A 72,089-nucleotide genomic window follows, 5' to 3' on the forward strand; every position below is an offset into this window, starting at 1 on the left:
GTGATGTCCCCTGAGGAAAGGCAGAACGCGTTTTAGGGTGAGAAACACCGCTAAAAGCTCCAGGTAATTTATGTGCGCCCGCTGGAGGTCTCTGCTCCAGAGACCCCTCACCGGGCGACCTTCATAAATACCGCCCCAACCTGTCAGACATGCGTCTGCGGTGACCACTTTCCGTGAAAGAACAGCACCCATGGGCACACCCCGTACTAGAAAAGTCGGGTGCAGCCAGTGCCATTACGCATTTCACAGTCACCATCACTCTCCGCGCGGGTTTAGTTTTAGGGCGGCCACCCAGCGCTGAAACTCCCTCATGTGTAAGCGTCCCAGTCGTACAACCAGGATGGCTGACGCCATGAGCCCCAGCAATCGCAAGCATGATCTGAAGAGAACATGTTTGCGCAGCTGGAAAAGAGCAAGACAAGCTCTGAAAGCTTTCACTCTCTCCGCTGACAAGCGAGCTGAAAAGGGCACCGAGTTCAGGCGTAAACCCAGGAAGAGTATAGTCTGCGTGGGGCACAACATGCTCTTCTCTGTATTTATTATGAAACCCAGGTTGAGCAGGTGCTTAACGAGGACATTTGTCTGCGTAACAGCCTCCTGCTCCGACTGTGCGAGAAGCAGCCAGTCGTCCAGGTAGGTCGCCAGGCGAATGCCCTGTTGTTTCAATGGGGCTATCGCAGCTTCCGTACACCGTACAAACACCCTTGGACTGAGAGACAGACCAAAGGGGAGTACTCTGTATTCATAACAGATCCCCTGAAATGCGAAGCTCAGATATTTCCTGTGTGGGTAATATACTGGGATGTGAAAATACGCATCTTTCAGGTCGACTGATGTAAACCAGTCATTTTGTCGCACGAGCCGCAGCAGAGATGTGTGAGTGAGCATTCTGAACTTATATCTTTTTAGATATTTGTTCAGAGCCCTTAAATCAAGTATTGGCCGAATTCCGTTCCCTCCCCGTTTGGGAACGAGGAAGTACTTGGAATAGAAGCCGCCCTGACTCTGCTCGGCGGGTACAATAGATATAGCCCTCTTTTCTAGGAGTGAGAGAATCTCTTTCTCCAGAATGAGGGCTGACTCTCCTCGGGCCTGCGAGTGCAGAATGCCCGAGAAGCGAGGAGGGGTGACAGCGAATTGGAGTCTGTAGCCCTGTGTTACTGTCTTGAAAACCCAAGCAGAGGATGTGAGCATGCATGCTCCTTAGAGCCAGTGAAGATGTCACATCTCCTCCTCTCCTCCTCTCTATTTGTTGTGTTATGGGGCCCTCTATTGTCTGAACACAGTGGTGCCCCTTATCGACAATCCCCACCAACAATGCGCATGCGCGTGACGGTGGTGCCTTCACAGCCCCAGCTGTGATTTTCTTTTCATTTCTTTTAGCTGCGCCCTCGGCCTAAAGCCTGGATGCGTCAGCGGCAAATGTTTTATGACAGAAGAATCAACCAATGTGTGACATGTGTTTGTGCAGACTTGAGCATGGTGTTTAGGCATCTCTCGAGGCGGCGGGAACACATTCAGAGCTGGGGAATGAACTTCCAGCTCTGTCACGGAGGGGAGAAGGAGGGGCTGTCACGCTGCTCGCTTCTTCTTCCTCGACTGCTGGCCGAAATTCTGGGTTGGCTGAGCCTGAGCTGCAGCCGGAACCGGAGAATTTCTAGGCCAGCTTGCCCTTGTCTCCAGCCTGGGCTGGGGACTCGGGGCGGGCTGCAACCTCTGCGTCTTCGGTGCTTTAAACCGAGCAGAGTTCGAGGCAGCTTGGGTAAAGGACTGCTGCTGTGAAAGCAGCGGCTGGACCCTTCGAGGGAGGCAGAGGTGGAGGGCCTCGTCCTCCCTCTTCTTCGTCTCACACCTCCTTTGCATGGAGGCGAGAGCGGAGCCGAAAATTCCCTCGGGAACGATGGGCATATCCAGCACATCCTCCTTTTCCCGGTCTGGGAGGGTGGTGAGGTTGAGCCATCTCGCTCTTTCCTGCACCAGCATGATCCCCATTACCTTGCCCGTGGCCTGGACGGCGCAGCGTTGGACACGGACACAAATGTCCGTGACCGCTGCCATCTCGTCCAGAGTGGCTGCCCCCGGGTTACCCGACAGGTCCTCGCAGAGCTCCGCTTGGTAGGCGGTTAGCAGCGAGGACACATTCAGGGCCCTGGCGGACAATGCTACAGCTTTATATGATTTTTCAGTCATTGCTGACTGAAAACGGTCCGACTTTGCTGGCAGCGTGGGGTTCCTGCTTGGTGACGGGCCCACCCGTGGTAGAAGGTGGGCCGCTACCAGCGGTTCCATGGGCGGCATGCGGAGCAGGCCGAGCTTCTCCATTCCGTCGCAGTCTAGGGAGGAAGCACCCTGGATTGGGACCTTGTTGCTGAAGGGCCGGTCTCTCCACGAGACCGACACTTCATCCAACATCTCCGGGAAGACTGGAAGGAGTTGCCTCCTTTTCCCCGCTGCTTGGGGAAGATGTTTTCCCTCGTAGCGGGACCCGGAGGTCTCCTTGGCGATTTCGGGCCACGGGACGTTGAGTCTGGCCGCAGCGCGTTTACACACGGCCTGCAGGTCCATGCTCAGACCGGGCGAAGCTGGTGTGCTATCGCCCGGGAGAGCCGCTCTCGCCTCAGGCTTTGCAGCCTGAGCCGGTGACATGAAGGTGTCCTCTTCCTGTTCATCTGACTCGGACAGGAGGAACGCCAAGGGGTCCTCCTCTTCGTCCTCCTCTTCGTCCAGCTCGAGGGCATCCTCCACGGGTGAGACCATAGTGAGGTCTAACCGGGAGCCCCAGCTTGGTGTCCTGCCAGGGCGCGGGATTCCGGTTCTATAGCCATCGCAGATAATGAGCCCCAGACCGACACGGAGAGGGGTTCACTCTCTGTGGCGGAGGCCCCGTGTCTTGACTGCCGGCCGGCGGGTCCGTGGACATGGGGGGGTCCTGTTCCGACAGGCTAGCTTGTTGTGCTAACCGTCGGCGGAGGCTCTTGACGGTGAAGCGGACACAATGTCCGCATGAGCCGGGGTTGTCGATAGCGCCTCGGGCGTGTTCCATCCCGAGGCAGGACGAACAGACCTGGTGTGTGTCTGTGCCCGAGATCTTCAACCCGCAGCCGCAGAGTCGAGCCACCGAGTCCCTGACTCCTCTGGTGTGAGGGAGAGGGGCGTCCGTCTTCCTGCGAAGCAGAAGGAGTAGCCGGCGAGCACCCGTCGACCAAAATGGGTATTTGGGTTCAGTCTGTGGACAGTGAAGCTTGCCCGGCTACTGTAGAAATGTGCTCTGAAGCGAGAAGAGGTGTTTGAATGACGCATGCGTCGGGGGCGCAAGCTACTTATAGGGGGTGAATTCCCTGACGCTGACATAAAGATCACCAGCCAATCAGGATTGGCGTAATGAGATTGATGCTTCTGTTTGCTCCACGATGAGGCGCATCCCATAGTGAGACATCGAACGGAGTGTTATGAATGAGAACAGGTTGTGTCCGCTACAGTTCTCTATCGCAGTGGTTCTCAAACTTTGTTCAATAATGTACCCCCTTTGAAAAAAAATGCCTATATAAAGAGGTAGGCTACAGTACAGCGCTGCACCATCAGTGTCTGATTTATTAAAACAACAACCTTGTAACTGAGAAACACTTAAAGGTGGGGTAGGTAAGTTTCAGAAACAGGCTCGAGATACACTTTTTGTTATATTCCATGGAATGCTCTTAACATCCCGATAGCAATGAATATCTTAAGTGCTTTGACAAAAAATCCATAAAAAAATGTCATCTGTGGAACCCGTAATACTGTAAAAAGTACAACCAATCGGATTGCCGCCCTGTCTGTCAGCCTTCCATCTCGTGCACGCACAAATGTATCTCGTGCCCTCATTGGGCGTGCTGTCATTGGGCGTGCATTGCAGCAGTACTTCAATGACTCGCCAGCAACAGGCGGCCACTTTCACCAGTCTGCTGACGTCATGTGCGCGTTCATGTGTGTTGGAGGAGGTGCTCTGTAAGGAAGTCTGAAGGAAGGGGCGGATTCTTTTCGGCTGTGTACTTTCAAATTTTAGTGCACTCGAGCCGGTTTCTGAAATGTACCTACCCCACCTTTAAATGCTACATTTCAAATGTTTACAACCCATCACTAAATTCATGGCAAACCAATTTTAACATCATGCAATAACACTAAGACGACATTAGTTGCATTGAACTGATATTTTTAATAAGTTGTACTTAATGTAGTGAGAAACATGGGCTTTTGCTTCACTGAGGATCCTTGTCATTCTGACAGCGAGGCAAGTGTTATTAGGCTACACTTCTCATTTTGAAATATGTGTAACTCTGTTCATATAAAACCCACACTGCTCAAACTTCCTTACTTTTCCTAAAATTTGTATATTTATTTATTTTGGGGCGTGGGGAATGAAGAGAAAACAATATATGAGCATTTTATGAGCATGGGATTTTGACCCCTCATATAAACATATGCTATACATAATGCTGCGCTATACTCTGCGGCCACACGCCGTTGCCAAGCAACGCTTATTGTTTAGGTCCTTTGACACGCAGGCAGTCATATAATTAACTAGAACTATCTAGATCTGATGGATTTGAACATAAACGCGAGTGAAGTATATTCATTTATAACGCTGTGCGTAGGATTCACGTGGGAAGGTTGCTTACGTACTAAAAATCCAAAAAATAGGTACAGAAATGTTCCGACATTTTCCGATTCACCTGGAACACAAACCACCAAATACGAAAACATAATTCAGATCCAGTCGTCATGACTCCACTCCGGAGGGATTCCCCGTTCACTTCTTACAGTTTCTCATCAAGGGGGTGTCTCCTGTCCCCGGTACAAACACACTGCCTGAGGAAGGCTATGTGTATTTATTTTGTCATTAACCTTTTTCGGACCACTTATTTCTTTATTTTGGTGACGATCCGACCTCCATGCTGCTACTCTGGTTCAAGCTGCATCCACCCAGCACTTCGAGATTTGTCTTGGCAGATGAGAAGCGCTATATAAATTAAATATATTATTATTATTATTACCAAACAATATGATTGATCTCGACCTCCCCAAAATAACCAAAATCTGACACGGTGTGAGATGTCTTTTTTAGCTGTTCTGTCGTCATTTCCTGCGATCTTCTTCATAAAGTCAGTCAAAATTAATGAATGAATGGGCGTTTCTTTGACTATGTATAGGCAAATATGGGCGTTACGTGAAGCCCGCAAAAGTTGCACCGCATTTCGAGTCGATTGTGATTTATAAAGGGAAACCAGCGTAGGAAGTGCTGTACGCACTTTCCTCGCCGGTACGCAATGTTTGGTGAATCGGAAAATTTGGGAACATTTCTGTACCTATTTTTGGATTTCTACTACGTAAGCAACCTTCCCACGTGAATCCTACGCATGGCGTTATAAATGAGGCCCCTGGTCTTATGTCTGTGACCCCTCCTGTTGTTAATTGATGAGCCTGAAACATGCACTTGTCAAGGTTCAGAGGCACATTTTGCAAATATGGCAGTAGCCATCGATCATCTTAAGATAAGATATACTTTATTGATCCCAAGTTGGAAACATTTGCGTTACATCAGCATGTGTAACAGTTGTAAATATGCAGTGGTGTTTATTTGTAAATCATTTAGTATAGTCACACAAATGCTGTGTTTTATATTTAACAATTCTGTGTTCTTTATTTATTGATTGTTCAATACCTGACAAGGACGGAGATGAAAAACTTTGGTCGCAGGTTCCTCAACAGTGCATTACAAGACATCTATCAATATGTGTGTACCTCCACCATTAAACTGTCGTATTCTGCACATTTCTTATACTATCTACATACATCTTATATAAGAGTATAATATATATGTATAATATCAGTTAAAATAAGTGCTTCAACATAGTTAACATTGCTGGAGGTATACACAAAGTTTTTCATTCATTGCATAACTACACCATTTGTGTATATGATATGTCAATAAACCTTAGAAAATCTTGAAAGGGATGTGCAAAATAGTGATTATATACAGTCTTTAATGAACTATTAGTAGAGAATAACGAGTAATGAATATACTTTATGAAATTCAATAACATGCTTTAACCACTAGGTGTCCCTTTATATCAGCTGTGCACCTTTATGGTGTAAATACAGCCTATCTACCAATTGGATCAAATATAAAAGTCTGCCGAATTAGTGTTGATACTGCAAGGAGACGTATTGTGTGAAAAGAAAGTTCCTCATGTTTGTCTAGAAGTCTTCTCATCAGGGCTCTATAAATAGAGAACTACGGCAGATATGTAATATTTAATGCAGCCGAACCGTGTATTACAATGTCGTTATGTGATGACCTCCAAAGAGAAAAGCAACCACACTCGGAATAAAGTGTCTGTTTCCGGTATTTGTTTATGACGATGTGATGTGAGATGTGAGACTGGAATTGCACAGGGGAAAATAACGTATCTATGCCCAATTTTAGATGCGGATTTTGTTAAACTAATACGTTTGCGCTGGCATTTTACACCGAGAATAAAACGAAGTTCGACCATTTTTTTTTTTTCTGCAGGGAGAAATGTGAAGATCACGTGACATAGACGCCAGCCATTGGAATGAATGGTGAACGTAGGGATCTTACAATTTCAGAGGCGTTTTTGTAGAAATACTACGTCCTACGTTGTGGACCAACGTAGTTATTACACGTTTTTTTATGAGACTGGGTTGTCTCCACTGCAGCCTGTGCATCTCAACCCCCCCCCCCCCTCCCCGCAGCAACTCGATATCCACCAGTTAAAGGAAATACAACCAATGTGTTGTGTTATATTTGCTGTACAATTTACCACATATGGTGTTCTTAGTTTCCATACCTCCTGTGTTTTACGAGCGACATATCAAGTCTTGGCAAACGGCATAAAACACGATTAAACGTGATAGTATATAAAACCATGCTCGTATCTAACCTATAGAAATGCAAAATGGTGTCAGTTTAGACGTAATTCTGTCCTCCTGCTTACCGCATCATTTATGAGAAAACATTTCATAACATTAACACAATATATTCGAGGTGGTTTTAAATAACATATCCGTATTTATTTATTTCTCCAAGTTATGTTTTTGTGTGCACTGAGGAGTCGCAAACAGGCTTTTGTTTAATCTTTTTAAGATTGGCTTTAATCAATGTTTGAAAATTAATTATTCCTATATGATAAATGAGAGGTAACATTTTATTTATGGTATTATTTCCACATATTTCTCTCCATTCTTCCTTCTGCCAACGGTGTCGCAGTTTCTCGTTTCTCCCGTTTTTGTGCTTAGTGCGTACGCATGGGTTAGAGTTTGTGTGGAGGACCGCACATTTTCCCGTCAAGTTAATATTTTATAAATCGCAAACATTGCGTAGAAACTGGCGTACCGGCGTAGCGTATATCCCTTTATAAATGAGGCCACAGATCAGCTGCTGCTGACGGAGAACACGCAGCTCTGCATGATCACAGCTCCGCCGCTGTGACGGACCGTTGAGTGGAGCAAAATACACTAAAGACTAAAACTAGAGTTAGACCTAACACACTTAGCTATTTTATCTACTCTGGAACTAGCTAAACTAGTTATACATATATTTATTCTTTACTGTCGGTTCACTTATTACAGGTTCAGCGAGCTGCACGAGACTGACGGGCTGTCAGGAGAGGGAGAGGAAAAGAGAGCACCATGTTTATTTTTCCCATTTTATTATCCAGAATTACTGTAAACCTTTGAAGAAAGTAGTTCATCTACTATTAGTAGTTTGTTTAAATGCATTAATTACGTTTTTTCATTAACATAAAATAAATCTCACGTACCCCCTGCAGTACTCCAACGTACCCCTAGGGGTCCGCGTACCCCCATTTGAGAACCACTGCTCTATCGTATAGACCAGGGGTTTTCAAAGTGTGGGAAGGTGAGCCTCCCCTCAGAGAACATAAGAAGAGCCGCGCCCCCCCTCCCAATTATTATTGCTATTATTATTATTATTATTATTATTATTATTATTATTGTTAAAGAATATTTTAATGTGATCTGTGCATTTGGAGACTTTTAGTCTTTTCTCCTTTGTGTCCTGTTTGTAATTTGAACAGGGCAAAGGTCAAGAGGCTCTGCCTTTCCTGTGGGGGAAGTGTGGACCATGCACGTTGGCATTAACAGGCCGTTCTTTGTTTTCAACATGTCTACTACTAATTAGGGAAAGCGCGCGGTTATCAGCTCCTCCCTTTTAACATATAGAGGTGCTTCCTGCCATTTTGTCCTCAGTGTTGCCAGGGTTTTTCAATGATTGAGATACCTTGTAAATGCTCCGGCCGTTTGACTCTCAATAAACTCCAGTGTTTGATTAAGCGGATTCCAGCTTCCATTCTTTCACTGCATTGCTGAACAGAAGTTTCTTCACAATTATTATTATTATTATTGTTGTTGTTGCTATAATGCAGGGGTATGTCATTGCATTTCAAAGAGGTCCAGTAAGAGAAAATGTCATTAAATGCTCTGTTTTCGCTGTCTACCTTTCTCTTTTTGAGCACGCCATTTGAAATTACTCCGACTGTTTCTCTCTTCTTATCTCGTATCTGTGTGTGTGTTTGAATCTATCGTGCTGACTCACTGACTGCACCGATTTGATTGGCTGAGTAGCGTCACCTCATTAAAACGTTAAACAACAACTTTTTTAAACCTTTTTATCTTTATGTTTTAAACGGTTTTTTAAACATTTTTAACATTTTCAACATCGTGGATAAATCCTTATATGCTCCCGGCAACACACCGACCGTCAACTTTGTCTCCTTATTACACTCACCCAGGGGCGGATCTAGAAACATATTCATGGGGTGGCAAGAGGGTGGCAGGAGATTTTGAGGGGTGGCATCCCCTGGCAGAAGTATATGCTGATTTAATCGCAGTCATATTCAAAATATGATTTGAAAATAAATATTAAATGTTAACTTGGAAAGCCACAATATTAATAATTTAACTCAATAACATTAGGTGATATTATTGTGGCACATCAGTAAAGCCTTAAATGGAGATATATAAGGTGGCAGACATAATGGAGAACCGCAGTGACGCGTCCTAAAACCCGGAAGTAAGTTAGCATTTTGACCACGTCCGGTTCCTTCGATAAAAAGCAATGCAATTTCTCCATAGGATTTTGGAAAATAGCTCCAAATAAGGTCTGTGTTTGCCTTTTCTTATCAAGCTCCACATGTGTGGAATCAGCTTCCAGTTTGTGTTCGGGCGGCAGACACCCTATCCGTTTTTAAGAGTGCGCTTAAGACCTTCCTAGATTCAGCCCCTCGTTTTGCTGATATAGGCTTAGTTTGTCGGGGGACATCTTACTTCTTCCTTCTCTCTGTCTATACCTGTGTACTCTCATGTTCCGATTAACCCAGCTTCCCCAAATTTCTTTCTTTTTGGTGTCTATATACGCCGGGATCCGGAGTCATGGATGATCCTGCGGTCCTGTGTCCTGGATCGCGAGCCCTGGATCTTGAGTCGTGGCTGTGGTCCTGGATCATAGGTCCTGGATGGATATCCTTGTGGATTCATCTTCCTATTACAGTATACACACATGCATTTCCAAACATTTGGACTACCTATGTTGCACACGGCATCTATTGCACGTCTGTCCGTCCTGGGAGAGGGGTCCCTCCTCTGTTGCTCTCCCTGAGGTTTCTCCCATTTTTCCCTTTAAACTGTGGGTTTTCTTCGGAAGTTTTTCCTTGTACGATGTGAGGGTCTAAGGACAGAGGGTGTCGTATTGTCATACTGATATTCTGTACACACTGTGAAGACCACTGAGACAAATGTAACATTTGTGATATTGGGCTATATAAATAAACATTGATTGATTGATTGATTGATTGATTGATTGATTGATTGATTGATTGGTTGGTTGATTGATTAATTGATTGATTGACACAAATTGAAGAGACAGATCACGTTTTGTTCTACGACATTAAATACATCAGCAGTGACCCCGCTGGTGATTTTTGAAGAGTTTACGTGTCTGAAAAACGATGGTTGTTAACAAGTGGCTGAATAGGACTACAGAAGTTGTCCAGGCCGTTTTACGTCATTACACCGAACACGTAAAACACTCCCGCTAAGTTTGTTTGCCCTGTTCTGCTTGAAAGCAAGTACCTGCCTCCTGCAAACTGTTCAAACAAACACTTCAACTTGTACCATTTACAATCTGTATGTTTGAATATGGATCTTAAGTTTGCGTGACGTTGAAGTAGCGACCCTGCTGTAGTTCCTTTATAGCATAACGTTAGCATTTTGCTTCTTGCGACTAGATTTATGCTTTGAAAATTATAAAAGTAGGATAGACATGTGGATATTATCCGGCTGAACAAAACGTGATCCGTCTCTTAAATGTGTGTCAACCACAGACCTTATTTCGAGCTATTTTCCAAAATCCTATGGAGAAATTGCATTGCGTTTTTGACGAAGGAACCGGAAGGAGTTTACATCCGGGTTTTAGGACGCGTTAGTCACTGCCAGGGGTGGACTGGCCATCTGGCATACCGGGCATTTTCCCGGTGGGCCGACGTGCCTTTTGGGCCGACACGTCATTTTTTTTTTTTCTTCCTGAAGTCCCGGCCCATAAGACGGGTATATTGGCCCTCTGTTTAAATGTTTTTAGTAATTGACACTGGGCCGGCCCAATCAAATCTTTAATCACCTCCCCCTTTGGGCTGCTCGGTGTGCATCATTAAATCACGCCCCCAGGAGGTGAGCCGGCCGTTGAAGCCAAACTGCCTTTTTTTTCGAGAAAAAAAAAAGTTCGAGTTAGAAATGGCGAAGGCGAAGGCCAAGCGAAAAGGGAGAGCAGAACAATTGCGGGCAAGAAAAAAGCAGGCCCTTCGTGCTGATGCTGCCGCTTGTGTCAAAATAACCGACATGTTTAGTACAGGTGCAGGTCCATCTTCTTCTAACCCGTGGCCGATATTGGTGGTGAGGAAGATGATGAGAGGGAGAGAGATCAGCGCGAGTGGGGAGAGCGAGGAGAACTGGCGGTAAGCAGAAGCTAAGAAAATTAGGAAAAGATTATTATTAAGGTTATGATACTCTGTAGTTCTGGAACCCATTAATATCCCCTTGATGAAGCACTAATAAGACAAATATTATAAGAGAAACATTCGTTAGCCTACAAGCTAGTAAGCTGGCTTTTTTAGGTCTTCCCTGGCAAGTTAAAATATAGCTTAATGGGACTCTGATACGTTGTCTCATTGAAAGTTAATCAACATTCATGAACAATTACTGTCAGCTGGCAGCTTGTTTCGTTTAGTGTATTTACTTATTTGGTTATAAGGGCAACAGTGGTCTTTTGGGACCTGAAGAAAATGTTTATAGTCAGCTTGTTGTGGTAGTTTTGATTGACAATATATAGAATGAATAATATAGAAATAGATAAAAAATGGAGGCACACATGTAGTTTTGACCATTAACTGTGTGGTATTGTTATGTCAATGCCTATTTGTATGGACCTCTATCAGGGAATCCATCATTCTGTATCATCGTGTTGAGCCAGGTAGCATCCCCAGAGGAGGAGAGTGAGGAGAGCAAAGAGCAGGAGGACATAGATTACTTTCCCCGCCCCGAGCCATCTATGTTACAGATGTTTTTAGAACAGCACCCACAACAACATACCAGAAGTCCAGTTGTGCAGACGGTATTCACCTGTAAAGATGGCACCAGCAGAAAGTGGCGTCATATTGCAAGGGACGTCATATGTTGTTTTGTTTTGTATGTCTGGCATTTGGGAAGAGGACTGACACTGGCACATTTATAACTGGAATGTCAGATTGGAGGCACGCACACCAGCGTACAGAGGAGCACGGAAAGAGCATTACACATTCAACCTGTGCTGAAGCTTTTTTCTTACGGTGCTCTAAAGCAGACATCGAAAGCATGTTTGCTGGCAGTCAGATGTCTGCTCATAGGGAACAAGTCCGAAAGAGACGTCAGGTTTTGGAGCGTGTGGTGAAAGTGCAAGCAGGTAGAGAATGAGGGAGCATATATGCTAGCTGACAACACCGTGGACCACGGTAACATTTTGGAGCTCATCCTTTTATTAGGAAAGTATGATATCTGCTTAAAAGAGCATCTGGATGATTGCGTAGAGAAGAGCAAGAAATTGCACCAATCCAGTGGAACAAAAGGTAGAGGGTCTCTCATCACCCTACTCTCCAAAACTACTGTTAACTCCATCATAGAAACTGTTAGTAGTCTAATCAAAGAAAGTATCTCCAGTGATGTCCAGAAGGCCGGAATGTCTTCTGTTCAGCTGGACACAACACAAGAACTTCTCAGGATCAGTGTTCAGTAATCTTAAAATATGTCAATGAGACTGTGCAAGAGAGGCTTGTGGCTTTAGTGAAGTGCCATGCATCCACCGGACAATACTTCATGCATCTGAAACTGGACAAGGGCATGTGTGTATAGGTAATGCAACAGATGGAGCATCCAATATGCAAGGCCGGTACAAAGGATTTTCTGCACTGATGACCTCCCAGTCACCCACTCATGTCCATGTGTGGTGCTATGCTCATGTTCTTAATCTTGTCCTGGCTGAAACTACCCAAAATGTCATCGAATGTGGAGCACTTTTCAACCTAATCAATGACATAGCAGTGTTTATCAGGGAGTCATATCAGAGGGTCGATCTGTGGGAGAAACGAGCCCAAGAAAAGATGTCGTCGACTCATCCTGTAGACTCATCTGGTCCTATCTCTATCGTGTTGTCATAGAAAGGGGAGGCAGGGCACTATAGGGCCCCCCCCTTAAATTAACTAGAAGTCATCATTTAAGGGGTTATTTTTTAAAACTTTTCTTACAGACATTACATTACATTGCATTTAGCTGAGGCTTTTATCCAAAGCGACTTACAATAAGTACATTCGACCAAGAAGACACAACCTTGAGGAAAACAGAATCATATAAGTACATCAGGTTTCATAGAGCCAAGCATGTCAAGTGCTACTCAACTGGCTTTAGATAAGCCAACCCTTTATTAGTATATAAGTGCTTTGTTAATAATTCTATCGCTCGAAGTGGAGTCGAAAGAGATGAGTTTTCAGTCTGGAAGATGTGTAAGCTTTCTGCTGTCCTGATTTCAATGGGGAGCTCATTCCACCATTTTCTTGTGCCCTCATTGGTCATGTTCGTGTGTGTTGGAGGAGTGGCTCTGTGAGGAAGTCTGAAGTTGGTGCATCATGGCATGTGGCTCATTAAAAAATAAGTACAGCTATTGTCTCCCTCTTGTATAACTGGTCGGCCCCACCTGCAGCAGGTAATCCAGGGTTGCCAACTCTCACGCATCTGGCGTGTGACACACGCTTTCACTCTCAATCTCACGCTCTCACGCTGCCCAAACTATTCTCAAGCCAAAAACAAGATGAACCGGTGATCGTCTTTTGTTGGTTATTTACAATGTTGAGTTGATCCGCTCCCTCCCCGCCTCCACCACCATCAGACCCCCCTATTAGTGCTCGGTCACTGTTCGCTTTGTGAGAGGGTTTGAAGGTCTAATTTCTAATGATTGATAGTTACACATACTTATTGTATGTATTAGTTTAGTTTGCCCCTGGTACGTAAAAAGGATAATAATAGCGTTTTTTTAAATTATACTGAGTTATTCTTCTTGTCAATAACCGCTACTATTTGTTTGTTTTATGGATTTGGGCCGATCTGGGTCTAAATGCCAGGGCCGATTTGCTGTCCCAGTCCAGCCCTGGTCACTGCGGTTCTCTATTGAATTAATTTTAACTGATCAATAACTGAATGAGTTTGTTTCACTCTTAGACCAGCAGGGGTACAAATCTATGCAGACTGCTGCAATAAATACATGAATTAACTGTCTCATCGATTTTTGTCTGAATTAATATGATAATATTAACAATCATATCATTGCTATCAGCTGTCATTCACTCTTATGATTCACATATTCAGTGTTATTATTAAATAAACAATTTTTGGAGGAGTTAATGATGAATGTTCCTCAAGATGCTTGCGCACCCTCATATATCAAAATTCAAAAGAATCAAAAGAACAGTTGAGCGCCCCACAACTTCATTACAAACAGTTACAACTTGACTTTACTGTACATCAGAAAGAACAAACATTATACCAAACATTAAACTAACTGCATCAGTTAGGGTTAAAACAACGTGTATGCAGCTAAAACATATACATCGCTGCAGTTATTATCCAGTGGAAGGTCCAGGGGGAATTGCACAGGGGAAAATAACGTATCTATGCCCAATTTTAGATGCGGATTTTGTTAAACTAATACGTTTGCGCTGGCATTTTACACCGAGAATAAAACGAAGTTCGACCATGTTTTTTTTTTCTGCAGGGAGAAATGTGAAGATCACGTGACATAGACGCCAGCCATTGGAATGAATGGTGAACGTAGGGATCTTACAATTTCAGAGGCGTTTTTGTAGAAATACTACGTCCTACGTTGTGGACCAACGTAGTTATTACACGTTTTTTTATGAGACTGGGTTGTCTCCACTGCAGCCTGTGCATCTCACTGTACTGGCCTAGTTAAATCAAATTGGTTACTTTTTTTGGGCTGGGCAGTGTAGTTTTTACACAACGTCTTATTTGACTTTCTCAGGAATTAAAACAGTTTTTTGGAGGCAGACCCCCTCAAAGAAAAAAATATATATATTTACACACGTGAGGTCATCATCTTAACAGTTTTTTAGAAAACTAAGATGGTATTTATTTTTGTTTTGTCTTATACCGTGGGAATGGCAAATACTTAAAGAATGAAGAATGTTCTCTTAAGCATGATACTCAAAGCACACCTAATTTAATCATAGTAAAGTAATTGTTAACTACAGTATGTTGAGGAAAGAGGGTTGAAATGTGCACAGATTATTATTACTTCTATGACATTACATGTCATTTGTTAGACGCTTTTATCCAAAGCGACTTACATACATTCAGTACTGTGGGCAATCCCCACAGGAGCCATTTGGGGTGAAGTGTCTTGCCCAAGGACACAACGACATGCTGACTGCAGTGGGACTCAAATTTGCTACCCCCTGATTCGAAGTCCAGCACTCTATCCACTTAGCCACAGCCGCTATTATTATTATTATTATTATTATTATTATTATTTATACTTTAGTTCTACTTTAGTTCATTACTAATACTTTAGTTAATGACTTCCCTAATAACCACTTCAGATTCATGTGTACAGTTGTTGGTAAATACATTTTAAAAGATGCTTTAGAGACATGGATCAAGAGAGGAAGGAGGCCCACAGAGATAGCTTATGTATAGGTCCAGAGTTGTGTGCTACGCCCCTGTGTGGATGTAGTTCTTCTAAATTATATATATATAAATAACTTAATATATATTCACAATTTATGTGCATGTAGAATTAGAAATAACCAATATGGTGAAGAGTATTACTTTTGACCAAACTACTGCTGTTTTGCATTGAGGGCATTTAAAGTAATTGAAATAAAGTACATGTCTTTTTGTTCTTTTTATCAAACATTTAAACTGTTGACTGAGATGAGAAAGTGATGAGAAAGTGAACGCTGAATCATGGCTGATTAAAAAAAAAAAACAGCCATGTAAAGTATACTAATGCCACGATGTAGAAACAGAAACCATCTACCACCCAGCTTTCATAAGTATGCCAACTCCCATAAGTGGGATTTCCAGACCAAGGCGCTTGTGTTTATCTGATTAGCATCCACAAATTGTCACTATAGCAAGCTGTTAAACCGGAGGGGTTTGGTCCTATCTAATTTACAATCCTCACAAATTGGATTCACACCTTGTATGTAATTCAGAGGTGTTAAGCAGGTGGTCTGGGAGTCAGGATGCACATTAGAGGTGACACCTGTCACCTTTAATTTAGGTCAACAAGTGTTTACAGCAGCCACCCACTGCCTTTGAAGTTCAAAGACCTAAGGTTGCCTCCGAAGGCAGAGACTGATGGTCAAATATAGTCAACCATGCTTTTTGATGATGAGATTTGTCTTTACAGGGAGCACTATAAGTGCATCTAATAAATCCCAACATATATAATATATAATTGAGTTATTATTGAATTATTGATACAAAAATGTGGTCACTTTAATGCTGTAACTACCACTAACAATTTCTCACAATTTCTTACTACAAAGCTTGTGAAATCACCCTCAAGGGATCAATAATGTATTGTTTTCGACTTTTTAGAATTAAAGAATGTTTAATTTCATTACAAACACAACCACAAATATACATTAAAACAGACACAACATTTCAATATATATAAACATTTCAACATGTAATGTACTGTCGCTACTTGCATCCACATCGTTTTTTCCCAATATAGGTTCCAAAACAAGTTTTCTGTATAATGGCATTCAAACTTTGCCAAGCCACACTACATTGTTCAATAATGTGTTTAAATAGTCCTGAAAACCTCTATCTTTACTAGAGCGGATAAAGGCAAAAGCTTTTCCTTGTTCAGATACCCAACCTGCCACCTGCTGCCAAAAGGATGCAACAACCATACAATAATAAATGTAAAATGTTCTCCTCTGCTTCAGGCACTACAAATACAGAAATAGTACACATCAAAGTTGACTTTACAATGTGGCCAATTGTTATAATGCCAGAAGTGACAAACATCAATAAAGCTTGGTTTTTAGCCTGTCCATAATAATATATCAGTTTATTTGTTGATGACATTTTCTATAAAACCACTTGGTGAGTAACTAATGCTGTGTGAAACAAATCAGAACATGGACAATCTTATTAAATGATATGTGTTGGTTTGTTATACACACAAAGGCCCATCCACACCCACCCACCTGAGGTTCAATAAACAATGAAACAGCAAGCCAAGTATCCATTTCTTCAATAATCAAAACTACAACAGCAATTATCCTGAACATTGTCATTCAAATATAGCTTTTACATGGTTGAAAGAGTTGTTTTAAGTTTATGTGGGACATCTGACACCAAGAACATGTGAGACCTGAGCTCTAAATGAGATGTATACAGAAGCTTTGAGATACTCATAAGCCCAATGCAGGGGAAATGTCTAAAGCCCTAGACAAAAAGGTGCTTTGCCTCTGTGCGTAAGGTCACATGTTGACAGGTAATTGGGATTAGCTTTCTTGCTTCACAGCTACGCAAGTACTTAACACACTCCTGTGCAGGTTAAGTGTGGAAACTGTAACAGGAAGTTCTGTACCTGTGCCAAATAGAAACACTATGCGAATCTGTTCGTAGGTCAGGAAAACACATTATGTGACTGGCCTTGAACAAATTGTACAACATTAGTGTCAATCAATGAACACAGACATGTTACCAAGCACACTGACTGCATGGTGTGTATTTGTTATTCTGCAAATACTTCTATGTGAGTCTACTGCATTGACTGTAGAGCTTTAAAGTTAACTTGATAGCACTTATTTGTAGTGAAATGCCTAAATCTTGTATCTTTTAAAATAATCTGAAAATGTACATGGAGTGTTTTGTGTTAGAATTTCTGTGGAAGAAAGCTAAAAGTACAATATAAAGCTAGTTTCAGAATGATGAAACACTGTCAATAAAGTTGTACAGAAACAACATTCAAAGAGACAGGGGCCGTTTCTCAATCGTGAGTATACCTGCTGCAGAGCAACTATTTTCAAGTATACTACGTCATAGAGTGGCACAGAATGCTGGGCATTTAACATGCATTTAAACGTCCTTTGGCGGCCACTCGATGACATAGTATACTTGAAATAGTTGCTCTGCAGCAGTTTACTCGACATTGAGAAACGGCCAGGATTCAATGTGTAGAGGATATGGGTTTAAAGGGAAGTTAATATGACTAAAAATGTATGGAATACTCCCTGAAGAGTAGGCACTATAATAGCCTCTAAAACACTAGTAAAAAGACAGAGACTGAATACAGAAATAGTCACCAATTGGAACTTCAAAACATTTTTAAAGTAAGATAATGGTTGTTTTGTTTGATAGATGTTGCTTGTTGTTGTTTTCCTTCACATGACAGTAACATAAAATAGGGTAAAAGGCCTAGGACACTAAAAGATCAAGGCAGATACCCGCTTGATAGACAGGAACACAGGAAGACTATGAGCCTATAATACAAACGCATAGACATTACATCCAATAATACCAAAACCAACCAAATACACTTTATAAAAGTATTTCCATATTGGTACATGTTGTTGTTGTTGTTGTTGTTGTTGTTGTTGTGTTGGTGTTGTTGTTGTTGCAGTGATGCATTTTTCAAATGAATCAGTTCTGACTGGTCTGCTGTTTGCCTTATATTTTGTCCATGAGTATAGTTTATACAAGGACGACTATTTGCATTACTGAAGCTCCCTCATGTGGTCAGTTGTATACTTCTCAGCACAGTGTTAATCTCAGCAAATAGTGGTGCACACATGATAGTATAGTATATTAGTTAACCTTAATTAAATTAAAACTAATGCAAAAGCCCTGCATGAACAGTAAGTAAGTGTATACGATATAAACACGTATTATGTATTTACATCTAATAATAGTGTTCACACGCAGGCAGTCATGCACTAATCAAAGGTAAATGCAATGAACCAAGACTGAATGTTTGCATGTGTTGCTGAAACCTCTCTGGTGGTTCATTTGATATAGCTCATGGTTCAATAACAGGACATTAAATTATGTTTATTTTTGTTCTGTTGTATAGGGTGTAAAAGCATTATTCTTATGACTGTTTGTCACTAAACGTGTATTCATGTTGGTTATTGGTTTTACAAGTGATTTATTAAGTAAACACATATACATGACCAGTTAATAAAGGTGTTAAGGCCATATAGACCGTTTCATGTGAAAGTAATTAAAAGAAAATAAACATCAGCACCACCAGGCGGCCAAACCATGGAATAGAAGATGACCTGTGTGATCTGTGTCAGATATGTCTGTTATTCTTAGTATTTACAAGCAGAGGTGGAAGCTCAGAAACTCATAAAGTGGTTGTTATATAATTTATTTAGAATGTACAATATACTTAAAAATTGCTTGGTACATAACTTGAGTTTAAACGTTTTTTTAGTTAAATTACACTTTTTTAAATATGGTGTGTTGAGGGTATAGTGGGAAAGAACAAGAGTACGATGAGGAACAGATTATGACAATGAACTACTCACTGTTTATTTTTTACTTAGTTTAGTAATTAGAAAGGTAAATCTACTGGTGTAAACATCAAATCCGTTGTCCATGTAATGTTAAAACACACCGGCAAAAAGTTAAATTACATTGAAATGGGAGCCCTTTGGTGATCTTATGTTTTCAATTTAAGTATTTTTTAACTTTAATCATTTGTAATGTAAAATATGACATGTTGGATACCCTCTATTCAAACAGCTGATCATCTGATAGGGAAATAGAGTGAGGAAATTCACTGTGGACTGTAGGTTTTTCTATAGTTGTGGGGATTTTTTTGTTTTCCTTCTGATGAGCCTTAAGCCCTTCTTTGTGTTTATTGTAAATATAGAAAATAGAGAAACTCTCAAGCAAAGATTGGGGTATAATAATGCATTACCTTTTATGTATCAGGATTCTTTTTTTAAATATTTTTGCAAAGGAATTAGTTGTGATGATAACGATTTAAAATAAAATCCCACATATAACCTACTTGCACTGTAATTACAGTGTGAAAGGGTTGTACTGAGGCTTTATGTTACTCTGTAATTTGATTGAGAAAAGCTCTGAACATGCAATGTGTTGAATTACAGCCTGTAGACCAAGTTTCACCCTCGGTTTCAGGTGTTTAAGGCACACAGGTGTGGTTTGTTATGCTGCATTACAACGATGCATTGTAAAGTGTTATGCTCACCTTACAGTACATTCGCAGTTATTAAAGTTGTAAGTAAGTTTATCAGTAATTTACACAGTCACATTTATTAAAACGCTATCTTTGGCTTCTTCTGGTTTGTTCCTGAAAAACCATAGTGTATGAATCTTTTAGTTATGTATTAAACACTCAAAAACAAGCATTCAAATCAAAAACTATTTAATAGAGTTTTAGTATTCAGTATCAATACATTAAATGAATTAATACACTGTTTAGGATCCGCACTCATCAGGATTATTGTTTAATTTCATTACGTTATTCATGCAGTGTAGATGATGGAGTACCTCTGATTTGTTTCCCCTTTGTCGTCTGAATTTTCTGATTGGCTCAGTGTGTACAAGCCTGTGAAAGTCTCAAAGGCTTCTTTATTTAATGCCTTCTTTAACGTTTCAGTGGGTAAGTCCTTAGCTGGAGTGCACAGAACTATCAGTCTCTGTGTGGAGAAAGAAATTACAGTTTAGCATTAAAGTCTAAAGTATGTTAACTTTGGTGGAATAATAATTATAAAAGTATGATCACGTAAACCCATAAGAAAGAAAAAAGGCCAGTTAGGGCAAGGCATGTTATGGGTACAAAATCAAAACAAATACAATATGATTCAATACATTACTTGTGACTTATTGATGTAATTTTTTCATAACAAAATAAAATAGAAACATCTAACTTTTTTTCCAAACCACCACATTTTAACAATATGTGAATGCTATTAAGTAAATAGTCACTAAATACCAACTATAAGTTTGGTACCTTCAACACAACTTATTTATCTACATGAATTTCACAAGTGGTGAGATTTAGCTCCACATTTTCCCAGATTTCCTTTCTTTCATGCTGTAAAACCATATCAGCACCATCACAGGAGTCCTATTTGTGCCAGTACCTACTATTACTAATATTCTTTAAGCAGAACGAGTGTAAGCCAGATGTCATTGATAAGTACAATACAGTTTCTATGTCAATGTAAGGATAAAAATCGTTCCTCCATTAATCCAATTACTTAGTTACAGGGCCAGGGTCTGAAATGATCCGAAATGATCATGTCACAGACCCAAACTGAATGTTTTCAAAACTAATCCATACTTCATGTCAATTGTTTTTTATTTTAAAACTATTGTCTGATAAGTAACAGTAACATGACAGTAATGACGTGTGACAGTACCTGTCTCAGTGATCCTGGAGTGACACTCACAGCGTACAGCATCCACAGAGGAACCATGAGCGTTGAAGAGAGCGTAAAGAATCCTCCAATAGTGTAGCCCCACCAGGGGTATTCATAAGTGTTGTTGAATTTCAGCGGAGTATATTTGACCAAGGAGAAGATAAATGTGCACTTAAAAAAAACACAAGGCGAAAGAAGAGAAGGTAAGAAAACATAAAATAAATGTTTGTATAAAACACAGTCATTACAATTTGCAGTTGCCTATTGTTTATTTTAATTATTTTAAAACCTACAATGGAAACTGAGGTTCCTATTACTGTATATGTATTTTGAACATTTATTCATGATGTAACTCATGTTTTGGTTTTCTTTCAGATTAATCTCAGAGTATACAGTAGACATTTGAAGTACAGGAATATGTCGTCTCTTTAGCAGATTGTGACAGTTAAAGAGAACATATCTAAGATTTATTTAGATAGTCTTGTAATTAAATATTTCATTAGGAAACACAAGCCAGTGATGACAGAGATTACTCGAGCATTTAATTCAAACTGACATCAAAAGTCTTGAGTTGCAATACAGTATACCCCATCTAAAACTGGTCTCCATCTGGTCATGCACTGCCTTTAGGACAGAAGCCTCTGGCAGCTGTCAAATACATTTGCTTGTTAGTAAAGCATAAACAATGTTACAAGGCAGGCATTCCCTCATCTCCAATACTTACTACACAGATAGCTGGTGTGAAGTACTGCCAACAATATTTCATGTAGGACCATGGCCGATATCCAATCATGTCCTTTATATTATCATAATGGCGATCTGCACCTGATAAAAAATATATAGAAATGTTACTCATGTTGGATCAGTGTATATAACGCCCCTCAAATCAATTTAACATAGTTGGTTTGATAGGAAACTGTGGGATCCCAACTTGTATTAAACATCAGTTTAAAAAAAAAAAAACAGGGTTTCCAAAACATAAGGCTTGTGGGCTGTGGATCCCCTGAAATGAATCAATGACTATGTTGTTACAAAGAGGTTAACCACATCAGTAATGTTTTCCTGTGCAATTTATTTTCTCCTTCCTACACTCTCAATGTCTTTCAACCCCTCATTACGCCTAGGTGTGGAACGACTGGATTAATAACTACTTGTCTGTAAAACATGAGATCCAACAGTGTGAGTTAAATGTTCTCCTTACCATAAACCCATCCAATACAGACAGACTGAAGAACAGAAAAAAGCAGGAGGGTCATCCCACTGCAGGCGTAGTAGTCAAACAGTTGAAAATATAAAGGCCTCCCTGCAAATAAGAGAGTCCTTCAGTGAAAGGCAAAGCGGGTGGTTATTGCATCATTCACACTTTGTGTTTACATGGATACAAACTGTTTCAAATGTTATCTGCTCTTTTATTTTATGTCTACACCTTCACACTTACAACTGCATTTCTACAGTTATGTAAAGTAGATGTAGCGTTAATTTATTCAGGGAATCAAGATGAAAACGTTTTCACCACTCACCTCCGTCACCATCAGAAGGCCAATGAAGAAACTTCCAACAGAAATACCGAGAAGGAGAAGTTTACGCCGACAGCTGTTTTGAAAGAAGTCCGGATACATGTCGGAGATGGTAGTGACCAATGCCTCTTGACATACGAACTAAGGTAAATAAAATATATGTATTAACACAAAAACATGTATTATAGTGTTTGAATCTCATTATTGAAAAAGATCTTTGTAATCCTACCTCACTATCTAATCCTAAGAAGATGATCATAATGAAGAAGAAAATAGCCCAGAGCTGGGGAAGTGGCATCAGGGCCACAGCCCGAGGATAAGCAATGAATGCCAACCCTGGACCTACACAGTGCATGGAAAAAAGGAACATTTTCATAAATAATCTAAACAGTAACAATCTGAGTTTCTGTCAAGAGTTATCCATCCTCTATACCTGATTCAGCCACCATCGATATATCCACACCTTGCTCCTTTGCCATAAAACCGAGCACAGAAAAGATGGCAAAGCCAGCCACAAAGCTGGTTAAACTGTTTAAAAGGCACAGGTAGAGACAGTCTCTATGGAGGAAATATGAAAACATTAGTAAACCTGTGCACTAAAGGTCTGAACTGCAGTAAGAGCTGAATTACATTTTGAATTGAATGGACAGTGCAGATGAGAGAAATGCATACCTGTAGCAGTTGTTACTGTACTTGTTGTAACTTCCTAAAGATGTCAGAACACCTGTGCAAACTCCATAGGAGTAGAAGACTTGGCTACCAGCATCCATCCATACCTAAAGGATATGGATTAGTTTGAAAAGATGCAAGAATGCAGAATCTTCTAAATGTTCTCTGTGTACAGTGTAGTGTAATTTAATTGTTGCAAAATGTCTCTCTTGCACTACAATATGCTCATACTTCTAAAGTTAAGTTAGTCATTAAAAAAAGGGACTGGTAGTTGTTGTGGCTGTGACTAATTTAGCTTTTAGCAGACTCTCGGTCTTGTTTGTGATCATATTCAGCCATTAAAGCACTTGGTTAAGGTCAGGGAGAGGTCGTACCTCTGGATCAGCGAGGCGGGATGGGTCTGGGTAGAGGTAGAACACGATTCCTTCTTTGGCCCCTGGTAATGTGAGACCACGTACAAGCAGCACCACCAGCATTACATATGGAAATGTGGCAGTGAAGTAGACCACCTGAGACAGAACCAACACATCGTCTGTTACTTTTAAATATTACATATTTTAAGAACAGGCTATAAATGAGATCAGACATTAAAGATGTAATTTTAAGATTGCACTGTACCTTTCCTGTGGACTTCACTCCATTCCAGACACAGAAATAACACAACACCCAGGCAAGAAGTAGACAGAGGGCCAGGTCCCATCTGACATTACCGATTTCATTAATTCCCCTGGACAGGCCTAAGATTCTCCTCCTGTAACAGTGTAATACAAATAAAGAACACAATTGCCCTTTTATGATGTTTTTATTTATGCTACTTATGTCAGGGTTGAGTGAAGCAGGCAGGACCCAAACGCAGATTTAACAGAAAATACCTTTATAAAAAGGCTACAAGAAAACTACAGAGCTCTTCCCCGTGAACATAGTCAAAAACCAAACAAGGATCTCACAAAGACTGACAGAAAAACCAGAACTTAAATGCACACAAGACTAATCACACTAACAGGTGAGGAGGGAGGAGAAAACACAGGGGCAACAAGGTGAACACAATCAGGAAATCAGACACAGGAGGGCAAACACATGGGCTGCGTTTCACTTCGGTTAAATGGATTCCTTGCGTCCCTCACTTGCGTCGTTTCCCTGCGACTAGTCCCTCCCACCAGGGAAGCATGGAGAGATGCAAGGAAACCACGAGAAGCAGGGGCCGTTTCTCAATCGCGAGGATGCTGGCTTGGTAGTCGCATACTTCCAAGTCACTTCCTTCAGAAACGAAGCCAGTATACTTCCAAGCCACGGCTTCGGAAAACTGAGAAGAATGGAACAGACTAACAAGTGTTCCACAAATATTGTCCCCTTGAAAACCGTTACTGAACTGATTTTGGATATTTGTACTATGATAACCATTAATCTGCCCTTCAATGTTGACCATTTTCTGGATCTTCTCGGGGATTCTTCAAGTCCCGCCAAATTATGTGTGACGTCATTGCGGGCACAGCGCTCCAGCTGCACCGTTCAGGATCCCAGCATCTGCATGTAAACGCACGATGGCGCACACAGCAGCAAGCGATGACAGCGATGACAGTTTAATTTTGAACGTGTCTGAGATCTCATATGAGGCTGAATGATCGGTTTATGTTGTATCTGTTAGAAGTTTAGGAATTAGGTGCGTCAATATGGGCGATCATATGGTCATGTAGCCAGTGGTGGACTGCGACTAAAAATCATCCCGGGACTCTCGACCGGCCCACTTCGGTACCGCTAGTAAATTGTCAACGGGGGGAGTGGGGGATGTGCTAGTGACTTATCCGACCGGCCCACTTCGGTACCGGCCAGTCCGCCACTGCACCCAGCCCACGTAAACTGTGAACGGGGGGAGCCTCGCTGCGGGGAAACGGTGAACTTAGTGTCCTGATCGGAGTGGGAATAATAATAATAATAATAATAATCCGTGCATTTTATCCATTAATTTCCCCAACATTGTGGTAAAAAAAACACACGTTTAATCCATGTTGGTGTACTACAACTACAAAAAGCATCGGTTTGTTTTCTCATTAGGAAATGCAGACCGGCTCAAACAAACGATTTTTAAATCATCATCCTCACGATCATTTAATGTATCATATGTTCGCCGAATTGACATGAAAGCACTAATAAATGTAGTTTCATCCACTTGAGTTTACAACTACAAAAATAATCGATTTGTTTTTATATCACATCCGACGGGAGGAAATTCAGCATCTCCGATTTTAATCCTAATTTAATCCTCTTCACCACGATCATTTATGTTTATGTTCGCCGAATTGACATGAAAGCACTGACAAATATGAATACTGTAGTCAACTTCATTAAAACGTTAATAACGTGCCTAATCTCCAGAGGTGTGGACTCGAGTCACATGACTTGGACTCGAGTCAGACTCGAGTCACCAATTTGATGACTTGAGACTCGACTTGACAAAATCACAAAAGACTTGCGACTCGACTTGGACTTGAGCCTTCTGACTTGAGGTGACTTGATACTTTAATTCAGAGGTCTCCAACACGCCGATCGCGAGATGCCGCTAGAAGAGCAGCCTCCCGTCGGGGAGAGCAGAATCTATAGGTTACTTACGTAACCCCAGTTCTCCGAGTAACATGAAGTGAGATGTCTCACTATGGGATGCGCCTCATCGCGGAGCAAACAGAAATGTGCACTTAAAAAAAAAAACAGGCGAAAGAAGAAAAGGTAAGAAAACATAAAATAAATGTTTGTATAAAACACAGTCATTACAATTTGCAGTTGCCTATTGTTTATTTTAATTATTTTAAAACCTACAATGGAAACTGAGGTTCCTATTACTGTATATGTATTTTGAACATTTATTCATGATGTAACTCATGTTTTGGTTTTCTTTCAGATTAATCTCAGAGTATACAGTAGACATTTGAAGTACAGGAATATGTCGTCTCTTTAGCAGATTGTGACAGTTAAAGAGAACATATCTAAGATTTATTTAGATAGTCTTGTAATTAAATATTTCATTAGGAAACACAAGCCAGTGATGACAGAGATTACTCGAGCATTTAATTCAAACTGACATCAAAAGTCGCTTGGCAGCTGCCAGGGTCAGCTTTATGTCACACTGTATTCAGATTGTACCACTCACGGGCCAGGTCCATAGAGCTAAGTGCTCTGGGTGTGGTTGAAAGATCGCCCCCCCCGCTTGGGACAGTAGGTCTCCGCGTAGTGGGAGCTGCCATGGCTGCCCGCACAGCAGCTGATATATCTCCGCTAGCCAGTACATAGCTGGCCAGTGCGGAGCTATCAGGATAAGTGTGTGGCGTTGCTCTCTCACTCTGGCCAGAGTTGGTGGTATCAGAGCCAGGGGTGGGAACGCGTACAGAAGGCCTGGGGGCCAATCGTGCGCGAGTGCATCCACGCCTAACGGTGCATTTAGATCGCGCATCGAAAAGAACAGCTGACACTGAGCGTTGTCTTTCGATGCGAACAGATCCACCGCGGCTCTGCCGTAACGCACCAACAGCTGGCTCACAATCCTTGGATGTAGAGTCCAGTCTGCATAAAGTGGTGTACTTTTGGACAGTAGATCTGCCCCGAGGTTCATCACTCCCGGTACGTGCGTCGCTCTCAGAGAGAGGTGACGTCTACCGCTCCATAGGATCAGTTTGCGCGCCAGTGTGTGTAACTGGAGAGAATGCAAACCCGCTTGGCGGTTAATATACAATATTGTGGTCGTATTGTCTGTCCTCACGAGGACATGATGTCCCCTGAGGAAAGGCAGAAAGCGTTTTAGGGTGAGAAACACCGCTAAAAGCTCCAGGTAATTTATGTGCGCCCGCTGGAGGTCTCTGCTCCAGAGACCCCTCACCGGGCGACCTTCATAAATACCTCCCCAACCTGTCAGACATGCGTCCGTGGTGACCACTTTCCGTGAAAGGACAGCACCCATAGGCACACCTCGTACTAGAAAAGTCGGGTGCAGCCAGTGGCGCAGTGCCATTACGCATTTCACAGTAACCATCACTCTCCGCGCGCCGTGGCCACCCAGCGCTGAAACTCCCTCATGTGTAAGCGTCCCAGTCGTACGACCAGGATGGCTGACGCCATGAGCCCCAGCAATCGCAGGCATGATCTGAAGAGAACATGTTTGCGCAGCTGGAAAAGAGCGAGACAAGCTCTGAAAGCTTTCACTCTTTCCGCGAATGCAGAATGCCCGAGAAGCGAAGGGGGGTGACAGCAAATTGGAGTCTGTAGCCCCGTGTTACTGTCTTGAAAACCCAAGCAGATGATGTGAGCATCTTCCACTGCATGCTCCTTAGAGCCAGTGGAGATATCACGGCTCTTCCCCTCTGAGTCTCTATTTGTTGTGTTATGGGGCCCTCTATTGTCTGAACACAGTGGTGCCCCTTTTCGACAATCCCCACCAACAATGCGCATGCGCATGACGGTGGTGCCTTTAAAGCCCCAGCCAGCACTGCGCAATGCGCGTGGCGGTGGTGCCTTCACAGACCCGCCTGTAATCCGCCTTTTGAGAGATGCCGTAGCTGCTCTCAGAAGGGGAACAGTTGACGGGCTGTTTATTGGTTTTATTGTTTTTCTTTTCATTTTTTTGAGCTGCGCCCTCGGCCTGAAGCCTGGATGCGTCAGCGGCAAATGTTTTATGACAGAAAAATCAACAAATGTGTGACATGTGTTTGTGCGGACTTGAGGATGGTGTTGACACATCTCTCGAGGCGGCGGGAACACATTTAGAGCTGGGGAACCGTGGACTTCCAGCTCTGTCACAGAGGAGAAGGAGGGGCTGTCACATCGCTTCTTCTTCCTCCCCATCTCCGGGAAGACCGGAAGGAGTTGCCTCTTTGTCCTCGTTGCTTGGGGAAAATGTTTCCCCTCGTAACGGGACCTGGAGGTCTCCTTGGCCATTTCGGGCCACGGGATGTCTAGTCTGGACGCGGCACGCTGACACACGGCCTGCAGGTCCATGCTCAGACAGGGCGAAGCTGGTGTGCTATCGCCGGGGAGAGCAGCCATCGGCTCAGGCTTTGCAGCCTGAGCCGATGACACAAAGATATCGTCTTCTTGCTCATCCGAATCAGACAGGAGGAACTCAGAGGCACCCTCTTCGTCCTCCATATAATCCAATTCCAGGATATCCTCCGCCGGCGAAACCATGGTGAGGTCCAGCTGGGAGCCCCAGCTTGGTAAAGCGTGGGGCTCCGTTCTCGCGTCTCTTGCCGCCAGCGGGTCCCAGCCTGACACGGCGCGGGACTCCGGTTCCTTAGCTGCTGCTGTTGATGAGCCCCAGACCGACACAGTGCGGGGCTCAATCTCTGCGGCGGACGCCCCCGCGTCTTGATTGCCAGCCGGCAAATCAGCGGACATGAGGGGGTCCTGTCCCGACAAGCTAGCTTGGCGTGCTAACCGTCGGCGGAGGCTCTTTACGGTGAAGCGGGCATTAAAATAAAAATTCTTCCAACCTGTCCTTAATCCGGAGAAAAAAGGACGGTGCAGATTTTATTTTATTTTTTTCTCAAAGAATATTAACTGGTGTGTTAATATTCTTTACAGAGATGGGGACTCGAGTCTGTGACTCGGACTCGAGTCGCACTTAAGTCGCACACACAGAGACTTCAGACTTGACTTGGACTCGTGACCAAAAGACTTCAGACTCGACTTGGACTCGTGTGTTGGGACTCGTGAACAATCATTGTGTTTTCTATTTTTGGTGTATTAAAGGTGGGGTAGGTACATTTGAGAGAAACCGGCTCGAGATCGCTAGAATTTGAAAATACACAACCGGAGATAATCTGCTAGAGGCTGCTACTTCCTTATAGAGCCCGCCTCCTCCAACACACACGAACGCGCACATGACCAATGAGGGCACGAGATAAATGTGTGCCCAGATGGAAGGCTGACAGGCAGGTAGGCCATCCAGTTATTTTAGCCGGGCTCATTACGCAGACGTGCGCGCCTCTGTTACTACCTCGTAGTAACACAATGGCGACCGGCGGCACACCTGCGGCTGTACCGCTTGTAATTAGGTTAAACTACAAAAACTTCTAACAAAACGCCGGCGGCACCAACAAAAGGAGCGCACACTGCAAAGTCTGCAATATCAAAATCAAGGATGCTGGCGCAACAACGTCAAATTTCATCAGGCACTTGAAAACTCACCCGGAGAGGTCAGTCACATTAACGCATGGACGGTTAGCAAACATGTTTAGCTCAGCATCAGCTATGTAATGTTAACTTAGCTTGCTACTAGCTTTGTATTTGTGATACTGATTTCTGATTCTGAAGTGTTTTGCTTATAAGTTGTTTGCATTTAGCTAAAGTGTGATGTTTTTCCTCATATAGCACATTGCAATAGCCTATTTAAAGTGATCATATAACAAACAAGTAATCAGTACTGATACTGTATGTTAATAGATATAGGAGTGATAATAACACAGTAAATGCTTTGAATTTCTTAGATATAGCTTTGCAGTATTCTTAACAGACTGGATAGCAGCAGACAATAGAAGGCTTATTACAACCAGAAGAGACATGAGACTTTTATTTTTTAGAGACTTGAGACTTGACTTGGACTCGTGACCAAAGACTTGAGACTTGATCAAGTCTCACCCCACAAAGACTTGAGACTTGACTTGGACTCGTGACCAAAGACTTGAGACTTGACTTGGACTTGCAAAAAAAGACTTGTGAACATCTCTGATTCTTTAATCTTTTCCTCCTCTGTGAGAAAAAAGAAAAAACGTCCTCGCTACCGTGGTGTCGGTAGTGAGGGAAAGCAAGCTAGCAACAGGTGTGTTGTTAGCTTGAAAAAAAATCCAAACCTTACCTCAATTTCCGAGGAAAGAAACGGCGAGGTCGATTGTAATACTAACTGGTGTGTTAGCATTACCAGTCTTCTTGCGAAGCAGAAGAGTAGCCGGCGAGCGCCTGTCGACCGAAAGTTAGCTTTGGGTTCAGTCTGTGGACTGTTAAGCTAGCCCGGCTACCATTGAGATGTGCTCTGAAGCGATAAGAGGTGTTTGAATGACGCATGCGACGTAGCGCAAGCTACTTATAGGGGGTGGATTCCCTGACGCTGACGCCAAGATCACCAGCCAATCAGGATTGGCGTAATGAGATTGATGCTTCTGTTTGCTCCGCGATGAGGCGCATCCCATAGTGAGACATCGAACGGAGTGTTATGAATGAGAACTGCTCTCATGTCAAGAAGCATCAGATCAGTGCATGCACTGCCTCGTCCAATCAGTGAGCGATACACAGTAAGGGGGCGTGGCGAGTGTCTGAGGATTTCATCGAAGGATGGTCTGGTGGTTCCTCGGTTATAGCTCCTCCATTATCGCTCCTCGCTCCTCCGGCAAAAATAAGGCCATTGGGACGCTACTCAAGATGGCGCAGACAAATCAACTTCCAGTGAGACAGAGACCGAGGAGCGAGGAAATTAAAAATAAGAGAAGTGAGAAGGGCCCGGGGACAGAGCTGCTGTCAGACGAACAGCTGTGCGGCGTCATCACAAACGGACGTCGCTTCACGTGATGCTCCGGAGGAAAGTACGTCCCATTGCTCTTAAAACTAATTTCCCTGCTTCTCGTGGTTTCCTTGCGTCCCTACATGCTTCCCTGGAGGGAGGGACTAAACACAGGGAAACGAAGCAAGTGAGGGAAGCAAGGATTTAATTTAACCGACCTGAGACGGGGCCATGGTCTGGTGGTTCCTCGATTATAGCTCCTCCATTATCGCTCCTCGATCCTCGGTCCTCCGGCAAAAATAAGGCCATTGGGACGCTACTCAAGATGGCGCAGACTAATCAACTTCCGGTGAGACCGAGACCGAGGAGCGAGGAAATTAAAAATAAGAGAAGTGAAACGCAGCCAGAGACAGGAATCAACAGACAAGACAGGGGGTGAACACAAAATAAAACAAAAATAATACAGGAAACCAGAGACAGACAAAACACAACACAGACAGACCGTGACAACTTACTCCCAAAACTCTACAACGGAAGACGTGCTTTGTCCTAACTGGTGCAGAGAGGATGTTTGATTGTGACCATGCTCAAAACAGGCATCTTAAAATGAAGGAATAAGATGGATTGTGAAAACTGATAAAGGAAGTAGATTATTTACACAGTTGTATGTGTCATATCTGGAAATAAAGTTGTGATACCTGTGTTCCAGCTGTTTTGACAGCTCGCCCATGGAAGCTCAGATGTGAAGGATGAAAACAGGTAGAGAAACGCCCAGGCCAGGATGATTATGTAATACACCCCAGTGTACAAAACAACCACTTGACTTCCATAACCTAAGCCTGCAGAGAGAGACATGTTATTGCGATATCATGAAAAATCACTAAATAATAAATAATTATGTTTGTATTTTACTCAAGTAAAAAATAAGAGGTAGGTGTACTTTACAATATTTCCAATGTTTTCTAATTCATATTTTTTAAATTTGAATAGAAAATCAAATATTGCGCTTTTGAATTCAATCTATTTGTTTAAGTAAATGTAAGTCTAATAAAGTATCAATTGACTTTTCCAGTCTTGAAGACAAAAAAAACAATGTCCTTCAAACTGCATATTATGCAACAATATTCATTAGAAGTTAGTCATTATGCTGTTGTTTTTCTTATTCTCAAAGCTGATAAAATCTCGCTACAAACATTATGAAGACTTGTACCTTCAAAAAGAGGACATATTTTCCTCCAACATGTTATTCCACCCTGACTGGTGTACTGGCCCAGAGATGTCTCCAGGAAGAAGAGTGGGATGCCACAGGTGAACAAGAACAAAACATAAGGTATGAAGAAAACCCCTTTAAAATAAAAATGAGATATCGTTGTTAAAGTATTGAAACAATTTCATACTTTTGAGAACATTCAATAATGATGTTGTGAGAAGACACTTCAGAAATCATAGTAACTTTCTGACAGAGTTGTAGGATTTCTACCGCAGCACTTTAATTAAATTCTGACAAACCAATTATTAACTAAATTTAGTCATAATCCCTTCCAAGGCAGGCTACAACATAATATTTGCACATGATCCACACCTGGCCGGAACAATAAAGATTTACCTCCTCCATTTTTGTAGCAAAGGTAAGGAAACCTCCAGACGTTTCCCAAACCAACAATATGACCGGCCACTGCCAGGATGAACTCAATCTTGCTGTCCCACTGTTCCCTCTCCCGAGGTTTGGATTGGGTTGGGTCTGGTTTGGTCCCATGGGTCATCAGATTTAGTTTCAGCTGTGAGTTTTGCGATTGGTCCATTTTAACCTTTTAGTAATCAGGTAATGAATATTAGTAAGAAATTAAGCTGTACTACATTGTAGTCAAAATGTTTACATATAAGTTTTCTCTTAGGCCTACTGTCAGGTTTCACTCAACATTAATTATTTAGTGAATTGTATATAAACGCCATGTTAAATAATAGACCTTAAACAAGGCGTTAAATAAGCTGCACCCCACTTGCTACACAATAGATAAATATATATTTATATTATATATATATATATTATTATAAATGTATATATAAAATAGGCTCTGTGAGGCTGTAGGCGCAGCAGTACAGTTAAAAGCTAATGTGTTACAATGTCAATGCTAATGTGCACATGGTGAACAGATACTGTTTACAGATTCTACTTTCTAAATAACCGATGCAAAGATTCCCATGAACTGAACTTTAATTAAACATAGTATAACATTTTTCAAATCCAAACCTGAAAGATGCAGACTCTACCCTGAGTAACTGAAGTGTTTCCTCTTCTGACTGAAAGAAAATACCAGCCCCTCTCAAAGAATAAGTTGAGTAAAATGGGTTTTCTGTGAGGAGGGGCCACTGAGACTGATCTAACCATTATTTCCTTGGAAACCAATAGAAACCAATTCAGCATGGCACACACACACACACACACACACACACACACACACACACACAACACACGCACGCACACACACACACACACACACACCACACACACACAAACAAACACAAAGTGTTGGCTTTATCTGCTTTCCAAGATTAAAAGATAACCACTTGGGGGTGTCTCCGTTATCTTGGGGAGACAGGCTTACAGCACATGCAACACGTATGTTTTCCTCTTGTTGTTGTCGTAGAGCTGGTTCATATATAAAAGTAAACAACACTTAACAACACCATTTTTCAGGCATTGTTTCAGAAAGTAAAGTAAACTTTTCCCAATATTCAAGAATGTTTGTTTTAATCTACGAACAACCCAATCTACAAACTGTGTTGATGCAACAATATTAATTTGCAGATATTAATGGTCATGTATGGTGTACTGTTAACGTGTTTGTCTTATTTTAATAATATAATAATATTAAGACTTTCCTTGAATACAAATATACTTTTATCCAGTAAAAATGACATTCCACATTGGTGTCAACCTGTAACAATCACATGACATGGAATTTAAAAGTTATTAAAATGTACTGTAGACAGCCACTTTAATTCGTATACAACTTGTCTTTGTTTATAAAAAAAAAGAAGCTAAATGGCTTCCAGATTATTCTTTAAATGTTATACACATATATGTTGGCAAGCATTTAGTCTTTGAATGCTAACTTAAACAGGTTTTTCCCTCTTCACAAAAGTGTCACTTTGCATAACAACAGGAACAAAAGTATTAGAGCAGAGGATAAGACATCTCGCCTTTCCTAGTCTAATTGTTCTCCAACAGTTCCCCTAACTAAGAGATGGGGAACTGGACCTGGGACGTTGCTGCGGCTTGCAAAAGCTGTCAGTGGATCTGGAGGGTCTTTGGTGGATTTTCTGAACAATTGTAGGTAATTTCTGACACACACACATTCAGTCACATTCAAAAACTATTGCACACCAGAGAGAGAGAGTGAGTGGAGACTATGGCAGGGAGAAAATGGGCCTGTACTGCCTCCTTCTGGTGTCTGAAACACCCTAAGGAAGTAAAGTTCAAAACAAATTCTCCAGTTCCATGATATTAGGTATAAAGATACGTGTGCTCAGTTTAGCATTGCAATCTTTCAGTCGTTGCACAGTGGGTCACCTATTTTTTGATTGATAACTTATTAACATTTATTGACATGTAGTGACAGTAGAGGCTGTCACTACAGAGGCTTCTCAATACTCAAATTTCCCCTCCTGGACTCCTCGACTCCTCGGTCCTCCGGTAGTGACCCGGAAATGAATTTCAGTGCGCCATTTTGAAGGACGTCTCATTTCTCTAAATGCACACCGAGGACCGAGGATCGAGCGTCGAGGAGGCTCTCTGGAGGAGCTATAACCGAGGATACACTGATGGTTCCTCCACGGCTCCTCCGCGGATGCATTTCCGGGATCGGTGGAGGCGTGACGCACGGCCGGACTTATCTCAGCCAATGACAGCTCTGCATGCATCCCCTGGATATTATTTTAGAACCTGCTCTCATCGCAACGCGATGTTTACAGTGAGAACAGCTGTGAGGTCCTGCAGAAAGCAGAGCAGTGTGTACAATATATATCACTCAGTATAACAGACCTACTCTCTTTATTTGCTTTAGTTTAGTAGATATCTACAAACAAAGAGTCGATATTTTTCTAAAACCATTTAGTGCTTCACATAATAAAATACACAACGGCTGTAGCCTGATTATGCTTTAGGAGCTGTAGGTGTGTGTGGTATAGTGTGTAGGTGTGTGTCGCACGCACCTACACACTGTACAACAGGCACTGGTACAGTGTGTAGGTGCGTGTTGTACAGTGTGTATGTGTGTGTTGTACAGTGCGCAGATGCGGTGGACAGACAGGTCTCAGTTGGTTTGGTGTCCTTACTTTTAATACTTGCAAATACAACTTTTGGCCCGTAATTTCAATTCCCCATTTCAGCGACCAGAGAGAGGGGGGGGAATATATCCAGTCTCTGATTGTGTTACGTTATTATGAGAGTGCTCTCATACTTTAAATTGCATATATTTATATAAATATATTTGTGTGTGTGTGTCCACATCTGTAGCCTGTTATTGCCTCATTATACCGCACTCTCAATGAATTCAAAGTAAATATGTGGGGGGACAATGTTCAGCTGATCTAACAGAGATTATAAAATATGACGAAACACTCGACAGCTGATGCAGCTGTTGCCACGTAATAATGAACGGACGTCGCTTTAAAATGACCGCTCAGAGGAGAGGAGTTCTCATTTCTTTAAACGTCTGCTGCGTCCCCTCCTCTCTCCTCGGTTCCCCTCCTCGGTCCTCTGCTCGCATCTCCTGTGGGCGGGACTAAGTCTCGAGGAGGGGAGTCGAGGAGGGGAGTCGAGGAGGGGAAATTTAAGAATTGAGAAGCCTCTTACCCGATCGTTTAGTACAGGTGCAGGTCCATCTTCTTCTAACCCGTGGCCGATATTGGTGGTGAGGAAGATGATGAGAGGGAGAGAGATCAGCGCGAGTGGGGAGAGCGAGGAGAACTGGCGGTAAGCAGAAGCTAAGAAAATTAGGAAAAGATTATTATTAAGGTTATGATACTCTGTAGTTCTGGAACCCATTAATATCCCCTTGATGAAGCACTAATAAGACAAATATTATAAGAGAAACATTCGTTAGCCTACAAGCTAGTAAGCTGGCTTTTTTAGGTCTTCCCTGGCAAGTTAAAATATAGCTTAATGGGACTCTGATACGTTGTCTCATTGAAAGTTAATCAACATTCATGAACAATTACTGTCAGCTGGCAGCTTGTTTCGTTTAGTGTATTTACTTATTTGGTTATAAGGGCAACAGTGGTCTTTTGGGACCTGAAGAAAATGTTTATAGTCAGCTTGTTGTGGTAGTTTTGATTGACAATATATAGAATGAATAATATAGAAATAGATAAAAAATGGAGGCACACATGTAGTTTTGACCATTAACTGTGTGGTATTGTTATGTCAATGCCTATTTGTATGGACCTCTATCAGGGAATCCATCATTCTGTATCATCGTGTTGAGCCAGGTAGCATCCCCAGAGGAGGAGAGTGAGGAGAGCAAAGAGCAGGAGGACATAGATTACTTTCCCCGCCCCGAGCCATCTATGTTACAGATGTTTTTAGAACAGCACCCACAACAACATACCAGAAGTCCAGTTGTGCAGACGGTATTCACCTGTAAAGATGGCACCAGCAGAAAGTGGCGTCATATTGCAAGGGACGTCATATGTTGTTTTGTTTTGTATGTCTGGCATTTGGGAAGAGGACTGACACTGGCACATTTATAACTGGAATGTCAGGTTGGAGGCACGCACACCAGCGTACAGAGGAGCACGGAAAGAGCATTACACATTCAACCTGTGCTGAAGCTTTTTTCTTACGGTGCTCTAAAGCAGACATCGAAAGCATGTTTGCTGGCAGTCAGATGTCTGCTCATAGGGAACAAGTCCGAAAGAGACGTCAGGTTTTGGAGCGTGTGGTGAAAGTGCAAGCAGGTAGAGAATGAGGGAGCATATATGCTAGCTGACAACACCGTGGACCACGGTAACATTTTGGAGCTCATCCTTTTATTAGGAAAGTATGATATCTGCTTAAAAGAGCATCTGGATGATTGCGTAGAGAAGAGCAAGAAATTGCACCAATCCAGTGGAACAAAAGGTAGAGGGTCTCTCATCACCCTACTCTCCAAAACTACTGTTAACTCCATCATAGAAACTGTTAGTAGTCTAATCAAAGAAAGTATCTCCAGTGATGTCCAGAAGGCCGGAATGTCTTCTGTTCAGCTGGACACAACACAAGAACTTCTCAGGATCAGTGTTCAGTAATCTTAAAATATGTCAATGAGACTGTGCAAGAGAGGCTTGTGGCTTTAGTGAAGTGCCATGCATCCACCGGACAATACTTCATGCATCTGAAACTGGACAAGGGCATGTGTGTATAGGTAATGCAACAGATGGAGCATCCAATATGCAAGGCCGGTACAAAGGATTTTCTGCACTGATGACCTCCCAGTCACCCACTCATGTCCATGTGTGGTGCTATGCTCATGTTCTTAATCTTGTCCTGGCTGAAACTACCCAAAATGTCATCGAATGTGGAGCACTTTTCAACCTAATCAATGACATAGCAGTGTTTATCAGGGAGTCATATCAGAGGGTCGATCTGTGGGAGAAACGAGCCCAAGAAAAGATGCGTCGACTCATCCTGTAGACTCATCTGGTCCTATCTCTATCGTGTTGTCATAGAAAGGGGAGGCAGGGCACTATAGGGCCCCCCCCTTAAATTAACTAGAAGTCATCATTTAAGGGGTTATTTTTTAAAACTTTTCTTACAGACATTACATTACATTGCATTTAGCTGAGGCTTTTATCCAAAGCGACTTACAATAAGTACATTCGACCAAGAAGACACAACCTTGAGGAAAACAGAATCATATAAGTACATCAGGTTTCATAGAGCCAAGCATGTCAAGTGCTACTCAACTGGCTTTAGATAAGCCAACCCTTTATTAGTATATAAGTGCTTTGTTAATAATTCTATCGCTCGAAGTGGAGTCGAAAGAGATGAGTTTTCAGTCTGGAAGATGTGTAAGCTTTCTGCTGTCCTGATTTCAATGGGGAGCTCATTCCACCATTTTCTTGTGCCCTCATTGGTCATGTTCGTGTGTGTTGGAGGAGTGGCTCTGTGAGGAAGTCTGAAGTTGGTGCATCATGGCATGTGGCTCATTAAAAAATAAGTACAGCTATTGTCTCCCTCTTGTATAACTGGTCGGCCCCACCTGCAGCAGGTAATCCAGGGTTGCCAACTCTCACGCATCTGGCGTGTGACACACGCTTTCACTCTCAATCTCACGCTCTCACGCTGCCCAAACTATTCTCAAGCCAAAAACAAGATGAACCGGTGATCGTCTTTTGTTGGTTATTTACAATGTTGAGTTGATCCGCTCCCTCCCCGCCTCCACCACCATCAGACCCCCCTATTAGTGCTCGGTCACTGTTCGCTTTGTGAGAGGGTTTGAAGGTCTAATTTCTAATGATTGATAGTTACACATACTTATTGTATGTATTAGTTTAGTTTGCCCCTGGTACGTAAAAAGGATAATAATAGCGTTTTTTTAAATTATACTGAGTTATTCTTCTTGTCAATAACCGCTACTATTTGTTTGTTTTATGGATTTGGGCCGGTCTGGGTCTAAATGCCAGGGCCGATTTGCTGTCCCAGTCCAGCCCTGGTCACTGCGGTTCTCTATTGAATTAATTTTAACTGATCAATAACTGAATGAGTTTGTTTCACTCTTAGACCAGCAGGGGTACAAATCTATGCAGACTGCTGCAATAAATACATGAATTAACTGTCTCATCGATTTTTGTCTGAATTAATATGATAATATTAACAATCATATCATTGCTATCAGCTGTCATTCACTCTTATGATTCACATATTCAGTGTTATTATTAAATAAACAATTTTTGGAGGAGTTAATGATGAATGTTCCTCAAGATGCTTGCGCACCCTCATATATCAAAATTCAAAAGAATCAAAAGAACAGTTGAGCGCCCCACAACTTCATTACAAACAGTTACAACTTGACTTTACTGTACATCAGAAAGAACAAACATTATACCAAACATTAAACTAACTGCATCAGTTAGGGTTAAAACAACGTGTATGCAGCTAAAACATATACATCGCTGCAGTTATTATCCAGTGGAAGGTCCAGGGGGAATTGCACAGGGGAAAATAACGTATCTATGCCCAATTTTAGATGCGGATTTTGTTAAACTAATACGTTTGCGCTGGCATTTTACACCGAGAATAAAACGAAGTTCGACCATGTTTTTTTTTTCTGCAGGGAGAAATGTGAAGATCACGTGACATAGACGCCAGCCATTGGAATGAATGGTGAACGTAGGGATCTTACAATTTCAGAGGCGTTTTTGTAGAAATACTACGTCCTACGTTGTGGACCAACGTAGTTATTACACGTTTTTTTATGAGACTGGGTTGTCTCCACTGCAGCCTGTGCATCTCACTGTACTGGCCTAGTTAAATCAAATTGGTTACTTTTTTGGGCTGGGCAGTGTAGTTTTTACACAACGTCTTATTTGACTTTCTCAGGAATTAAAACAGTTTTTTGGAGGCAGACCCCCTCAAAGAAAAAAATATATATATTTACACACGTGAGGTCATCATCTTAACAGTTTTTTAGAAAACTAAGATGGTATTTATTTTTGTTTTGTCTTATACCGTGGGAATGGCAAATACTTAAAGAATGAAGAATGTTCTCTTAAGCATGATACTCAAAGCACACCTAATTTAATCATAGTAAAGTAATTGTTAACTACAGTATGTTGAGGAAAGAGGGTTGAAATGTGCACAGATTATTATTACTTCTATGACATTACATGTCATTTGTTAGACGCTTTTATCCAAAGCGACTTACATACATTCAGTACTGTGGGCAATCCCCACAGGAGCCATTTGGGGTGAAGTGTCTTGCCCAAGGACACAACGACATGCTGACTGCAGTGGGACTCAAATTTGCTACCCCCTGATTCGAAGTCCAGCACTCTATCCACTTAGCCACAGCCGCTATTATTATTATTATTATTATTATTATTATTATTATTATTATTATTTATACTTTAGTTCTACTTTAGTTCATTACTAATACTTTAGTTAATGACTTCCCTAATAACCACTTCAGATTCATGTGTACAGTTGTTGGTAAATACATTTTAAAAGATGCTTTAGAGACATGGATCAAGAGAGGAAGGAGGCCCACAGAGATAGCTTATGTATAGGTCCAGAGTTGTGTGCTACGCCCCTGTGTGGATGTAGTTCTTCTAAATTATATATATATAAATAACTTAATATATATTCACAATTTATGTGCATGTAGAATTAGAAATAACCAATATGGTGAAGAGTATTACTTTTGACCAAACTACTGCTGTTTTGCATTGAGGGCATTTAAAGTAATTGAAATAAAGTACATGTCTTTTTGTTCTTTTTATCAAACATTTAAACTGTTGACTGAGATGAGAAAGTGATGAGAAAGTGAACGCTGAATCATGGCTGATTAAAAAAAAACAGCCATGTAAAGTATACTAATGCCACGATGTAGAACAGAAACCATCTACCACCCAGCTTTCATAAGTATGCCAACTCCCATAAGTGGGATTTCCAGACCAAGGCGCTTGTGTTTATCTGATTAGCATCCACAAATTGTCACTATAGCAAGCTGTTAAACCGGAGGGGTTTGGTCCTATCTAATTTACAATCCTCACAATTGGATTCACACCTTGTATGTAATTCAGAGGTGTTAAGCAGGTGGTCTGGGAGTCAGGATGCACATTAGAGGTGACACCTGTCACCTTTAATTTAGGTCAACAAGTGTTTACAGCAGCCACCCACTGCCTTTGAAGTTCAAAGACCTAAGGTTGCCTCCGAAGGCAGAGACTGATGGTCAAATATAGTCAACCATGCTTTTTGATGATGAGATTTGTCTTTACAGGGAGCACTATAAGTGCATCTAATAAATCCCAACATATAAATATATAATTGAGTTATTATTGAATTATTGATACAAAAATGTGGTCACTTTAATGCTGTAACTACCACTAAACAATTTCTCACAATTTCTTACTACAAAGCTTGTGAAATCACCCTCAAGGGATCAATAATGTATTGTTTTCGACTTTTTAGAATTAAAGAATGTTTAATTTCATTACAAAACACAACCACAAATATACATTAAAACAGACACAACATTTCAATATATATAAACATTTCAACATGTAATGTACTGTCGCTACTTGCATCCACATCGTTTTTTCCCAATATAGGTTCCAAAACAAGTTTTCTGTATAATGGCATTCAAACTTTGCCAAGCCACACTACATTGTTCAATAATGTGTTTAAATAGTCCTGAAAACCTCTATCTTTACTAGAGCGGATAAAGGCAAAAGCTTTTCCTTGTTCAGATACCCAACCTGCCACCTGCTGCCAAAAGGATGCAACAACCATACAATAATAAATGTAAAATGTTCTCCTCTGCTTCAGGCACTACAAATACAGAAATAGTACACATCAAAGTTGACTTTACAATGTGCCAATTGTTTATAATGCAGAAGTGACAAACATCAATAAAGCTTGGTTTTTAGCCTGTCCATAATAATATATCAGTTTATTTGTTGATGACATTTTCTATAAAACCACTTGGTGAGTAACTAATGCTGTGTGAAACAAATCAGAACATGGACAATCTTATTAAATGATATGTGTTGGTTTGTTATACACACAAAGGCCCATCCACACCCACCCACCTGAGGTTCAATAAACAATGAAACAGCAAGCCAAGTATCCATTTCTTCAATAATCAAAACTACAACAGCAATTATCCTGAACATTGTCATTCAAATATAGCTTTTACATGGTTGAAAGAGTTGTTTTAAGTTTATGTGGGACATCTGACACCAAGAACATGTGAGACCTGAGCTCTAAATGAGATGTATACAGAAGCTTTGAGATACTCATAAGCCCAATGCAGGGGAAATGTCTAAAGCCTAGATCAAAAAGGTGCTTGCCTCGTGCGTAAGGTCACATGTTTGACAGGTAATTGGGATTAGCTTTCTGCTTCACAGCTACGCAAGTACTTAACACACTCCTGTGCAGGTTAAGTGTGGAAACTGTAACAGGAAGTTCTGTACCTGTGCCAAATAGAAACACTATGCGAATCTGTTCCGTAGGTCAGGAAAACACATTATGTGACTGGCCTTGAACAAATTGTACAACATTAGTGTCAATCAATGAACACAGACATGTTACCAAGCACACTGACTGCATGGTGTGTATTTGTTATTCTGCAAATACTTCTATGTGAGTCTACTGCATTGACTGTAGAGCTTTAAAGTTAACTTGATAGCACTTATTTGTAGTGAAATGCCTAAATCTTGTATCTTTTAAAATAATCTGAAAATGTACATGGAGTGTTTTGTGTTAGAATTTCTGTGGAAGAAAGCTAAAAGTACAATATAAAGCTAGTTTCAGAATGATGAAACACTGTCAATAAAGTTGTACAGAAACATACATTCAAAGAGACAGGGGCCGTTTCTCAATCGTGAGTATACCTGCTGCAGAGCAACTATTTCAAGTATACTACGTCATAGAGTGGCACAGAATGCTGGGCATTTAACATGCATTTAAACAGTCCTTTGGCGCCACTCGATGACGTAGTATACTTGAAATAGTTGCTCTGCAGCAGTTTCACTCGACATTGAGAAACGGCCAGGGATTCAAATGTGTAGAGGATATTGGGTTTAAAGGGAAGTTAATATGACTAAAAATGTATGGAATACTCCCTGAAGAGTAGGCACTATAATAGCCTCTAAAACACTAGTAAAAAGACAGAGACTGAATACAGAAATAGTCACCAATTGGAACTTCAAAACATTTTTAAAGTAAGATAATGGTTGTTTTGTTTGATAGATGTTGCTTGTTGTTGTTTTTCCTTCACATGACAGTAACATAAAATAGGGTAAAAGGCCTAGGACACTAAAAGATCAAGGCAGATACCCGCTTGATAGACAGGAACACAGGAAGACTATGAGCCTATAATACAAACGCATAGACATTACATCCAATAATACCAAAACCAACCAAATACACTTTATAAAAGTATTTCCATATTGGTACATGTTGTTGTTGTTGTTGTTGTTGTTGTTGTTGTTGTTGTTGGTGTTGTTGTTGTTGCAGTGATGCATTTTTCAAATGAATCAGTTCTGACTGGTCTGCTGTTTGCCTTATATTTTGTCCATGAGTATAGTTTATACAAGGACGACTATTTGCATTACTGAAGCTCCCTCATGTGGTCAGTTGTATACTTCTCAGCACAGTGTTAATCTCAGCAAATAGTGGTGCACACATGATAGTATAGTATATTAGTTAACCTTAATTAAATTAAAACTAATGCAAAAGCCCTGCATGAACAGTAAGTAATGTATACGATATAAACACGTATTATGTATTTACATCTAATAATAGTGTTCACACGCAGGCAGTCATGCACTAATCAAAGGTAAATGCAATGAACCAAGACTGAATGTTTGCATGTGTTTGCTGAAACCTCTCTGGTGGTTCATTTGATATAGCTCATGGTTCAATAACAGGACATTAAATTATGTTTATTTTTGTTCTGTTGTATAGGGTGTAAAAGCATTATTCTTATGACTGTTTGTCACTAAACGTGTATTCATGTTGGTTATTGGTTTTACAAGTGATTTATTAAGTAAACACATATACATGACCAGTTAATAAAGGTGTTAAGGCCATATAGACCGTTTCATGTGAAAGTAATTAAAAGAAAATAAACATCAGCACCACCAGGCGGCCAAACCATGGAATAGAAGATGACCTGTGTGATCTGTGTCAGATATGTCTGTTATTCTTAGTATTTACAAGCAGAGGTGGAAGCTCAGAAACTCATAAGTGGTTGTTATATAATTTATTTAGAATGTACAATATACTTAAAAATTGCTTGGTACATAACTTGAGTTTAAACGTTTTTTTAGTTAAATTACACTTTTTTAAATATGGTGTGTTGAGGGTATAGTGGGAAAGAACAAGAGTACGATGAGGAACAGATTATGACAATGAACTACTCACTGTTTATTTTTTACTTAGTTTAGTAATTAGAAAGGTAAATCTACTGGTGTAAACATCAAATCCGTTGTCCATGTAATGTTAAAACACACCGGCAAAAAGTTAAATTACATTGAAATGGGAGCCCTTTGGTGATCTTATGTTTTCAATTTAAGTATTTTTTAACTTTAATCATTTGTAATGTAAAATATGACATGTTGGATACCCTCTATTCAAACAGCTGATCATCTGATAGGGAAATAGAGTGAGGAAATTCACTGTGGACTGTAGGTTTTTCTATAGTTGTGGGGATTTTTTTGTTTTCCTTCTGATGAGCCTTAAGCCCTTCTTTGTGTTTATTGTAAATATAGAAAATAGAGAAACTCTCAAGCAAAGATTGGGGTATAATAATGCATTACCTTTTATGTATCAGGATTCTTTTTTTAAATATTTTTGCAAAGGAATTAGTTGTGATGATAACGATTTAAAATAAAATCCCACATATAACCTACTTGCACTGTAATTACAGTGTGAAAGGGTTGTACTGAGGCTTTATGTTACTCTGTAATTTGATTGAGAAAAGCTCTGAACATGCAATGTGTTGAATTACAGCCTGTAGACCAAGTTTCACCCTCGGTTTCAGGTGTTTAAGGCACACAGGTGTGGTTTGTTATGCTGCATTACAACGATGCATTGTAAAGTGTTATGCTCACCTTACAGTACATTCGCAGTTATTAAAGTTTAAGTAAGTTTATCAGTAATTTACACAGTCACATTTATTAAAACGCTATCTTTGGCTTCTTCTGGTTTGTTCCTGAAAAACCATAGTGTATGAATCTTTTAGTTATGTATTAAACACTCAAAAACAAGCATTCAAATCAAAAACTATTTAATAGAGTTTTAGTATTCAGTATCAATACATTAAATGAATTAATACACTGTTTAGGATCCGCACTCATCAGGATTATTGTTTAATTTCATTACGTTATTCATGCAGTGTAGATGATGGAGTACCTCTGATTTGTTTCCCCTTTGTCGTCTGAATTTTCTGATTGGCTCAGTGTGTACAAGCCTGTGAAAGTCTCAAAGGCTTCTTTATTTAATGCCTTCTTTAACGTTTCAGTGGGTAAGTCCTTAGCTGGAGTGCACAGAACTATCAGTCTCTGTGTGGAGAAAGAAATTACAGTTTAGCATTAAAGTCTAAAGTATGTTAACTTTGGTGGAATAATAATTATAAAAGTATGATCACGTAAACCCATAAGAAAGAAAAAAGGCCAGTTAGGGCAAGGCAGTTATGGGTACAAAATCAAAACAAATACAATATGATTCAATACATTACTTGTGACTTATTGATGTAATTTTTTCATAACAAAATAAAATAGAAACATCTAACTTTTTTTCCAAACCACCACATTTTAACAATATGTGAATGCTATTAAGTAAATAGTCACTAAATACCAACTATAAGTTTGGTACCTTCAACACAACTTATTTATCTACATGAATTTCACAAGTGGTGAGATTTAGCTCCACATTTTCCCAGATTTCCTTTCTTTCATGCTGTAAAACCATATCAGCACCATCACAGGAGTCCTATTTGTGCCAGTACCTACTATTACTAATATTCTTTAAGCAGAACGAGTGTAAGCCAGATGTCATTGATAAGTACAATACAGTTTCTATGTCAATGTAAGGATAAAAATCGTTCCTCCATTAATCCAATTACTTAGTTACAGGGCCAGGGTCTGAAATGATCCGAAATGATCATGTCACAGACCCAAACTGAATGTTTTCAAAACTAATCCATACTTCATGTCAATTGTTTTTTATTTTAAAACTATTGTCTGATAAGTAACAGTAACATGACAGTAATGACGTGTGACAGTACCTGTCTCAGTGATCCTGGAGTGACACTCACAGCGTACAGCATCCACAGAGGAACCATGAGCGTTGAAGAGAGCGTAAAGAATCCTCCAATAGTGTAGCCCCACCAGGGGTATTCATAAGTGTTGTTGAATTTCAGCGGAGTATATTTGACCAAGGAGAAGATAAATGTGCACTTAAAAAAACACAAGGCGAAAGAAGAGAAGGTAAGAAAACATAAAATAAATGTTTGTATAAAACACAGTCATTACAATTTGCAGTTGCCTATTGTTTATTTTAATTATTTTAAAACCTACAATGGAAACTGAGGTTCCTATTACTGTATATGTATTTTGAACATTTATTCATGATGTAACTCATGTTTTGGTTTTCTTTCAGATTAATCTCAGAGTATACAGTAGACATTTGAAGTACAGGAATATGTCGTCTCTTTAGCAGATTGTGACAGTTAAAGAGAACATATCTAAGATTTATTTAGATAGTCTTGTAATTAAATATTTCATTAGGAAACACAAGCCAGTGATGACAGAGATTACTCGAGCATTTAATTCAAACTGACATCAAAAGTCTTGAGTTGCAATACAGTATACCCCATCTAAAACTGGTCTCCATCTGGTCATGCACTGCCTTTAGGACAGAAGCCTCTGGCAGCTGTCAAATACATTTGCTTGTTAGTAAAGCATAAACAATGTTACAAGGCAGGCATTCCCTCATCTCCAATACTTACTACACAGATAGCTGGTGTGAAGTACTGCCAACAATATTTCATGTAGGACCATGGCCGATATCCAATCATGTCCTTTATATTATCATAATGGCGATCTGCACCTGATAAAAAATATATAGAAATGTTACTCATGTTGGATCAGTGTATAACGCCCCTCAAATCAATTTAACATAGTTGGTTTGATAGGAAACTGTGGGATCCCAACTTGTATTAAACATCAGTTTAAAAAAAAAAAAACAGGGTTTCCAAAACATAAGGCTTGTGGGCTGTGGATCCCCTGAAATGAATCAATGACTATGTTGTTACAAAGAGGTTAACCACATCAGTAATGTTTTCCTGTGCAATTTATTTTCTCCTTCCTACACTCTCAATGTCTTTCAACCCCCTCATTACGCCTAGGTGTGGAACGACTGGATTAATAACTACTTGTCTGTAAAACATGAGATCCAACAGTGTGAGTTAAATGTTCTCCTTACCATAAACCCATCCAATACAGACAGACTGAAGAACAGAAAAAAGCAGGAGGGTCATCCCACTGCAGGCGTAGTAGTCAAACAGTTGAAAATATAAAGGCCTCCCTGCAAATAAGAGAGTCCTTCAGTGAAAGGCAAAGCGGGTGGTTATTGCATCATTCACACTTTGTGTTTACATGGATACAAACTGTTTCAAATGTTATCTGCTCTTTTATTTTATGTCTACACCTTCACACTTACAACTGCATTTCTACAGTTATGTAAAGTAGATGTAGCGTTAATTTATTCAGGGAATCAAGATGAAAACGTTTTCACCACTCACCTCCGTCACCATCAGAAGGCCAATGAAGAAACTTCCAACAGAAATACCGAGAAGGAGAAGTTTACGCCGACAGCTGTTTTGAAAGAAGTCCGGATACATGTCGGAGATGGTAGTGACCAATGCCTCTTGACATACGAACTAAGGTAAATAAAATATATGTATTAACACAAAAACATGTATTATAGTGTTTGAATCTCATTATTGAAAAAGATCTTTGTAATCCTACCTCACTATCTAATCCTAAGAAGATGATCATAATGAAGAAGAAAATAGCCCAGAGCTGGGGAAGTGGCATCAGGGCCACAGCCCGAGGATAAGCAATGAATGCCAACCCTGGACCTACACAGTGCATGGAAAAAAGGAACATTTTCATAAATAATCTAAACAGTAACAATCTGAGTTTCTGTCAAGAGTTATCCATCCTCTATACCTGATTCAGCCACCATCGATATATCCACACCTTGCTCCTTTGCCATAAAACCGAGCACAGAAAAGATGGCAAAGCCAGCCACAAAGCTGGTTAAACTGTTTAAAAGGCACAGGTAGAGACAGTCTCTATGGAGGAAATATGAAAACATTAGTAAACCTGTGCACTAAAGGTCTGAACTGCAGTAAGAGCTGAATTACATTTTGAATTGAATGGACAGTGCAGATGAGAGAAATGCATACCTGTAGCAGTTGTTACTGTACTTGTTGTAACTTCCTAAAGATGTCAGAACACCTGTGCAAACTCCATAGGAGTAGAAGACTTGGCTACCAGCATCCATCCATACCTAAAGGATATGGATTAGTTTGAAAAGATGCAAGAATGCAGAATCTTCTAAATGTTCTCTGTGTACAGTGTAGTGTAATTTAATTGTTGCAAAATGTCTCTCTTGCACTACAATATGCTCATACTTCTAAAGTTAAGTTAGTCATTAAAAAAAGGGACTGGTAGTTGTTGTGGCTGTGACTAATTTAGCTTTTAGCAGACTCTCGGTCTTGTTTGTGATCATATTCAGCCATTAAAGCACTTGGTTAAGGTCAGGGAGAGGTCGTACCTCTGGATCAGCGAGGCGGGATGGGTCTGGGTAGAGGTAGAACACGATTCCTTCTTTGGCCCCTGGTAATGTGAGACCACGTACAAGCAGCACCACCAGCATTACATATGGAAATGTGGCAGTGAAGTAGACCACCTGAGACAGAACCAACACATCGTCTGTTACTTTTAAATATTACATATTTTAAGAACAGGCTATAAATGAGATCAGACATTAAAGATGTAATTTTAAGATTGCACTGTACCTTTCCTGTGGACTTCACTCCATTCCAGACACAGAAATAACACAACACCCAGGCAAGAAGTAGACAGAGGGCCAGGTCCCATCTGACATTACCGATTTCATTAATTCCCCTGGACAGGCCTAAGATTCTCCTCCTGTAACAGTGTAATACAAATAAAGAACACAATTGCCCTTTTATGATGTTTTTATTTATGCTACTTATGTCAGGGTTGAGTGAAGCAGGCAGGACCCAAACGCAGATTTAACAGAAAATACCTTTATAAAAAGGCTACAAGAAAACTACAGAGCTCTTCCCCGTGAACATAGTCAAAAACCAAACAAGGATCTCACAAAGACTGACAGAAAAACCAGAACTTAAATGCACACAAGACTAATCACACTAACAGGTGAGGAGGGAGGAGAAAACACAGGGGCAACAAGGTGAACACAATCAGGAAATCAGACACAGGAGGGCAAACACATGGGCTGCGTTTCACTTCGGTTAAATGGATTCCTTGCGTCCCTCACTTGCGTCGTTTCCCTGCGACTAGTCCCTCCCACCAGGGAAGCATGGAGAGATGCAAGGAAACCACGAGAAGCAGGGGCCGTTTCTCAATCGCGAGGATGCTGGCTTGGTAGTCGCATACTTCCAAGTCACTTCCTTCAGAAACGAAGCCAGTATACTTCCAAGCCACGGCTTCGGAAAACTGAGAAGAATGGAACAGACTAACAAGTGTTCCACAAATATTGTCCCCTTGAAAACCGTTACTGAACTGATTTTGGATATTTGTACTATGATAACCATTAATCTGCCCTTCAATGTTGACCATTTTCTGGATCTTCTCGGGGATTCTTCAAGTCCCGCCAAATTATGTGTGACGTCATTGCGGGCACAGCGCTCCAGCTGCACCGTTCAGGATCCCAGCATCTGCATGTAAACGCACGATGGCGCACACAGCAGCAAGCGATGACAGCGATGACAGTTTAATTTTGAACGTGTCTGAGATCTCATATGAGGCTGAATGATCGGTTTATGTTGTATCTGTTAGAAGTTTAGGAATTAGGTGCGTCAATATGGGCGATCATATGGTCATGTAGCCAGTGGTGGACTGCGACTAAAAATCATCCCGGGACTCTCGACCGGCCCACTTCGGTACCGCTAGTAAATTGTCAACGGGGGGAGTGGGGGGATGTGCTAGTGACTTATCCGACCGGCCCACTTCGGTACCGGCCAGTCCGCCACTGCACACCCAGCCCACGTAAACTGTGAACGGGGGGAGCCTCGCTGCGGGGAAACGGTGAACTTAGTGTCCTGATCGGAGTGGGAATAATAATAATAATAATAATAATCCGTGCATTTTAATCCATTAATTTCCCCAACATTGTGGTAAAAAAAACACACGTTTAATCCATGTTGGTGTACTACAACTACAAAAAGCATCGGTTTGTTTTCTCATTAGGAAATGCATGACCGGCTCAACAAACGATTTTTAAATTATCATCCTCACGATCATTTAATGTATCATAATGTTCGCCGAATTGACATGAAAGCACTAATAAATGTAGTTTCATCCACTTGAGTTTACAACTACAAAAAATAATCGATTTGTTTTTATATCACATCCGACGGGAGGAAATTCAGCATCTCCGATTTAATCCTAATTTAATCCTCTTCACCACGATCATTTATGTTTATGTTCGCCGAATTGACATGAAAGCACTGACAAATATGAATACTGTAGTCAACTTCATTAAAACGTTAATAACGTGCCTAATCTCCAGAGGTGTGGACTCGAGTCACATGACTTGGACTCGAGGTCAGACTCGAGTCACCAATTTGATGACTTGAGACTCGACTTGACAAAATCACAAAAGACTTGCGACTCGACTTGGACTTGAGCCTTCTGACTTGAGGTGACTTGATACTTTAATTCAGAGGTCTCCAACACGCCGATCGCGAGATGCCGCTAGAAGAGCAGCCTTCCCCGTCGGGGAGAGCAGAATCTATAGGTTACTTACGTAACCCCAGTTCTCCGAGTAACATGAAGTGAGATGTCTCACTATGGGATGCGCCTCATCGCGGAGCAAACAGAAATGTGCACTTAAAAAAAAAAAACAGGGCGAAAGAAGAAAAGGTAAGAAAACATAAAATAAATGTTTGTATAAAACACAGTCATTACAATTTGCAGTTGCCTATTGTTTATTTTAATTATTTTAAAACCTACAATGGAAACTGAGGTTCCTATTACTGTATATGTATTTTGAACATTTATTCATGATGTAACTCATGTTTTGGTTTTCTTTCAGATTAATCTCAGAGTATACAGTAGACATTTGAAGTACAGGAATATGTCGTCTCTTTAGCAGATTGTGACGTTAAAGAGAACATATCTAAGATTTATTTAGATAGTCTTGTAATTAAATATTTCATTAGGAAACACAAGCCAGTGATGACAGAGATTACTCGAGCATTTAATTCAAACTGACATCAAAAGTCGCTTGGCAGCTGCCAGGGGTCAGCTTTATGTCACACTGTATTCAGATTGTACCACTCACGGGCCAGGTCCATAGAGCTAAGTGCTCTGGGTGTGGTTGAAAAGATCGCCCCCCCCGCTTGGGACAGTAGGGTCTCCGCGTAGTGGGAGCTGCCATGGCTGCCCGCACAGCAGCTGATATATCTCCGCTAGCCAGTACATAGCTGGCCAGTGCGGAGCTATCAGGATAAGTGTGTGGCGTTGCTCTCTCACTCTGGCCAGAGTTGGTGGTATCAGAGCCAGGGGTGGGAAACGCGTACAGAAGGCCTGGGGGCCAATCGTGCGCGAGTGCATCCACGCCTAACGGTGCATTTAGATCGCGCATCGAAAAGAACAGCTGACACTGAGCGTTGTCTTTCGATGCGAACAGATCCACCGCGGCTCTGCCGTAACGCACCAACAGCTGGCTCACAATCCTTGGATGTAGAGTCCAGTCTGCATAAAGTGGTGTACTTTTGGACAGTAGATCTGCCCCGAGGTTCATCACTCCCGGTACGTGCGTCGCTCTCAGAGAGAGGTGACGTCTACCGCTCCATAGGATCAGTTTGCGCGCCCAGTGTGTGTAACTGGAGAGAATGCAAACCCGCTTGGCGGTTAATATACAATATTGTGGTCGTATTGTCTGTCCTCACGAGGACATGATGTCCCCTGAGGAAAGGCAGAAAGCGTTTTAGGGTGAGAAAACACCGCTAAAAGCTCCAGGTAATTTATGTGCGCCCGCTGGAGGTCTCTGCTCCAGAGACCCCTCACCGGGCGACCTTCATAATACCTCCCCAACCTGTCAGACATGCGTCCGTGGTGACCACTTTCCGTGAAAGGACAGCACCCATAGGCACACCTCGTACTAGAAAAGTCGGGTGCAGCCAGTGGCGCAGTGCCATTACGCATTTTCACAGTAACCATCACTCTCCGCGCGCCGTGGCCACCCAGCGCTGAAACTCCTCATGTGTAAGCGTCCCAGTCGTACGACCAGGATGGCTGACGCCATGAGCCCCAGCAATCGCAGGCATGATCTGAAGAGAACATGTTTGCGCAGCTGGAAAAGAGCGAGACAAGCTCTGAAAGCTTTCACTCTTTTCCGCGAATGCAGAATTGCCCGAGAAGCGAGGGGGGGGTGACAGCAAATTGGAGTCTGTAGCCCCGTGTTACTGTCTTGAAAACCCAAGCAGATGATGTGAGCATCTTCCACTGCATGCTCCTTAGAGCCAGTGGAGATATCACGGCTCTTCCCCTCTGAGTCTCTATTTGTTGTGTTATGGGGCCCTCTATTGTCTGAACACAGTGGTGCCCCTTTTCGACAATCCCCACCAACAATGCGCATGCGCATGACGGTGGTGCCTTTAAAGCCCCAGCCAGCACTGCGCAATGCGCGTGGCGGTGGTGCCTTCACAGACCCGCCTGTAATCCGCCTTTTGAGAGATGCCGTAGCTGCTCTCAGAAGGGGAACAGTTGACGGGCTGTTTATTGGTTTTATTGTTTTTCTTTTCATTTTTTTGAGCTGCGCCCTCGGCCTGAAGCCTGGATGCGTCAGCGGCAAATGTTTTATGACAGAAAAATCAACAAATGTGTGACATGTGTTTGTGCGGACTTGAGGATGGTGTTGACACATCTCTCGAGGGCGGCGGGGAACACATTTAGAGCTGGGGAACCGTGGACTTCCAGCTCTGTCACAGAGGGAGAAGGAGGGGCTGTCACAATCGCTTCTTCTTCCTCCCCATCTCCGGGAAGACCGGAAGGAGTTGCCTCTTTGTCCTCGTTGCTTGGGGAAAATGTTTCCCCTCGTAACGGGACCTGGAGGTCTCCTTGGCCATTTCGGGCCACGGGATGTCTAGTCTGGACGCGGCACGCTGACACACGGCCTGCAGGTCCATGCTCAGACAGGGCGAAGCTGGTGTGCTATCGCCGGGGAGAGCAGCCATCGGCTCAGGCTTTGCAGCCTGAGCCGATGACACAAAGATATCGTCTTCTTGCTCATCCGAATCAGACAGGAGGAACTCAGAGGCACCCTCTTCGTCCTCCATATAATCCAATTCCAGGATATCCTCCGCCGGCGAAACCATGGTGAGGTCCAGCCGGGAGCCCCAGCTTGGTAAAGCGTGGGGCTCCGTTCTCGCATCTCTTGCCGCCAGCGGGTCCCAGCCTGACACGGCGCGGGACTCCGGTTCCTTAGCTGCTGCTGTTGATGAGCCCCAGACCGACACAGTGCGGGGCTCAATCTCTGCGGCGGACGCCCCCGCGTCTTGATTGCCAGCCGGCAAATCAGCGGACATGAGGGGGTCCTGTCCCGACAAGCTAGCTTGGCGTGCTAACCGTCGGCGGAGGCTCTTTACGGTGAAGCGGGCATTAAAATAAAAATTCTTCCAACCTGTCCTTAATCCGGAGAAAAAAGGACGGTGCAGATTTTATTTTATTTTTTTCTCAAAGAATATTAAACTGGTGTGTTAATATTCTTTACAGAGATGGGGACTCGAGTCTGTGACTCGGACTCGAGTCGCACTTAAGTCGCACACACAGAGACTTCAGACTTGACTTGGACTCGTGACCAAAGACTTCAGACTCGACTTGGACTCGTGTGTTGGGACTCGTGAACAATCATTGTGTTTTCTATTTTTGGTGTATTAAAGGTGGGGTAGGTACATTTGAGAGAAACCGGCTCGAGATCGCTAGAATTTGAAAATACACAACCGGAGATAATCTGCTAGAGGCTGCTACTTCCTTATAGAGCCCGCCTCCTCCAACACACACGAACGTGCACATGACCAATGAGGGCACGAGATAAATGTGTGCCCAGATGGAAGGCTGACAGGCAGGTAGGCCATCCAGTTATTTTAGCCGGGCTCATTACGCAGACGTGCGCGCCTCTGTTACTACCTCGTAGTAACACAATGGCGACCGGCGGCACACCTGCGGCTGTACCGCTTGTAATTAGGTTAAACTACAAAAACTTCTAACAAAACGCCGGCGGCACCAACAAAAGGAGCGCACACTGCAAAGTCTGCAATATCAAAATCAAGGATGCTGGCGCAACAACGTCAAATTTCATCAGGCACTTGAAAACTCACCCGGAGAGGTCAGTCACATTAACGCATGGACGGTTAGCAAACATGTTTAGCTCAGCATCAGCTATGTAATGTTAACTTAGCTTGCTACTAGCTTTGTATTTGTGATACTGATTTCTGATTCTGAAGTGTTTTGCTTATAAGTTGTTTGCATTTAGCTAAAGTGTGATGTTTTTCCTCATATTGCACATTGCAATAGCCTGTTTAAAGTGATCATATAACAAACAAGTAATCAGTACTGATACTGTATGTTAATAGATATAGGAGTGATAATAACACAGTAAATGCTTTGAATTTCTTAGATATAGCTGTGCAGTATTCTTAACAGACTGGATAGCAGCAGACAATAGAAGGCTTATTACAACCAGAAGAGACATGAGACTTTTATTTTTTAGAGACTTGAGACTTGACTTGGACTCGTGACCAAAGACTTGAGACTTGATCAAGTCTCACCCCACAAAGACTTGAGACTTGACTTGGACTCGTGACCAAAGACTTGAGACTTGACTTGGACTTGCAAAAAAAGACTTGTGAACATCTCTGATTCTTTAATCTTTTCCTCCTCTGTGAGAGAAAAAGAAAAAACGTCCTCGCTACCGTGGTGTCGGTAGTGAGGGAAAGCAAGCTAGCAACAGGTGTGTTGTTAGCTTGAAAAAAAATCCAAACCTTACCTCAATTTCCGAGGAAAGAAACGGCGAGGTCGATTGTAATACTAACTGGTGTGTTAGCATTACCAGTCTTCTTGCGAAGCAGAAGAGTAGCCGGCGAGCGCCTGTCGACCGAAAGTTAGCTTTGGGTTCAGTCTGTGGACTGTTAAGCTAGCCCGGCTACCATTGAGATGTGCTCTGAAGCGATAAGAGGTGTTTGAATGACGCATGCGACGTAGCGCAAGCTACTTATAGGGGGTGGATTCCCTGACGCTGACGCCAAGATCACCAGCCAATCAGGATTGGCGTAATGAGATTGATGCTTCTGTTTGCTCCGCGATGAGGCGCATCCCATAGTGAGACATCGAACGGAGTGTTATGAATGAGAACTGCTCTCATGTCAAGAAGCATCAGATCAGTGCATGCACTGCCTCGTCCAATCAGTGAGCGATACACAGTAAGGGGGCGTGGCGAGTGTCTGAGGATTTCATCGAAGGATGGTCTGGTGGTTCCTCGGTTATAGCTCCTCCATTATCGCTCCTCGCTCCTCCGGCAAAAATAAGGCCATTGGGACGCTACTCAGATGGCGCAGACAAATCAACTTCCAGTGAGACAGAGAGCCGAGGAGCGAGGAAATTAAAAATAAGAGAAGTGAGAAGGGCCCGGGGACAGAGCTGCTGTCAGACGAACAGCTGTGCGGCGTCATCACAAACGGACGTCGCTTCACGTGATGCTCCGGGAGGAAAGTACGTCCCATTGCTCTTAAAAACTAATTTCCCTGCTTCTCGTGGTTTCCTTGCGTCCCTACATGCTTCCCTGGAGGGAGGGACTAAACACAGGGAAACGAAGCAAGTGAGGGAAGCAAGGATTTAATTTAACCGACCTGAGACGGGGCCATGGTCTGGTGGTTCCTCGATTATAGCTCCTCCATTATCGCTCCTCGATCCTCGGTCCTCCGGCAAAAATAAGGCCATTGGGACGCTACTCAAGATGGCGCAGGACTAATCAACTTCCGGTGAGACCGAGACCGAGGAGCGAGGAAATTAAAAATAAGAGAAGTGAAACGCAGCCAGAGACAGGAATCAACAGACAAGACAGGGGGTGAACACAAAATAAAACAAAAATAATACAGGAAACCAGAGACAGACAAAACACAACACAGACAGACCGTGACAACTTACTCCCAAACTCTACAACGGAAGACGTGCTTTGTCCTAACTGGTGCAGAGAGGATGTTTGATTGTGACCATGCTCAAAACAGGCATCTTAAAATGAAGGAATAAGATGGATTGTGAAAACTGATAAAGGAAGTAGATTATTTACACAGTTGTATGTGTCATATCTGGAAATAAAGTTGTGATACCTGTGTTCCAGCTGTTTTGACAGCTCGCCCATGGAAGCTCAGATGTGAAGGATGAAAACAGGTAGAGAAACGCCCAGGCCAGGATGATTATGTAATACACCCCAGTGTACAAAACAACCACTTGACTTCCATAACCTAAGCCTGCAGAGAGAGACATGTTATTGCGATATCATGAAAAATCACTAAATAATAAATAATTATGTTTGTATTTTACTCAAGTAAAAAATAAGAGGTAGGTGTACTTTACAATATTTCCAATGTTTCTACTTCATATTTTTTTAAATTTGAATAGAAAATCAAATATTGCGCTTTTGAATTCAATCTATTTGTTTAAGTAAATGTAAGTCTAATAAAGTATCAATTGACTTTTCCAGTCTTGAAGACAAAAAAAACAATGTCCTTCAAACTGCATATTATGCAACAATATTCATTAGAAGTTAGTCATTATGCTGTTGTTTTTCTTATTCTCAAAGCTGATAAAATCTCGCTACAAACATTATGAAGACTTGTACCTTCAAAAAGAGGACATATTTTCCTCCAACATGTTATTCCACCCTGACTGGTGTACTGGCCCAGAGATGTCTCCAGGAAGAAGAGTGGGATGCCACAGGTGAACAAGAACAAAACATAAGGTATGAAGAAAACCCCTTTAAAATAAAAATGAGATATCGTTGTTAAAGTATTGAAACAATTTCATACTTTTGAGAACATTCAATAATGATGTTGTGAGAAGACACTTCAGAAATCATAGTAACTTTATAAAAGTTGTAGGATTTCTACCGCAGCACTTTAATTAAATTCTGACAAACCAATTATTAACTAAATTTAGTCATAATCCCTTCCAAGGCAGGCTACAACATAATATTTGCACATGATCCACACCTGGCCGGAACAATAAAGATTTACCTCCTCCATTTTGTAGCAAAGGTAAGGAAACCTCCAGACGTTTCCCAACCAACAATATGACCGGCCACTGCCAGGATGAACTCAATCTTGCTGTCCCACTGTTCCCTCTCCCGAGGTTTGGATTGGGTTGGGTCTGGTTTGGTCCCATGGGTCATCAGATTTAGTTTCAGCTGTGAGTTTTGCGATTGGTCCATTTTAACCTTTTAGTAATCAGGTAATGAATATTAGTAAGAAATTAAGCTGTACTACATTGTAGTCAAAATGTTTACATATAAGTTTTCTCTTAGGCCTACTGTCAGGTTTCACTCAACATTAATTATTTAGTGAATTGTATATAAACGCCATGTTAAATAATAGACCTTAAACAAGGCGTTAAATAAGCTGCACCCCACTTGCTACACAATAGATAATATATATTTATATTATATATATATATATTATTATAAATGTATATATAAAATAGGCTCTGTGAGGCTGTAGGCGCAGCAGTACAGTTAAAAGCTAATGTGTTACAATGTCAATGCTAATGTGCACATGGTGAACAGATACTGTTTACAGATTCTACTTTCTAAATAACCGATGCAAGATTCCCATGAACTGAACTTTAATTAAACATAGTATAACATTTTTCAAATCCAAACCTGAAAGATGCAGACTCTACCCTGAGTAACTGAAGTGTTTCCTCTTCTGACTGAAAGAAAATACCAGCCCCTCTCAAAGAATAAGTTGAGTAAAATGGGTTTTCTGTGAGGAGGGGCCACTGAGACTGATCTAACCATTATTTCCTTGGAAACCAATAGAAACCAATTCAGCATGGCACACACACACACACACACCCACACACACACACACACACACACGCACGCACACACACACACACACACACACACACACAAACAAACACAAAGTGTTGGCTTTATCTGCTTTCCAAGATTAAAAGATAACCACTTGGGGGTGTCTCCGTTATCTTGGGGAGACAGGCTTACAGCACATGCAACACGTATGTTTTCCTCTTGTTGTTGTCGTAGAGCTGGTTCATATATAAAAGTAAACAACACTTAACAACACCATTTTTCAGGCATTGTTTCAGAAAGTAAAGTAAACTTTTCCCAATATTCAAGAATGTTTGTTTTAATCTACGAACAACCCAATCTACAAACTGTGTTGATGCAACAATATTAATTTGCAGATATTAATGGTCATGTATGGTGTACTGTTAACGTGTTTGTCTTATTTTAATAATATAATAATATTAAGACTTTCCTTGAATACAAATATACTTTTATCCAGTAAAAATGACATTCCACATTGGTGTCAACCTGTAACAATCACATGACATGGAATTTAAAAGTTATTAAAATGTACTGTAGACAGCCACTTTAATTCGTATACAACTTGTCTTTGTTTATAAAAAAAAAGAAGCTAAATGGCTTCCAGATTATTCTTTAAATGTTATACACATATATGTTGGCAAGCATTTAGTCTTTGAATGCTAACTTAAACAGGTTTTTCCCTCTTCACAAAAGTGTCACTTTGCATAACAACAGGAACAAAAGTATTAGAGCAGAGGATAAGACATCTCGCCTTTCCTAGTCTAATTGTTCTCCAACAGTTCCCCTAACTAAGAGATGGGGAAACTGGACCTGGGACGTTGCTGCGGCTTGCAAAAGCTGTCAGTGGATCTGGAGGGTCTTTGGTGGATTTTCTGAACAATTGTAGGTAATTTCTGACACACACACATTCAGTCACATTCAAAAACTATTGCACACAAGAGAGAGAGAGTGAGTGGAGACTATGGCAGGGAGAAAATGGGCCTGTACTGCCTCCTTCTGGTGTCTGAAACACCCTAAGGAAGTAAAGTTCAAAACAAATTCTCCAGTTCCATGATATTAGGTATAAAGATACGTGTGCTCAGTTTAGCATTGCAATCTTTCAGTCGTTGCACAGTGGGTCACCTATTTTTTGATTGATAACTTATTAACATTTATTGACATGTAGTGACAGTAGAGGCTGTCACTACAGAGGCTTCTCAATACTCAAATTTCCCCTCCTGGACTCCTCGACTCCTCGGTCCTCCGGTAGTGACCCGGAAATGAATTTCAGTGCGCCATTTTGAAGGACGTCTCATTTCTCTAAATGCACACCGAGGACCGAGGATCGAGCGTCGAGGAGGCTCTCTGGAGGAGCTATAACCGAGGATACACTGATGGTTCCTCCACGGCTCCTCCGCGGATGCATTTCCGGGATCGGTGGAGGCGTGACGCACGGCCGGACTTATCTCAGCCAATGACAGCTCTGCATGCATCCCCTGGATATTATTTTAGAACCTGCTCTCATCGCAACGCGATGTTTACAGTGAGAACAGCTGTGAGGTCCTGCAGAAAGCAGAGCAGTGTGTACAATATATATCACTCAGTATAACAGACCTACTCTCTTTATTTGCTTTAGTTTAGTAGATATCTACAAACAAAGAGTCGATATTTTTCTAAAACCATTTAGTGCTTCACATAATAAAATACACAACGGCTGTAGCCTGATTATGCTTTAGGAGCTGTAGGTGTGTGTGGTATAGTGTGTAGGTGTGTGTCGCACGCACCTACACACTGTACAACAGGCACTGGTACAGTGTGTAGGTGCGTGTTGTACAGTGTGTATGTGTGTGTTGTACAGTGCGCAGATGCGGTGGACAGACAGGTCTCAGTTGGTTTGGTGTCCTTACTTTTAATACTTGCAAATACAACTTTTGGCCCGTAATTTCAATTCCCCATTTCAGCGACCAGAGAGAGGGGGGGGAAATATATCCAGTCTCTGATTGTGTTACGTTATTATGAGAGTGCTCTCATACTTTAAATTGCATATATTTATATAAATATATTTGTGTGTGTGTGTCCACATCTGTAGCCTGTTATTGTCTCATTATACCGCACTCTCAATGAATTCAAAGTAAATATGTGGGGGGACAATGTTCAGCTGATCTAACAGAGATTATAAAATATGACGAAACACTCGACAGCTGATGCAGCTGTTGCCACGTAATAATGAACGGACGTCGCTTTAAAATGACCGCTCAGAGGAGAGGAGTTCTCATTTCTTTAAACGTCTGCTGCGTCCCCTCCTCTCTCCTCGGTTCCCCTCCTCGGTCCTCTGCTCGCATCTCCTGTGGGCGGGACTAAGTCTCGAGGAGGGGAGTCGAGGAGGGGAGTCGAGGAGGGGAAATTTAAGAATTGAGAAGCCTCTTACCCGATCCGTCCCCCTGCCCGATCGGTACTGCGCATGTGCGAGATGGTCCGCCATATTGGACAGCTCCAGACGGCATCCCACGATGGACACTTGACACATTGGCTTTTAGCAAAGCTCAAAAACGAAAACGAGAGAGATGAGTTATTGTTATTACAACGTGACTTCACTATTATTTAACAACTCCTTTTATTGCGTTTTTTTATGTGGGGTTAAGTACATTGTCAGAATAAGTGATAAATGGATTTAACTTCTGACAGCTATCATACTGAATACATATTTACTGTGAATGTATGCAAAAATGTATGGCATATGGCTATCTAACAGAAGTTAAATTCATTTCTCACTTATTCTGACAATGTACTTAACCCTAAATAAAAGAACCGCATAAAAAGAGTTGTTAAATAATAGTGAAGTCACGTTGTAATAACTCATCTCTCTCGGTTTTTCTTTTTGAGCTTTGCTAAAAGCCACTGTGTCAACTGTCCATCGTGGGTTGCCGTCCGGACTTCCGGACCATCTCGCACATGCGCAGTACCGATCAGGCAGGAGGACGGATCGGGTAGTGACAGAGGCTTCTCAATACTCAAATTTCCCCTCCTCGACTCCTCGGTCCTCCGGTAGTGACCCGGAAATGAATTTCAGCGCGCCATTTTGAAGGACGTCTCATTTCTCTAAATGCACACCAAGGACCGAGGATCGAGCGTCGAGGAGGCTCTCTGGAGGAGCTATAACCGAGGATACACTGATGCATTTCCGGGAATGGTGGAGGCGGGACGCACGGCTGGACTTATCTCAGCCAATGACAGCTCTGCATGCATCCCCTGGATATTATATTAGAAACTGCTTTCATCGTGACGCGATGTTTACAGTGAGAACAGCTGTGAGGTCCTGCAGAAAGCAGAGCAGTGTGTAAACTATAGAGGCTTCTCAATACTCAAATTTCCCCTCCTCGACTCCTCGACTCCTCGGTCCTCCGGTAGTGACCCGGAAATGAATTTCAGCGCGCCATTTTGAAGGACGTCTCATTTCTCTAAATGCACACCGAGGACCGAGGATCGAGCATCGAGGAGGCTCTCTGGAGGAGCTATAACCGAGGATACACTGATGGTTCCTCCACGGCTCCTCCGCGGATGCATTTCCGGGAACGGTGGAGGCGTGACGCACGGCCGGAGTTATCTCAGCCAATGACAGCTCTGCATGCATCCCCTGGATATTATTTGAGAACCTGCTCTCATCGCAACGCGATGTTTACAGTGAGAACAGCTGTGAGGTCCTGCAGAAAGCAGAGCAGTGTGTAAAATATATATCACTCAGTATAACAGGCCTACTCTCTTTATTTGCTTTAGTTTAGTAGATATCTACAAAGAGTCCATATTTTTCTAAAACCATTTAGTGCTTCACATAATAAAATACACAACGGCTGTAGCCTGATTGCTTTAGCAGCTGTAGGTGTGTGTGGTACAGTATGTAGGTGTGTGTTGTACAGTGTGTAGGTGTGTGTTGTACAGTGTGTAGGTGTGTGTTGTACAGTGTGTAGGTGTGTGTTGTACAGTGTGTAGGTGTGTGTTGTACAGTGTGTAGGTGCGTGTGTTGTACAGTGTGTAGGTGCGTGTGTTGTACAGTGTGTAGGTGTGTGTGTTGTACAGTGTGTAGGTGCGTGTGTTGTACAGTGTGTAGGTGTGTGTGTTGTACAGTGTGTAGGTGTGTGTTGTACAGTGCGCAGATGCCGCGGACAGACGGGTCTCAGTTGGTTTGATGTCCTTACTTTAATACTTGCAAATACAACTTTTGGCCCGTAATTTCAATTCCCCATTTCAGCGACCAGAGAGAGAGGGGGGGGATATATCCAGTCTCTGACTGTGTTACGTTATTATGAGAGTGCTCTCATACTTTAAATTGTATAGATTTATATAAATATATTTGTGTGTGTGTCCCCGCATCTGTAGCCTGTTATTGTCTCATTATACCGCACTCTCAATGAATTCAAATAAAATATGTGGGGGAACAATGTTCAGCTAATCTAACAGAGATTATAAAATATGACAAAACACTCGACAGCTGATGCAGCTGTTGCCACGTAATAATGAACGGACGTCGCTTTAATATGACCGCTCAGAGGAGAGGAGTTCTCATTTCTTTAAACGTCTGCTGCTTCCCCTCCTCTCTCCTCGGTTCCCCTCCTCGGTCCTCCGCTCGCATCTCCTGTGGGCGGGTCTAAGTCTCGAGGAGGGGAGTCGAGGAGGGGAGTCGAGGAGGGGAAATTTGAGTATTGAGAAGCCTCTTATATCACTCAGTATAACAGGCCTACATTATTCTCTTTATTTGCTTTAGTAGATATCTACAAACAAAGAGTCGATATTTTTCTAAAACCATTTAGTGCTTCACATAATAAAATACACAACGACTGTAGCCTGATTATGCTTTAGGAGCTGTAGGTGTGTGTGTGTGTGTGTGTGTGTGTGTGTGTGTGTGTGTGTGTGTGTGTGTGTGTGTGTGTGTGTGTGTGTGTGTGTGTGTGTGTGTGTGTGTGTGTGTGTGTGTGTGTGTGTGTGTGTGGTGTGTGTGTGTGTGTGTGTGTGTGTGTGTGTGTGTGTGTGTGTGTGTGTGTGTGTGTGTGTGTCCGCATCTGTAGCCTGTTATTGTCTCATTATACCGCACTCTCAATGAATTCAAAGTAAATATGTGGGGGAACAATGTTCAGCTGATCTAACAGAGATTATAAAATATGACAAAACACTCGACAGCTGATGCAGCTGTTGGCACGTAATAATGAACTGACGTCACTTTAATATGACCGCTCAGAGGAGAGGAGTTCTCATTTCTTTAAACGTCTGCTGCTTCCCCTCCTCTCTCCTCGGTTCCCCTCCTCGGTCCTCCGCTCGCATCTCCTGTGGGTGGGACTAAGTCTCGAGGAGGGGAGTCGAGGAGGAAAAATTTAAGAATTGAGAAGCCTCTAGTCACTACCTGATCTGCAGCTCTGCCCGATCTGAATTGCGCATGTGCGAGATGGTCCTCCATATTGGACAACTCCGGACGGCAACCCAAATAGGACAATATTGACACAGTGGCTTTTGGCAAAGCTCAAAAATAAAACGAGAGAGAGATGAGTTATTGTTATTACAACGTGACTTCAATATTATTTAAAACTCTTTTTGTTGGGTTCTTTTATTTGGGGTTAAGTACATTGTCAGAATAAGTGAGAAAGGGATTTAACTTATGTTAGACAGCTATCATACTGAATACATATTTACTGTGAATGTGTGCAAAAATGTATGGCATATAGCTGTCTAACAGAAGTTAAATTTACTTCTCACTTATTCTGACAATGTACTTAACCCCAAATAAAAGAACCCAATAAAAAGAGTTGTTAAATAATAGTGAAGTCACGTTGTAATAACAATAACTCATCTCTCTCTCGAGTTTTCCTTTTGAGCTTTGCCAAAAGCCACTGTGTCAATGTTGTCCTACTTGGGTTGCCGTCCGGAGTTGTCCAATATGGAGGACCATCTCGCACATGCGCACTGCAGAGCTGCAGATCGGGTAGTGACGTATGGTAGTGACACATCTCTCCATGCTTCCCTGGTGGGAGGGACTAGTCGCAGGGAAACGATGCAAGTGAGGGACGCAAGGAATCCATTTAACCGAAGTGAGAAGGGCCCAGTGTCTGAGAGTTCAGGCTCAACCATACTCCCAAACCTCAACCTTAAAAGAGAGAAACAGATTTTGTGGCTCAACACCAACAATAAGTTACTTGTCAGGGAAACATGCATACAGTAAACAACTGTAGGACATTTTAAGCACTGGAACAAATGTGTTTATGTTCCTCTGAATCCTTGACGGGCATTCCTGTGTGTCTTACTTTAACCTGTGAAATAAATAGTAACGTATATATATATATATATATATATATATTGTGGTGACTATTGCCACTCAATATCACCTGGGATTGGCTAAACTGGGTAAACTAATTGGACGCGTGCAATTTCCATGTACGACAACGTTTTTAGCTTAAAAACAGTGTTCACAGACACGGTCAAAAAACTATTGCTCTCCCAGGACAACCCAGTCTCACGGCATTTCGTGTTCACCAACACGACTTTTAATCTATTGATTCGTGTTCACCAACACGATTTGCCCCTTTTTTTGGTGTTGCACAGCACGATTTTAAAAGCAATGTATTTCTACTGCCTGCTGCACGTCTTTTTCTCCGGTCGGGTCGTGGGAGACCGGAAGCTGTGTGGTTCATAAAAACATGTTCTTACTCAATATCAAGCCACAATTATTGCTTTTATTTTAAATCGTATAATTTCTGACTTTTGTTGCCGTCTGTGAGGAAAATAAATGGGGCTCAGAGCGTCAGGATAGCTTACTGAAATCTGTATTTTTAAATATTTTTTCCTTCTAATTTGTTATTCTTTTCAAAATAACACACTGTTATTTACTCACCAATAACACACAATTATCCTTGCTTTTATTTATTGGTTTAATTCCATTATCTCGGGCTTTTTTGGTGTCCGTCAGGAACTGAATTTCAAAATAAAAATAACCGGAAACAGACGTAGGCCTATAAGGGACATTTCGAGCATCATTGCGATTGTCAACATTTCTGAGTTTAGGATGGCCGAAGACACTACACTACCCATAATCCCCAGCTATCGTTTAGGACTACAGTCCCGTAAGGTTACGCAGAGCGTCAAACAGCTGTGTGAAATGGAACGAAACCACGCCAGCCTATCCAAAACTGGAATCGAACGCCCCCCCAGAACTACACATGCTGTCTATTGTGTTTCGCAAAATGTTCTATGGGACGTCTCTACTGAACGTTTTCGTTTTTCCCATATTAGAAGTTGCCAGTATTAAACACATTGGTGTTATCAAATGTAAAACATATAATTAATAAATGGGTGAAAATCGCTTGTGTCCATAATGCGCAGCATTAATATATACCCACATGACAGCTCATTGTTACTTTGTAATTCTACTCCACGACAGTTCAGAGGTTAACCTGGTATTTTTACTCCACTGCATTTATTTGAGTTACTTTGCAGATTCTGATTAATTATGTGACATATAAACAACCCTTAAATCAGACCTTAGTTACACCTGAGTAAAATTCAGGTAAGGTGATTGTCAAGTGCCAACAATCAGGAGAGATATTTGATAGTTGGTGCTTGAGAAGACTAAACATGTATCTGCAATTGACATGAATGGAAACGAGTAATAAAGTATATTCATTACTCGTTATTCTATACTAATAGTTCATTAAAGACTGTATATTATGGCTATTTTAAACATCCCTTTCAAGATTTTCAAAGGTTTATTGACATATCATACACAACTACGGTGTAGTTATGCAATGAATGAAAAACTTGGGTCACAGGTTCCTCAACAGTGCATACAAGACATCTATCAATATGTGTGTACCTCCACCATTAAACTGTCATATTCTGCACATTTCTTATTCTATCTACATACATAAGAGTATAATTAATGTTAATATCAGTTAAAATAAGTGCTTCAACATAGTTAACATTGCAGGAAAGCAATATATTAGACGTTAAGTACTTTGTCAGGCTTAATATTTATCTGTAGATAGATACCCCCAAAGACCTTAATCTGTTATTTAATGTTTAAATAAAGTTTAATCCGTTTTTCTGTTTTACACCTCCTCCTATTAATATCTTTGTACATCCTGCACTAAACTGTTTTATTGTAGAGATCACTTATAGTATCTTCTTGATTTTTATATTCTATATTTCTATATTTATACTTTCCCCCTATGAAAGTATGTACTCTTAATATTTTGTTAATCAAATATAACACATAAAAACAATAATTCAATAACGTGCTTTAACCACTAGGAGGTGCACACAAGGTACACACAGCCATAATAACTTTGTATTATTAGTGTGTATGTACAACATCTGAAGATGTATAGTTTTATGCATGCTTTCACATCATTTTACAGCATATTGCTATACTATTTCAGACTCAGTATTTACATTCTTACATTCAAAGAAAATCAGTAATATCTTTAAAAACTACAGTCCTTTTCTATCAGCTGTGCACCGTTATGGTGTAAATATAACCTATCTATGAATTAGATCAAATGTAAAAGTCAGCCGAATTAGTGTTGATACTGCAAGGAGACGTATTGTGTGAAGAGAAATTGAAGATGTTGTTTAATTGTTGATATATTTATGATCCACGTCAAGTATTCAGTTTCGGCGGCATTTCTTCCAGTTTTTCCAAAGGTCTTCTCATCAGGGCTCTCTAAATAAAGAACTACGGCAGATCTGTAATATGTAATGCAGCCGAACCGTGTATTACAATGCCGTTATGTGATGACTTTCAAAGAGAAAAGCAAGAGCACTCGGAATTAAGTATTATTTTATTCTTTTAAAATGTTTTCCGGATTTCATATAATATAAACACCAAATCCCAGCATGCATTGCGGCTAACACATCCAATCAGCGAGCTTAAAACCATAGCTGAGGATCTTAGGTAATCGCTCGAAATGCCTAGGTCTGTTTCCGGTTATATTTATTTTGAAATTCAGTTCCTGACGGACGCCAAAAAAGCCCGAGATTATGGAATTAAACCAATAAATAAAAGCAAGGATAATTGTGTGTTATTGGTGAGTAAATAACAGTGTATTATTTTGAAAAGAATAACAAATTAGAAGGAAAAAAAGATTTAAAAAATACAGATATCAGTATCCTGAGGCTCTGAGCCCCATTTATTTTCCTCACAGACGGCAACAAAAGTCCGAAATTATACGATTTAAAATAAAAGCAATAACTGTGGCTTGATATTGAGTAAGAACATGTTTTTTATGAACCACACAGCTTCCGGTCTTCCTCGACCCGACCGGAGAAAAAGACGTGCTGCAGCCTGCAGGCACGAAACACATTACCAGTAGAAATACATTGCTTTTAAAATCGTGCTGTGCAACACGAAAAAAAGGGGCAAATCGTGTTGGTGAACACGAATCAATAGATTAAAAGTCGTGTTGGTGAACACGAAATGCCGTGAGACTGGGTTGCCCAGGAACAATCAAACACACCTGTGCCAGGAGATCAGTATGTTGTTGCCTCATTACGCCATCTAGTGTTCAAAATAACAAAAACATATAAACCATTCTAATGGGTGCAACATATATATATGTGTATACATAAATACTAACAAAAGCATAACAAATCAATTACTAATCCAATACTTCATTGTGATATTAGGTGTATACGACCAGCTTTTAAATGCCATGTCCCTATGTTTATTCTTTCATGTAATTTTCTAACTCAGTGTTAGTTTTAATACATAGCCTAACATACCAGTTACCACAAAGTGTACTATGAGCTCTTTCATAGTACAATGCACTAGTTGTAAAACGAAAAAAAGTTTAGCTTGACTTCAGAATCAAACTCATCTTTGTTTGCCAAGAATATCTACAGATAAAAGGAATTGAAGTCAAATGTTTTGGTGCTGTCAATGTACGTACACAGAAATAAATGATTAAATAGACCTACAGCAAAGAAAAAGTCCAAACAAAGCTGTACAAAAGTAAACCAAAACATTATTTAAATGTCGAATAGGGAAATGTTTGGAAATGAAATATATGAGTAGGTAAAATTAGTTGAATATAAATGTTTGAAAATATATATTGCAATATGCCTCCATATGTTGTTATTTAAATGCTGTAATAGAAAGAAAATAGTGCAATTTAGGTCCATCATCTGTTCATCGGAGTGACAGGCTATGGGGAAAACATATTCTTGTGTATGGTAGTTTTGGCTCAAAGTGACCTTCAGTTAACAATCATTACAAACAATACACCAACAACCCAACAACCTATCGTTACACTTGAACAGTGTTGGGTGTAACGCGTTACAAAAGTAACGGAGTTACAGTAATATATTACTTTTTGCTGTAACGAAGTAATGTAACGCATTACTAATGAAATGTGGGTAATATATTACCCGTTACAATGCTCAGTAACGCAGTTACAACACATTTTAACCCGAAATTAAATGGTGTTTTGTTTTTTAACAATGTACTAACATAGCGAGACATTCCGACACCAGACAAATTGTGCGGGTAGATAGTAAACCTGGTGTTTACTCTTCAGGCTTCGCGCCGGGATCTTCGGGGCAGTTGAATGTTATGCACCCTCTATTCAAAAAAGAGAACGGTGCGAAAAATACTAACAACAAATTGTGTCAGGTGCGCGTGACCTGCTCCGCTGCGCGTGCATCATTTCCAAAGTGCTTCCACAGCACTGCAGTGACACATATCTGTGGATAATCATTTATACGAAAATGGTTAAAGCAACCATCACTAAACGCCAGCAACACTGCATCTACTGCAGACCGTAGCAACAGGTCAGATGGGGACATCACGTTACCCTCCGTTGTGGACACTAGCTTACTCCCGCCTGACTCGCCACCCTCAACCCCGGAGCAGCACTCTTCGTTGCCCGAAACTACGCCGCCCCTCTGCGGCCCGCAGGTGCCAGCCAGGATACCACGGCAAAACAGAGCCTGCCCAGGTATATATAAACAAGTACCCGCCTGTACAGTGGGTTAGGTGGTCATTTTGCAGCTCGTGGTATACAAATAGACAAGGGCTAGAATATGTGAAAAATAGTGCCATATTCTGCCATGCCTGTAGAAATGTTGGGTCAAAAATAATGCATACAATAGCACAGATGCCTTCACCACGAATGGCTACAAAAATATCTCATATCCCAAGCTTATCAACAAGCTAATGTTGCTGCTGAAATGTTCTCCAGGTCACAAAGTCAACCTCACATGATGACGTGATACCAGTTTTCAAGCACAGTAAATATTCTCTTCCCAGAGTATGATGGGACCAAGGTGATGTTTAGTAGGCTACATGGTTTTAATAATACTTTTGCTTTTCAATGTTTGCCATTTCAAACCATGAGCTGGTTCAAATAATATGTGCCTTGATTTACAATATGTTCTCATTTGTTTTATCAGTACAGTTTTGAAGCTTTTGTGCTTTTCTTTGTCATAGTCCACTTTGGACTATATGAAATATTTCAGGATTGCACTTTTAACTCACTTGAAATGTTCTCACTTGCTTGGTTTCAAAACATAACAAATGCCATAATCTGTTCATTGGGGATCATCAATGCTATTTTTCATTGCTGTTGCCGACCACTATTGCTCATGTAAACCTACTACTGCTGCGCCCCCTGCAACCTCAGAGGCACCCTGAGTCATTTTGTTCTGGAACCGGGCCTGTATATGCTAAACACACTACAGAGCCCATTCCGTGTCCTGTTAGTGTTTACTTCCTGTCTGCCTTCTTCTGGTGATTTATCTGATGTCCAGCGCTCCGTCTTTTAACCTCTTTTCCTTTCTCTTTCTTGATCCTCCTTAGCAACCTTCATTATAATCCTTGACAGTGGTCTGTACTACTGTATTAACAACGTGTCACATGTTAAGAATTTACAATCAGAATCGAGTATTCAACTATCCCGTGTAATACAAGTTGTTAGTAGCCTTAAGGGCCTACACAGTTGTTATGCTATACCACATTGCCCTTCATTGGATGTATAATGAGCTGCACTAAACTACATTTTAGCATTTAAAATACCTAGCCATTCTTTTGCGGTTATTTTGGTGAAATTAACTAGAAAAGTAACTAAAGTAGTGTAACTCATTACATTTCAGAGACAGTAATTTTGTAATGTAACTTATTACTTTCAAAAGAGAGTAATATGTAATATATTACATTTTGGAAGTAACTTGCCCAACACCAGGGGCGGACTGGGGGGGAAAAGTGGCTCGGGGATTAATTGACAGACAGGCCCACTTAATGCGCGGGATGTATCGGCCGGCCGGCGACGAAAGTATGTTACTTAACAAAAAACCCTATGCATTTTATGTTATTTTGGACAATTATTCATAAAGTAATCACATTACCTGAGCCCTTGAGTTGCCTAGAGCAAAATAGTTACGGCATATATTTAGTGATTTTAATGTTAACTGATCATTGATGCAATAACATTTGGACCCAATTTGCCTGACTTGACACATGGAATAAAACATGGGCGACGTACGAAGCATCCTCAATGTGGGTGAGACAATTTAACAGGGGGTGTGGGCAGGTGGTGGACCTCACCTCCTCTAGGGGGGAAGATTTTTTTTTAAATGTTGAAGTTAAATGCATCAATCTGGTCCATTTTGAGAGCAAAATTAGGGACTAAATCTATGGCAGTCAGTAGGGGCTTGGACTGTGAGCCGTAGGGTCGCCGGTTCAAGTCCCCGACCAGACCTATTTGGAGTGTGGACTTCTACTTGGAGAGGTCCCAGTTCACCTCCTGCCCTGCCGTGGTGCCCTTGAGCAAGGCACCAGACAAGGCTGTACCTTTAGTAATGAATATTAAATGTTGTGAGGAAATCTTTCCACCAATAATTCCAATAAATAATCCAAAATGTATTCACTTCAGGTTTACGAAAGTAACTGTAATCAGATTACTCGTTTTTCAAATGTAACGCGAGCTGAATACAGTTACTTGATTTTTGTATTCTGATTACGTAACGCCGTTACATGTATTCCGTTACAACCCAACCCTGGCCACACCCCACTGGGCTGGGCTGGGCCGGAACACTTACAAATGTGGGCCGGTAGGATTTTTTTTTAGACTTTTTTTTTTTTTTTGGCCCTCCGGCCCACACACAGCACTGGCCCACCGAGGAAACTCCCGGTATTCCCAATGGCCAGTCCGCCCCTGCCCAACACTGCACTTGAAGTGTGTTGTTGCCTCAGCTGTGACGGCAGCTGTGTTTCTTTGAACTCGAATGCCACCGTACAGCCTCACTTTGGCGAAGGAAGATCATGCATTAACAATTTTGTAACTTATACCTTATATTTGAAAGCATCCTTGTGCCACAACAACAAAAAACAGCACAGACACGGTAAGTGATTTGCTGGTTAACATAGTGAACAATTAAAATATTCCTTCAGGGGTTAGTGAGAGACCAAAACTGAGTACAAATGGTTAAAATCATGCCATTTTACATGCCACTTACATAAAGTAGTGCTTGAGGGCCTTGAATGAGAAAGAGTCACTGTGGGTCACCAGCTATGTCTTTCTCTCAAGGAAAAATTATTCTGGCTGTGTTTAACTGCGCTGGTATTAAGTGACGTTGAGACCTTGGTGTTTTAGAAATGTTGATGAAATAATACGGGTTATCATAACTATGTAGAAGTTATAATCTGTTGACTCTTTGAAAGATTCGCTTTCAGATTAGTGTGTTCCCCCTTTCAAACTTTGGATACAGTATATCCAAGATAGATGATCTTGTCACGGCTGGAGGGCAAGGTACACAGAACCCAAATGCAGAATATCCAAATCCAAAATACTTTTATTACGGAACTAGCAACAAAGTAAAATAAGGCAAGGCAAAACATAAAAATCCCTCTGAACAAATCCTTCCAACAACATCAATAATCTCACAACGACAAACAGAAAAACCAGAACTTAAATGCACACAAGACTAAACACACTAACAAGACACAGGTGAGGAGGGAGGAGAAAACACAGGGGCACAAGGTGAACACAATCAGGTAATCAGGTAGGGAACAGAGAGACAGGAAGCAACAGGCAAGACGGGGGTGAACACTTTTCAAAATAAAACAGGAAACCAAAGACAGATCTAGACAAGACACAACACAACGCAGGCAGATTGTGGCAGATCTTCCTGCTTCCAGTGTTAATGCTTACCTAAACTAGCCTGAATGTTGTTGTTTCTCAAACTTCTCCATTTGATTTGAGACGCAGCAGCTATCAATCAATCAATCAAGTTTTATTTATATAGCACATTTTTAAAACGAT

At 41.4% G+C, this 72,089-nt stretch overlaps 1 protein-coding gene and 2 pseudogenes across 1 annotated transcript in view; 1 reads left to right on the forward strand and 2 right to left on the reverse strand.

The window, feature by feature from the left end:
• Positions 1-20,135: 20,135 nt before the first annotated feature.
• Positions 20,136-32,500, reverse strand: LOC117446171 (sodium- and chloride-dependent GABA transporter 2-like; annotated as a pseudogene).
• A 12,295-nt stretch (positions 32,501-44,795) lies between these two features.
• Positions 44,796-57,177, reverse strand: LOC117446172 (sodium- and chloride-dependent GABA transporter 2-like; annotated as a pseudogene).
• An 11,410-nt stretch (positions 57,178-68,587) lies between these two features.
• LOC117446298 (sodium- and chloride-dependent GABA transporter 2-like) overlaps positions 68,588-72,089 on the forward strand; it is a 54,161-nt gene continuing 50,659 nt past the window's right edge. The window contains exon 1 of the mRNA XM_034082432.2: positions 68,588-68,768. The gene's annotated coding sequence lies outside the window, so the exon portion shown is untranslated. The remainder of the gene's footprint in view (positions 68,769-72,089) is intronic.

Source organism: Pseudochaenichthys georgianus, chromosome 5, assembly GCF_902827115.2.
Source record: "Pseudochaenichthys georgianus chromosome 5, fPseGeo1.2, whole genome shotgun sequence".
Lineage (NCBI taxonomy): Eukaryota > Metazoa > Chordata > Actinopteri > Perciformes > Channichthyidae > Pseudochaenichthys > Pseudochaenichthys georgianus.